Source organism: Oncorhynchus gorbuscha, linkage group LG02 (assembly GCF_021184085.1).
Source record: "Oncorhynchus gorbuscha isolate QuinsamMale2020 ecotype Even-year linkage group LG02, OgorEven_v1.0, whole genome shotgun sequence".
Taxonomy (NCBI): domain Eukaryota; kingdom Metazoa; phylum Chordata; class Actinopteri; order Salmoniformes; family Salmonidae; genus Oncorhynchus; species Oncorhynchus gorbuscha.
In genome coordinates, this window is record NC_060174.1 from 75,928,711 (window position 1) to 76,000,799 (window position 72,089).

General features: G+C 45.0%; 1 protein-coding gene across 1 annotated transcript; it reads right to left on the reverse strand.

The window, feature by feature from the left end:
• Positions 1–38,887: 38,887 nt before the first annotated feature.
• On the reverse strand, positions 38,888–58,667 carry LOC123990648 (protein POF1B-like). The gene is made up of 12 exons (XM_046291367.1): positions 58,641–58,667; positions 53,497–53,723; positions 46,968–47,001; positions 46,738–46,818; positions 42,446–42,538; positions 42,213–42,326; positions 41,888–42,040; positions 41,600–41,719; positions 41,315–41,443; positions 40,252–40,325; positions 39,950–40,067; positions 38,888–39,695 (listed from the first exon to the last, which is right to left on the reverse strand). The coding sequence occupies exons 1-12, from the start codon at positions 58,665–58,667 to the stop codon at positions 39,582–39,584; spliced, it is 1,284 nt and encodes a 427-aa protein (XP_046147323.1). The 3' UTR covers positions 38,888–39,581.
• Positions 58,668–72,089: the final 13,422 nt, after the last annotated feature.

A 72,089-nucleotide genomic window follows, 5' to 3' on the forward strand; every position in this document is an offset into this window, starting at 1 on the left:
ACTGTCTAAACCCAACTACAGACCTATAGACAACCACTATACTGTCTAAACCCAACTACAGACCTATAGACAACCACTATACTGTCTAAACCCAACTACAGACCTATAGACAACCACTATACTGTCTAAACCCAACTACAGACCTATAGACAACCACTATACTGTCTAAACCCAACTACAGACCTATAGACAACCACTATACTGTCTAAACCCAACTACAGACCTATAGACAACCACTATACTGTCTAAACCCAACTACAGACCTATAGACAACCACTCAGACTACGTTACATTCAGTTATACTGTCTAAACCCAACTACAGACCTAAAGACAACCACTCAGGCTACGTTACATTCAGTTATACTGTCTAAACCCAACTACAGACCTATAGACAACCACTATACTGTCTAAACCCAACTACAGACCTATAGACAACCACTCAGGCTACGTTACATTCAGTTATACTGTCTAAACCCAACTACAGACCTATAGACAACCACTATACTGTCTAAACCCAACTACAGACATATAGACAACCCCTCAGACTACGTTACATTCAGTTATACTGTCTAAACCCAACTACAGACCTATAGACAACCACTATACTGTCTAAACCCAACTACAGACATATAGACAACCCCTCAGACTACGTTACATTCAGTTATACTGTCTAAACCCAACTACAGACCTATAGACAACCACTATACTGTCTAAACCCAACTACAGACCTATAAACAAGCACTCAGACTACGTTACATTCAGTTATACTGTCTAAACCCAACTACAGACCTATAGACAACCACTATACTGTCTAAACCAAACTACAGACCTATAGACAACCACTCAGGCTACGTTACATTCAGTTATACTGTCTAAACCCAACTACAGACCTATAGACAACCACTATACTGTCTAAACCAAACTACAGACCTATAGACAACCACTATACTGTCTAAACCCAACTACAGACCTATAGACAACCACTATACTGTCTAAACCAAACTACAGACCTATAGACAACCACTATACTGTCTAAACCAAACTACAGACATATAGACAACCACTCAGACTACGTTACATTCAGTTATACTGTCTAAACCCAACTACAGACCTATAGACAACCACTATACTGTCTAAACCAAACTACAGACCTATAGACAACCACTCAGGCTACGTTACATTCAGTTATACTGTCTAAACCCAACTACAGACCTATAGACAACCACTATACTGTCTAAACCAAACTACAGACATATAGACAACCACTATACTGTCTAAACCCAACTACAGACCTATAGACAACCACTCAGACTACGTTACATTCAGTTATACTGTCTAAACCAAACTACAGACCTATAAACAACCACTCAGGCTACGTTACATTCAGTTATACTGTCTAAACCCAACTACAGACCTAAAGACAACCACTATACTGTCTAAACCAAACTACAGACATATAGACAACCACTCAGACTACGTTACATTCAGTTATACTGTCTAAACCCAACTACAGACCTATAGACAACCACTTAGGCTACGTTACATTCAGTTATACTGTCTAAACCAAACTACAGACCTATAGACAAACCACTCAGGCTACGTTACATTCCGTTGTACTACACAACCTACAGGTAACTGCCAAAATAATGGAAATACTTGAGTAAATGAGGGATACAAAGTATATTGGTAGCAGGTGCTTCCACATTGGTGTGGTTCCTGAGTTAATTTAGCAATTAACATCCCATTGTGCTTGGATACCATGGCTATTTTATTTATTATTTATTTATTTCACCTTTATTTAACCAAGTTGGCTAGTTGAGAACCATCCAGAGTAGTGATGCTGGACAGGCGGGCAGGTGCGGGCAGCGATCGGTTGAAGAGCATGCATTGAGGTTTACCTGCATTTCAGAGCAGTTGGAGGCCACTGAAGCGAGTTATATAACATTGAAGCTCGTTTGGAGGTTAGTTAACAGTGTCCAAAGAAGGGCCAGAAGTATACAGAATGGTGTCGTCTGCGTAGAGGTGGATCAGAGAATCACCAGCAGCAAGAGCAACATCATGGATGTATACAGAGAAAAGGTCGGCCCGAGAATTTAACCCTGTGGCACCCCCATAAAAACTGCCATAGGTCCAGACAACAGGCACTCCGATTTGACACACTGAACTCTATCAGAGAAGTAGTTGGTAAACCAGGCGAGGCAATCATTTGAGAAACCAAGGCTGTTGAGTCTGCCGATAAGAATATGGTGATTGACAGAGTCGAAAGCCTTGGCCAGGTCGATTAATATGGCTGCACAGTATTGTCTCTTATTGATGGCGGTTATGATATCGTTTAGGACCTTGAGCGTGGCTGAGGTGCACCCATGACCAGCTCGGAAACCAGATTGCATAGCGAAGAAGGTACAGTGGGATTCGAAATGGTCGGTGATCTGTTTGTTAACTTGGCTTTCAAAGACCTTAGAAAGGCAGGGTAGAATAGATATTGGTCTGTAGCAGTTTGTGTCAAGATTGTCTCCTCCTTTGAAGAGGGGGATGACCACGGCAGCGTTCCAATCTTTGGGAATCTCAGACGATACGAAAGAGAGGTTGAACAGGCTAGTAATAGGGGTTGCAACAATTTCGGCAGATCATTTTAGAAAGAGAGGGTCCAGATTGTCTAGCCTGGCTGATTTGTAGGGGTCCAGATTTTGCAGCTCTTTCAAAACATCAGCTGTCTTTATTTGGGTGAAGGAGAAATGGGGGAGGCTTGGGCAAGATGCTGTGGGGGGTACAGGGCTGTTGACCGGGGTAGGGGTAGCCAGGGGGAAAGCATGGCCAGCCGTAGAAAAAATGCTTATTGAAATTCTCAATTATAGTGGATTTATCAGTGGTGACAGTGTTTCCTAGCCTCAGTGCAGTGGGCAGCTGGGAGGAGGTGCTCTTATTCTCCATGGATTTTACAGTGTCCCAGAACGTTTTTCAGTTTGTGCTACACGATGCAAATTTCTGCTTGAAAAATCTATCCGTAGCTTTCCTAACTGCCTGTGTATATTGGTTCCTGCATATCACAGGGGGTTTCGATACTAATGCAGAACACCACAGGATGTTTTTGTGCTAGTCAAGGGCAGTCAGGTCTGGAGAGAACCAAGGGCTATATCTGTTCTTGGTCTACAAAAATGTAATGGGGCATGCTTATTTAAGATGGTGAGAAAGGCACTTTTAAAGAATAACCAGGCATCCTCTACTGACGGGATGAGGTCAATATCCTTCCAGGATACCCGGGCCAGGTCGATTAGAAAGGCCTGCTCGCTGAAGTGTTTTGTCCCCATCCACAGGGCAGGAGTAGTCACTGAGTGTTTTGATGATCTTGAAAACGATGTAAATCATATACCATGGCTGTCTCAGTCACCAGATCTCAACCCAATTGAACACTTACGGGAGATTCTGGAGAAGAGCATGAGAGTTTTTTCCACCACCATCAACAAAACACCAAATGAAGGAACGTATCATGGAAGAATGGTGTCACATTCCTCCAAGAGTTTCAGACACGTGTAGAATCTACACCAAGGTGCATTGAAGCTGTTCTGGCTCGTGGTGACCCAAAGCCCTTTTAAGACACTTTATGTTGGTGTTTACTTTATTTTGGGAGTTACATGTACTCTGACTTTGTTTCTTTCCAGACATTCCCTCCCCCCATGTACTCCTCATTCAAGGGAAGTGAATGCAGGCATAGGGAAGGAAACCACTCTATGGATTGAAATGCAGCCGTAGTCAAGCTCCCCTCATCCCCTCATTCTATATCACACTGAGCTTCATAAACAGAGCCATCTGTATCTAATCCCTCCTCCCTATCCCCTACTCACCCCCCAACCCTATCACTACTCCCAGCTCTCCCCCTGTCCCTCCAATCCCTGGCTATAGTCTCTATTTGGCCCTGCGCAAATGAAACACTACACCGTTACACTCCCTAGCCCGATCCCCTCTCCCCCTCATCACCCATTTTTAACTTTGCCACCCCCCTCCATCCCTACCCCTATTCCCCCTAGTCCTATGTCTATGAGGCAATCCCTCTCCCCTCCTCCCCCAGCCCCCTTTCGCGCCCCCATAATTGTTTGTGATATTTAACCAAAATATCCGTGGTCCATTAACTGACCAGGGCTTGTTGATTGGCTCCGGTCGACCCCCTGAAAAAGCAGGGTTGGCCGTCGGCCAAACACCCATTTCCTGTTAGTCTGAGAGGCTGCATGCAGCCACTGGGGCTCAGATGCATTTCCTGACTTTTATTAATGACCAGGAGTGCATCAGCAGCTACAGCCTGCAAGCCCCGACCGACACACACCGCTCAGAGGGAGGGAGTAGGGATGGAAGGAGAGATAGAAGAGAGGGTGGGGGGTGGGGGGTGAGTGTGTGAGTGACACAGAGAGAGAGAAAGAGGGGGGGGGTGCAGTGATGAATGAAGAGACGGAGATACAGATTTCAATGAGATTGAGCAGCAGAAAGGTGGACTGAGAGTGAGAGAAAGAGTGAGGGAGAGAGAAGCATGAGAAGAAAGATGGGAAAGATGAGAGATAAGCGGCTGTTTTAAATAAATGGAGAGGGAGTGAACCAGAGAGAGAGAGAGATGAATAAAGAGTAGGGGGTGTTAAAGATAGAGAGGAGACAGACAGTCCAGAATTGCATCATATGGAGGAAAGATGAGCATAGTCATCTTCCATGGGAAAACAGAGAGTGGAGGGACGAGGGCTCTTCCTGACAGAGGGAAACAGAGAGGGTGGAGGGACGAGGGCTCTTCCTGACAGAGGGAAACAGAGAGGGTGGAGGGACAAGGGCTCTTCCTGACAGAGGGAAACAGAGAGAGTGGAGGGGCGAGGGCTCTTCCTGACAGAGGGAAACAGAGAGAGTAGAGGGACGAGGGCTCTTCCTGACAGAGGGAAACAGAGAGAGTGGAGGGACGAGGGCTCTTCCTGACAGAGGGAAACAGAGAGAGTGGAGGGACGAGGGCTCTTCCTGACAGAGGGAAACAGTGAGAGTGGAGGGGTGAGGGCTCTTCCTGACAGAGGGAAACAGAGAGAGTGGAGGGACGAGGGCTCTTCCTGACAGAGGGAAACAGAGAGAGTGGAGGGGTGAGGGCTCTTCCTGACAGAGGGAAACAGTGAGAGTGGAGGGGTGAGGGCTCTTCCTGACAGAGGGAAACAGAGAGAGTGGAGGGGTGAGGGCTCTTCCTGACAGAGGGAAACAGAGAGAGTGGAGGGGTGAGGGCTCTTCCTGACAGAGGGAAACAGAGAGAGTGGAGGGGCGAGGGCTCTTCCTGACAGAGGGAAACAGAGAGAGTGGAGGGGCGAGGGCTTTTCCTGACAGAGGGAAACAGAGGGAGAGGAGGGTTGGGGGCTCTTCCTGACAGAGGGAAACAGAGTGGGAAAAAGAGGAGAAAGAGTGACATGACATGGCAGCTGTTAAACAAGGCCATTCTCCCAGGTCAAAGGTCAAATAGACAGACATGAGGGTGATGGGGGCACATCACTGATACAGAGGACATAATGGTAGGGGCTAAGGGAGGCTGGGGTAAGGGGGTAGGTGTGGAGATCACAGAAGGTGGTGAGGGCTGAAGGCCAGTGAGGGTGTGTGGTACGGTAGGGGCGGGGTACAGACTGGAGAGACAAAGAGTTGAGTTAGAGAAGGTTGAGGGTTGTGTGTGGTATGGCATTTGAAGCATGTATACGCCCCTCTTGACCTGACAGGGTCTTGGAGCCGGAGGGGGAGGCACTGACCCACTGCAGGGGTCCTGGTTAGAGGGGTCAACAGAGGTCAGAGAAAGAGCTGCCACTCACACATTCCTTAGTCAGAGTGAAGAGAGTACGGTTTGGGTTATGGATGGAGAGAGAGAGAGAGTATGGTTTGGGTTATGGATGGAGAGAGAGAGTATGGTTTGGGTTATGGATGAAGAGAGAGAGAGAGAGAGAGAGAGAGAGAGAGAGAGAGAGAGAGAGAGAGGAGAGAGAGAGAGAGAGAGAGAGAGAGAGAGAGAGAGAGAGAGAGAGAGAGAGTACGGTTTGGGTTATGGATGGAGAGAGAGAGAGTACGGTTTGGGTTATGGATGGAGACAGAGAGAGTACGGTTTGGGTTATGGATGGAGAGAGAGAGTACGGTTTGGGTTATGGATGGAGAGAGAGAGTACGGTTGGGTTATGGATGGAGAGTGACAGAGTATGGTTTGGGTTATGGGTGGAGAGAGAGAGAGAGTATGGTTTGGGTTATGGATGAAGAGAGAGAGAGAGAGAGAGAGAGAGAGAGAGAGAGAGAGAGAGAGAGAGAGAGAGAGAGAGAGAGAGAGAGAGAGAGTACGGTTTGGGTTATGGACTGAGAGAGAGAGTATGGTTTGGGTTATGGATGGAGAGAGAGAGAGTATGGTTTGGGTTATGGATGGAGAGAGAGAGAGAGAGTACGGTTTGGGTTATGGATGGAGAGAGAGAGAGAGTATGGTTTGGATTATGGATGGAGAGATAGAGTACGGTTTGGTTATGGATGGAGAGAGAGAGTACGGTTTGGGTTATGGATGGAGAGAGAGAGTATGGTTTGGGTTATGGATGGAGAGAGAGTATGGTTTGGGTTATGGATGGAAACAATGAAAATTAAAACTTCTAGATCTGAATGGGCACCTTACCAAAAACAATTCGAACTTGAAAACCTCCTGTGAGTTCAGAGACACACACAAACAGTTATGTGCTAGTACTATACAAATACACACACAATAACTCACTTCACACTGTATGCTCTCTCAAATACAGACCGACAGACAGAGAGAGAGATAGTCTGTAAACCCAATAGCCTCTTTAGCCCCAGGGGCTTAGAGTGCACAGGCAGTGCAGGAAGAGATAGACTGCATTATCCACATCAAAGCCCTGAGTTATCAGCCATAATCAATTCTTCCCCATTATCCCCCCACCCTCACATCCCTCACTGCCTCCCCCAACCAATCTCACACACAGTTGTCCACGCATCAGTCATTTGCAGAGCTACAGTAGGCCAGTAGGAAAGGATGGAGAGAGGGGAAGGGAAGTTGGTAGCAATGGAGAGAAAGAGAGAGAAATGAGGGAGGGAGAGGGGAAGGGAAGGGAAGTTGGTAGCGATGGAGAGAAAGAGAGAGAAATGGGGGAGGGAGAGGAAAAGGGAATGGAAGTTGGTAGTGATGGAGAGAAAGAGAGAGAAAGGAGGGAGATGGGAAGGGAAGTTGGTAGCAATGGAGAGAAAGAGAGAGAAATGAGGGAGAGAGGGGAATGGAAGTTGGTAGCAATGGAGAGAAAGAGAGAAAGGAGGGAGAGAGGGGAATGGAAGTTGGTAGCAATGGAGAGAAAGAGAAAAGGAGGGAGAGAGGGGAATGGAAGTTGGTAGCGATGGAGAGAAAGAGAGAGAAAGGAGGGAGAGGGGAAGGGAAGTTGGTAGTGATGGAGAGAAAGAGAGAAATGAGGGAGAGAGGGGAGGGGAAGTTGGTAGCGATGGAGAGAAAGAGAGAAATGAGGGGGAGGGGAAGTTGGTAGCAATGGAGAGAAAGAGAGAGAAAGGAGGGAGAGAGGGGAAGGGAAGTTGGTAGTGATGGAGAGAAAGAGAGAAAGGAGTGAGAGAGGGGAGGGGAAGTTGGTAGCGATGGAGAGACAGAGAGAAAGGAGGGAGAGAGGGGAGGTGAAGTTGGTAGCGATGGAGAGACAGAGAGAAAGGAGGGAGAGAGGGGAGGGTAAGTTGGTAGCGATGGAGAGAAAGAGAGAAAGGAGGGAGAGAGGGGAGGTGAAGTTGGTAGCGATGGAGAGACAGAGAGAAAGGAGGGAGAGAGGGGAAGGGAAGGGAAGTTGGTAGCGATGGAGAGAAAGAGAGAGAAATGGGGGAGGGAGAGGAAAAGGGAATGGAAGTTGGTAGTGATGGAGAGAAAGAGAGAGAAAGGAGGGAGAGGGGAAGGGGAAGGGAAGTTGGTAGTGATGTAGAGACTGAGAGCGAAACGAGGGAGAGGGGGAAGGGAAGTTGATAGTGATGAGAGACAGAGAGAGAAAGGAGGGAGAGAGAGAGGGGAAGGGAAGTTGGTAGTGATGGAGAGACAGAAAGAGAAAGGAGGGAGAGAGGGGAGGGGAAGTTGGTAGCGATGGAGAGAAAGAGAGAAAGGAGGGAGAGAGGGGAGGGGAAGTTGGTAGCAATGGAGAGAAAGAGAGAAAGGAGGGAGAGAGGGGAAGGGAAGTTGGTAGTGATGGAGAGACAGAGAGAGAAAGGAGGGAGAGAGGGGAGGGGAAGTTGGTAGTGATGGAGAGAGAGAGAGAAAGGTGGGAGAGAGGGGAGGGGAAGTTGGTAGCGATGGAGAGAAAGAGAGAAAGGAGGGAGAGAGGGGAGGGGAGGGGAAGTTGGTAGCGATGGAGAGAAAGAGAGAAAGGAGGGAGAGAGGGGAGGGGAAGTTGGTAGCGATGGAGAGAAAGAGAGAAAGGAGGAAGAGAGGGGAGGGGAAGTTAGTAGCGATGGAGAGACAGAGAGAAAGGAGGGAGAGAGGGGAGGGGAAGTTGGTAGCGATGGAGAGACAGAGAGAAAGGAGGGAGAGAGGGGAAGGGAAGTTGGTAGCGATGGAGAGAAAGAGAGAAAGGAGGGAGAGAGGGGAGGGTAAGTTGGTAGCGATGGAGAGAAAGAGAGAAAGGAGGGAGAGAGGGGAGGTGAAGTTGGTAGCGATGGAGAGACAGAGAGAAAGGAGGGAGAGAGGGGAGGGTAAGTTGGTAGCGATGGAGAGAAAGAGAGAAAGGAGGGAGAGAGGGGAGGTGAAGTTGGTAGCGATGGAGAGACAGAGAGAAAGGAGGGAGAGGGAGAGGGGAGGGAAGTTGGTAGCGATGGAGAGAAAGAAGAGAGGAGAGAAAGAGAGAAAGGAGGGAGAGAGGGGAAGGGAAGTTGGTAGTGATGGAGAGACAGAAAGAGAAAGGAGGGAGAGAGGGGAGGGGAAGTTGGTAGCGATGGAGAGAAAGAGAGAAAGGAGGGAGAGAGGAGAAGGGAAGTTGGTAGTGATGGAGAGACAGAGAGAGAAAGGAGGGAGAGAGGGGAGGGGAAGTTGGTAGTGATGGAGAGAGAGAAAGGAGGGAGAGAGGGGAGGGGAAGTTGGTAGCGATGGAGAGAAAGAGAGAAAGGAGGGAGAGAGGGGAGGGGAAGTTGGTAGCGATGGAGAGAAAGAGAGAAAGGAGGGAGAGAGGGGAGGTGAAGTTGGTAGCGATGGAGAGAAAGAGAGAAAGGAGGGATCGAGGGGAGGGGAAGTTAGTAGCGATGGAGAGACAGAGAGAAAGGAGGGAGAGAGGGGAGGGGAAGTTGGTAGCGATGGAGAGACAGAGAGAAAGGAGGGAGAGAGGGGAAGGGAAGTTGGTAGCGATGGAGAGAAAGAGAGAAAGGAGGGAGAGAGGGGAGGGTAAGTTGGTAGCGATGGAGAGAAAGAGAGAAAGGAGGGAGAGAGGGGAGGTGAAGTTGGTAGCGATGGAGAGACAGAGAGAAAGGAGGGAGAGAGGCGAAGGGAAGTTGGTAGCGATGGAGAGAAAGAGAGAAAGGAGGGAGAGAGGGGAAGCTTCCCTCGCAATCTCATTCTCCTGAAGGGAGCAGTGGAGGACATACCAGAGACCAGCAGCACTCATCAGTAATTCATGAAGCATGCATAGAAGGGGATATGGATCAATTTAGTAAAGAAATGTGGGTCAAAATAATTAGAGAACATCAGAAGTGAATTTGATGAAGCGTCTCTCACAGATTTATCTGACAATAGCCTAACTGTCACACCCTGACCATAGTTTGCTTTGTATGTTTCTATGTTTTGTTTGGTCAGGGTGTGATCTGAGTGGGCATTCTATGTTGTGTGTCTAGTTTGTCTGTTTCTGTGTTTGGCCTGATATGGTTCTCAATCAGAGGCAGGTGTTAGTCATTGTCTCTGATTGGGAACCATATTTAGGTAGCCTGTTTGGTATTGGGTTTTTGTGGGTGATTGTTCCTGTCTCTGTGTCTGCACCAGATAGGGCTGTTTTGGTTTTTCACATTTCTTGGTTTTGTTAGTCTATTCATGTATAGTTTTTTTTATTAAAGAACCATGAATAATAACCACGCTGCGTTTTGGTCCACCTCTCCTTCGACACAAGAAAACCGTTACACTAACACAATAATTGTGAAACTAGCACAACAATTAATACTTATTTGACTGTTAATACTACTGATCACATTGCAATGACTAACCACTAAACTACTAGGACGACTACTATATTACTACCATTACCAATAATAGATAGATTTACTGATCATCACAAGGTATGTATGTATTGTCAGTCAGACCAGTGAATGGGACAGTCAAATGGTTGACATTCTGCCCGAACCAAGCCCTACAGAGATATCATGACATCATTCACTGAGGGCAGAGGAAGGCTGCTTCCTATCACTCCCTGTCACTGAGGCACAAATGGAGGCTGCTGGCCCCCGCAGAGTGGTACTGATGGATGAAGACAGAAATACAGAATTCAGAAAAAAAGAAACAGCAGAAAGGTGGACTGAGATTGAGAGAGAGAAAGAGTGAGGGAAAGTGAAGTGTGATGGAAAAGATGGGATTGTAAGTGACTATTTGAAAGAGATGGAGAGAATCAGAAAGAGAGAAATATGAATAAAGAGAAGGGAGGGGAGTTTCGAGCTAGAGATGGAGACAGTCCGTAATTACATCATATGGAGGAAAGATAGTCTAGTCATCTCTTCCATGGGAGAACAGAGTGTGTGAAGGGGCGAGGACACTGCCTGCCAGAGGGAAACAGATTGGAGGGGCAAGGGCTCTGCCTGCCAGAGGGAAACAGATTGGAGGGGCGAGGGCTCTGCCTAACAGAGGGAAACAGAGCGGAGGGGCGAGGACACTGCCTGCCAGAGGGAAACAGAGAGGAGGGGCGAGGGCTCTGCCTACCAGATGGAAACAGAGTGGCAGGGCGAGGGCTCTGCCTGACAGAGGGAAACAGATTGGAGGGGCGAGGGCTCTGCCTGCCAGAGGGAAACAGAGCGGAGGGGCGAGGGCTCTGCCTACCAGAGGGAAACAGATTGGAGGGGCGAGGGCTCTGCCTAACAGAGGGAAACAGAGCGTAGGGGCGAGGGCTCTGCCTGCCAGAGGGAAACAGATTGGCGGGTCGAGGGCTCTGCCTGCCAGAGGGAAACAGTATGGAGGGGCGAGGGCTCTGCCTGCCAGAGGGAAATAGTATGGAGGGGCGAGGGCTCTGCCTGCCAGAGGGAAACAGAGTGGAGGGGCGAGGGCTCTTCCTGCCAGAGGGAAACAGAGCGGAGGGGCGAGGGCTCTGCCTGCCAGAGGGAAACAGAGTGGAGGGGCGAGGGCTCTTCCTGCCAGAGGGAAACAGAGTGGAAGGGTGAGGGCTCTTCCTGCCAGAGGGAAACAGAGTGGCGGGCGAGGGTTCTGCCTGACAGAGGGAAAAAGAGTGGCAGGACGAGGGCAGAACGAATATGAAGCGAGGGCCAGCCAACGAGAGCATACAGGTTGCAGTGGTGGGAAGTACAGTGCCTTGCGAAAGTATTCGGCCCCCTTGAACTTTGCGACCTTTTGCCACATTTCAGGCTTCAAACATAAAGATATAAAACTGTATTTTTTTGTGAAGAATCAACAACAAGTGGGACACAATCATGAAGTGGAACGACATTTATTGGATATTTCAAACTTTTTTAACAAATCAAAAACTGAAAAATTGGGCGTGCAAAATTATTCAGCCCCTTTACTTTCAGTGCAGCAAACTCTCTCCAGAAGTTCAGTGAGGATCTCTGAATGATCCAATGTTGACCTAAATGACTAATGATGATAAATACAATCCACCTGTGTGTAATCAAGTCTCCGTATAAATGCACCTGCACTGTGATAGACTCAGAGGTCCGTTAAAAGCGCAGAGAGCATCATGAAGAACAAGGAACACACCAGGCAGGTCCGAGATACTGTTGTGAAGAAGTTTAAAGCCGGATTTGGATACAAAATGATTTCCCAAGCTTTAAACATCCCAAGGAGCACTGTGCAAGCGATAATATTGAAATGGAAGGAGTATCAGACCACTGCAAATCTACCAAGAACTGGCCGTCCTTCTAAACTTTCAGCTCATACAAGGAGAAGACTGATCAGAGATGCAGCCAAGAGGCCCATGATCACTCTGGATTAACTGCAGAGATCTACAGCTGAGGTGGGAGACTCTGTCCATAGGACAACAATCAGTCGTATATTGCACAAATCTGGCCTTTATGGAAGAGTGGCAAGAAGAAAGACATTTCTTAAAGATATCCATAAAAAGTGTCGTTTAAAGTTTGCCACAAGCCACCGGGGAGACACACCAAACATGTGGAAGAAAGTGCTCTGGTCAGATGAAAACAAAATTGAACTTTTTGGCAACAATGCAAAACGTTATGTTTGGCGTAAAAGCAACACAGCTCATCACCCTGAACACACCATCCCCACTGTCAAACATGGTGGTGGCAGCATCATGGTTTGGGCCTGCTTTTCTTCAGCAGGGACAGGGAAGATGGTTAAAATTGATGGGAAGATGGATGGAGCCAAATACAGGACCATTCTTGAAGAAAACCTGATGGAGTCTGCAAAAGACCTGAGACTGGGACGGAGATTTGTCTTCCAACAAGACAATGATCCAAAACATAAAGCAAAATCTACAATGGAATGGTTCAAAAATAAACATATCCAGGTGTTAGAATGGCCAAGTCAAAGTCCAGACATGAATCCAATCGAGAATCTGTGGAAAGAACTGAAAACTGCTGTTCACAAATGCTCTCCATCCAACCTCACTGAGCTCGAGCTGTTTTGCAAGGAGGAATGGGAAAAAATGTCAGTCTCTCGATGTGCAAAACTGATAGAGACATACCCCAAGCGACTTACAGCTGTAATCGCAGCAGAAGGTGGCGCTACAAAGTATTAACTTAAGGGGGAATAATTATTTTGCACGCCCAATTTTTCAGATTTTGATTTGTTAAAAAAGTTTGAAATATCCAATAAATGTTGTTCCACTTCATGACTGTGTCCCACTTGTTGTTGATTCTTCACAAAAAATACAGTTTTATATCTTTATGTTTGAAGCCTGAAATGTGGCAAAAGGTCGCAAAGTTCAAGGGGGCCGAATACTTTCGCAAGGCACTGTATATGGGGCTTTGGTGTCAAAACGGATGGCACTGTGATAGACTGCATCCAATTTGCTGAGTAGAGTGTTGGAGGCTATTTTGTAAATGACATTGCCGAAGTCAAGGATCGGTAGAACAGTCAGTTTTACGAGGGTATGTTTGGCAGCATGAGTGAAGGATGATTTGCTGCGAAATAGGACGCCGATTCTAGATTTAATTTTGGATTGGAGATACTTAACGTGAGTCTGGAAGGAGAGTTTACAGTTTAACCATACACCTAGTTATTTGTAGTTGTCCACAAATTCTAGTAGTGATGCTGGACGGGCGGGCAGGTGCGGGCAGCAATCGGTTGAAGAGTATGCATTTAGTTTTACTTGTATTTAAGAGCAGTTGGAGGCCACGGAAGGAGAGTTGTATGGCATTGAAGTTCGTTTGGAGGTTAGTTATCACAGTGTCCAAAGAAGGGGCAAAAGCATACAGAATGGTGGCATCTGTGTAGAGGTGGATCAGAATCACCAGCAGCAAGAGCGACATCATGGATGTATAGAGAGAAAAGAGTCGGCCCGAGAATTGAACCCTGTGGCACCCCCTTAGAGACTGCCTAAGGTCCAGACAACAGGCACTCCGATTTGACACACTAAACTCTGTCTGAGAAGTAGTTGGTGAACCAGCAAGGCAGTCATTTGAGAAACCAAGGCTCTTGAGTCTGCCGATAAGAATGTGGTGATTGACAGAGTCGAAAGCCTTGGCCAGGTCCATGAATACAGCTGCACAGTATTGTCTCTAATCGATGGTGGTTATGATATCTTTTAGGACCTTGAGCGTGGCTGAGGTGAACCCATGACCAGCTCGGAAACCAGATTGCATAGCGGAGAAGGTAAGGTGTGTATTCTGCCCTTGAGTTGCGTTCCCATGCAAAACTTGACAGATGGCTAACAACTAAGTCTTCAATAAAACTCCCTAGGCGTGACTTTTCTTGAATGAATATATTGTAAATGTTTATGTTGTGAAACTGCAAAATACAGAAAAGAATATACTTTAGTGTTCAATTCACACCGACATACTGTAGCTGTACATTAAACATTTGAATTTGCATAAATACAAAGCACGCGCTAAGGTACCATGCATCTGGCATGATGCCAAACCATATAGCTAATTGTTAACCATATGGTAATTGGCTCCTTTCATTACTCTAATAATGTATAACCATCTATTTAGAATAACAAAGCATATTACACTAGAAACAGTAACAAAACTACAGTATTGTATATTTTACAATTCGTTTGCATGACGCATGAGCAAAGTAATACAGCTAACGACATTAAAGGCATTGCAATTTGTGAGTAAATGCAACCAACATTGATATGTAAGCAACTCTATCAATAACAAGATTATCATCATTAGCTAAATGCTTGAATTGAACTTACAAACAAATATTTTTCCAAGGCTGAAGCGTGACAAGAAATAACTACATTGAAAGACCTGCACCGTAGCGTTGTTTGTAGCTGTTTCTATGGTGCAAAACAAATTCTGTACTTCCTGTTTGCATCGTCTTTCTAAGTACCAGAAAGCGCCACTAGGGGGCAAATAACACCATTGAACACAATGAAAATCCAATTTAACCATTGTATTAAATAATCTGTTACCTTCTAACAGGATGGCAGCACAGTGTGATTCAAAATTGTCGGTGATCAGTTTGTTAACTTGGCTTTCAAAGACCTTAGAAAGGCAGGGTGTATAAGAAAGTAGTTTTGGAATTGTTAGTTAGATTACTTGTTGGTTATCACTGCATTGTCGGAACTAGAAGCACAAGCATTTCGCTACACTCGCATTAACATCTGCTAACCATGTGTATGTGACAAATAAAATTTGATTTGATTTTGATTTGATTTGATTTAGGATAGACATAGGTCTGTAGCAGTTTGGGTCTAGAGTGTCTCCCCCTTTTAAGAGGGGGGTGACCGCGGCAGAGGTCCAATCATTGGGGATCTCAGACGATACAAAAGAGAGGTGGAACAGGCTTGTATTAGGGGTTGCAACAATTTCGGTGGATAATGTTAGAAAGAGAGGGTCCAGATTGTCTAGCCTGGCTGATTTGTAGCGGTCCAGATTTTGCAGCTCTTTCAAAACATCAGCAATCTGCATTTGGAGGAGAAATGGGAAAGGCTTGGGCAAGTTGCTGTGGGGGGGGGGGGGGCAGGAATGTTGACCGGGGTAGGGGTGGAAAGCATGGCCAGCTGTAGAAAAATGCTTATAAAAACTCTCAATTATAGTGGATTTATCAGTGGTCAAATCAAATTGAATCAAATGTATTTATATAGCACTTCATACATCAGCTGATATCTCAAAGTGCTATACAGAAACACAGCCTAAAACCCACAACAGCAAGCAATGCAGGTGTAGAAGCACGGTGGTTAGGAAAATCTCCCTAGAAAGGCCAAAACCTAGGACGAAACCTAGAGAGGAACCAGGCTATGTGGGGTGGCCAGTCCTCTTGTGGTTGTGCCGGGTGGAGATTATAACAGAACATGGCCAAGATGTTCAAATGTTCATAAATGACCAGCATGGTCAAATAATAATAATCACAGGCAGAACAGTTGAAACTGGAGCAGCAGCACGGCCAGGTGGACTGGGTGAGCAAGGAGTCATCATGCCAGGTAGTCCTGAGGCATGGTCCTAGGGCTCAGGTCCTCCGAGAGAGAGAAAGAAAGAGAGAAAGAGAGAATTAGAGAGAGCATACTTAAATTCACACAGGTCACCGGAAAGGACAGGAGAAGTACTCCAGATATAACAAACTGACCCTAGCCCCCCGACACAAACTACTGCAGCATAAATACTGGAGGCTGAGACAGGAGGTGTCAGGGGACACTGTGGCCCCATCCGATGATACCCCCTGACAGGGCCAAACAGGAAGGATATAACCCCACCCACTTTGCCAAAGCACAGCCCCCACACCACTAGAGGGATATCTTCAACCACCAACTTACCATCCTGAGACAAGGCAGAGTATAGCCCACAAAGATCTCCGCCACGGCACAACCCAAGGGGGGCGCCAACCCAGACAGGAAGATCACATCAGTGACTCAACCCACTCAAGTGACGCACCCCTCCTAGGGAGGCATGAAAGAGCACCAGTAAGCCAATGACTCAGCCCCTGTAATAGGGTTAGAGGCAGAGAACCCCAGTGGAAAGAGGGGAACCGGACAGGCAGAGACAGCAAGGGCGGTTCAATGCTCCAGAGCCTTTCCGTTCACCTTCCCACTCCTGGGCCAGACTACACTCAATCATATGACCCAGTGAAGAGATGAGTCTTCAGTAAATTTTTAAAGGTTGAGACCGAGTTTGCGTCTCTCACATGGGTAGGCAGACCATTCCATAAAAATGGAGCTCTATAGGAGAAAGCCCTGCCTCCAGCTGTTTGCTTAGAAATTCTAGGGACAATTAAGAGGCCTGCATCTTGTGACCGTAGCGTACGTGTAGGTATGTACTGCAGGACCAAAGCAGAGAGATAGGTAGGAGCATGCCCATGTAATGCTTTGTAGGTTAGCAGTAGAACCTTGAAATCAGCCCTTGCCTTGACAGGAAGCCAGTGTAGGGTTCTAGTCAGGATTCTAGCAGTCATATTTAGCACTAACTGAAGTTTATTTAGTGCTTTATCCAGGTAGCCGGAAAGTAGAGCATTGCAGTAGTCTAATCTAGAAGTAACAAAAGCATGGATTAATTTTTCTGCTAAATTTTTGGACAGAAAGTTTCTGATTTTTGCAATGTTAAGTAGATGGAAAAAAACCTGTCCTTGAAACAGTCTTGATATGTTCGTCAAAAGAGAGATCAGGGTCCAGAGTAACACCGAGGTCCTTCACAGTTTTATTTGAGACGACTGTACAACCATTAAGATTAATTGTCAGATTCAACAGAAGATCTCTTTGTTTCTTGGGACCTAGAACAAGCATCTCTGTTTTGTCTGAGTTTAAAAGTTGAAAGTTGCCAGCCATCCACTTCCTTATGTCTGAAACACAGGCTTCTAGCGAGGGCAATTTTGGGGCTTCACCATGTTTCATTAAAATGTACAGTTGTGTATCATCCGGGGCGGCAGGGTAGCCTAGTGGTTAGAGCGTTGGATTAGTAACCAGAAGGTTGCAAGTTCAAATCCCAGAGCTGACAAGGTACAAATCTGACATTCTGCCCCTGAACAGGCAGTTAACCCACTGTTCTTAGGCCATCATTGAAAATAAGAATTTGTTCTTAACTGACTTGCCTCGTTAAAAAAAAAATAGCAGTTAAAGTTAACATTTTGTTTTCGAATGACATCCCCAAGAGGTAAAATATATAGTGAAAACAATAGTGCTCCTAAAACGGAACCTTGAGGAACACCGAAATTTACAGTTGATTTGTCAGAGGACAAACCATTCACAGAGACAAAATTATATCTTTCCGACAGATAAGATCTAAACCAAGCCAGAACTTGTCCGTGTAGACCAATTTGGGTTTCCAATCTCTCCAAAAGAATGTGGTGACCGATGTTATCAAAAGCAGCACTAAGGTCTAGGAGCAAGAGGACAGATGCAGAGCCTCGGTCTGATGCCATTAAAAGGTAATTTACCACCTTCACAAGTGCAGTCTCAGTGCTATGATGGGGTCTAAAACCAGACTGAAGCATTTCGTATACATTGTTTGTCTTCAGGAAGGCAGTGAGTTGCTGCGCAACAGCCTTTTCTAACATTTTTAAGAGGAATGGAAGATTCGATATAGGCCGATAAGTTTATATTTTCTGGGTCAAGGTTTGGCTTTTTCAAGAGAGGCTTTATTACTGCCAGTTTGGTACACATCCGGTGGATAGAGAGCCGTTTATTATGTTCAACATAGGAGGGCCAAGCACGGGAAGCAGCTCTTTCAGTAGTTTAGTTGGAATAGGGTCCAGTATGCAGCTTGAAGGTTTATTTTCATCATTGTGTCAAGAGATATAGTACTAAAACACTTGAATGTCTCTCTTGCTCCTATGTCCTGGCAGAGTTGTGCAGCCTCAGGACAACTGAGCTTTAAAGGAATACGCAGATTTAAAGAGGTGTCCGTAATTTGCTTTCTAATAATCATGATCTTTTCCTCAAAGAAGTTCATGAATTTATTACTGCTGAAGTGAAAGCCATCCTCTCTTGGGGAATGCTGCTTTTTAGTTAGCTTTGCGACAGTATCAAAAAGGAATTTCGGATTGTTCTTATTTTCCTCAATTAAGTTGGAAAAATAGGATGATCGAGCAGCAGTGAGGGCTCTTCGATACTGCACGGTACTGTCTTTCCAAGCTTGTCGGAAGATTTCCAGTTTGGTGTGGCGCCATTTCCGTTCCAATTTTCTGGAAGCTTGCTTCAGAGCTCGGGTATTTTCTGTATACCAGGGAGCTAGTTTCTTATGATACATGTTTTAGTTTTTAGGGGTGCAACTGCATCTAGGGTATTGAGCAAGGTTAAATTGAGTTCCTCAGTTAGGTGGTTAACTGATTTTGTCCTCTGACGTCCTTGGGTAAGACAGATGGAGTCTGGAAGGACATCAAGGAATCTTTGTGTTGTCTGTGAATTTATAGCACGACTTTTGATGCTCCTTGGTTGGGGTCTGAGAAGATTATTTGTTGCAATTGCAAACGTAATAAAATGGTGGTCCGATAGTCCAGGATTATGAGGAAAAACATTAAGATCCACAACATTTATTCCATGGGACAAAACTAGGTCCAGAGTATGACTGTGACACTGAGTCGATGATGGCTCCGAAAGCCTTTTGGAGTGGGTCTGTGGACTTTTCCATGTGAATATTAAAGTCACCAAAAATGTGAATATTATCTGCTGACTACAAGGTCCGATAGGAATTCAGGGAACTCAATGAGGAACGCTGTATGTGGCCCAGGAGGCCTGTAAACAGTAGCTATAAAAAGTGATTGAGTAGGCTGCATAGATTTCATGACTAGAAGCTCAAAAGACGATAATGTCTTTTTTTTTGCAAGTTGAAATTTGCTATCGTAAATGTTAGCAACACCTCCACCTTTGCGGGATGCATGGGGGATATGGTCACTAGTGTAGCCAGGAGGTGAGGCCTCATTTAACACAGGAAATTCATCAGGCTTAAGCCATGTTTCAGTCAGGCCAATCACATCATGATTATGATCAGTGATTAGTTCATTGACTATAATTGCCTTTGAAGTAAGGGATCTAACATTAAGTAGCCCTATTTTGAGATGTGAGGTATCACAATCTCTTTCAATAATGACAGGAATGGAGGAGGTCTTTATCCTAGTGAGATTGCTAAGGCGAACACCACCATGTTTAGTTTTGCCCAACCTAGGTTGAGGCACAGTCACGGTCTTAATGGGGATAGCTGAGCTGACTACACTGACTGTGCTAGTGGCAGACTCCACTATGCTGGCAGGCTGGCTAACAGCCTGCTGCCTGGCCTGCACCCTATTTCATTGTGGAGCTAGAGGAGTTAGAGCCCTGTCTATGTTGGTAGATTAGATGAGAGCACCCCTCGGCAGGTCAGGCTTGGTCCTGTTTGTGGGTGAGTCCCAAAAAGAGGGCCAATTATCTACAAATTGTATCTTTTGGGAGGGACAGAAAACAGTTTTCAACCAGCGACTGAGTAGTGAGACTCTGCTGGAGAGCTCATCACTCCCCCTAACTGGGAGGGGGCCAAAGACAATTAATTGATGCCGACAGCTTTCTAGCTGATTTACACGCTGAAGCTATGTTGCGCTTGGTGATCTCTGACTGTTTCATCCTAACATTGTTGGTGCCGACGTGGATAACAATATCTCTATACTCTCTACACTCGCCAGTTTTAGCCTTAGCCAGCACCATCTTCAGATTAGCCTTAACGTCGGTAGCCCTGCCCCCTGGTAAACAGTGTATGATCGCTGGATGATTCGTTTTAAGTCGAATTCTGCGGGTAATGGAGTCACCAATGACTAGAGTTTTCAATTTGTCAGAGCTAATGGTGGGAGGCTTCGGCGTCTCAGACCCCGTAACGGGAGGAGTAGAGACAAGAGAAGGCTCAGCCTCTGACTCCGACTCATTGCTTAATGGGGAAAACCGGTTGAAAGTTTCTGTCGGCTGAATGAGCGACACTGGTTGAGCATTTCTACAGCATTTCCTTCGAGAAACCGTGAGAAAGTTGTCCGGCTGTGGGGACCGTGTGAGGGGATTTATACTAACATTATTATCTGCACTTACTGGTGGCACAGACGCTGTTTCATCCTTTTCTACACTGAAATTACCCTTGCCTAACGATTGCGTCTGAAGCTGGGCTTGTAGCAGAAGGCATCATGTTAATGTTACTACTTTGCTTCGGCTGTTGGAGGTCCTGACGAACCAAGTCCAGATAAAGCGTCCAGAGTGAAAAAGTTGAATGAAAAACAAGTTGAGGGAGTGGTGACAGTGTTTCCTAGCCTCAGTGCAGTGGGCAGCTGGGAGAAGGTGCTCTTATTCTCCATGGACTTTACAGTGTCACAGAACCTTTTTGAGTTTGTGCTACAGGATGCAAATTTCTGCTTGAAAAATCTAGACTTAGCTTTCCTAACTGCCTGTGTATATTGGTTCCTAACTTCCCTGAAAAGTTGAAAAGTTGCATATTGTGGGGGCTATTCGATGCTAATGCAGTACGCCACAGGATGTTTTTGTGCTGATCAAGGGCAGTCAGGTCTGGAGAGAACCAAGGGCTATATCTGTTCCTGGTTCTACATTTTCTGAATGGGGCATGCTTATTTAAGATGGTGAGGAAAGCACTTTTAAAGAATAACCAGGCATCCTCTACTGAAGGAATGAGGTCAATATCCTTCCAGGATACCCCAGCCAGGTCGATTAGAAATGCCTGCTCGCTGAAGTGTTTTAGGGAGCGCTTGACAGTGATGAGGGGTGGTCGTTTGACCGCAGACCCATTACGGACGCAGGCAATGAGGTAGTGATCACTGAGATCCTGGTTGAAAACAGCAGAGGTGTATTTGGAGGGCGGGTTGGTTAGGATGATATCTATGAGAGTGCCCGTGTTTATGGATTTGGGGTTGTACCTGGTAGGTTCATTGATAATTTGTGTGAGATTGAGGGCATCAAGCTTAGATTGTAGGATTGCCGGGGTGTTAAGCATTTCCCAGTGTAGGTCACCTAACAGCACGAGCTCTGAAGATAGATGGGGGGCAATCAATTCACATATGGTGTCCAGGGCACAGCTGGGGGCAAAAGGTGGTCTATAGCATGTGGCAATGGTGAGAGACTTGTTTTTGGAAAGGGGGATTTTTAAAATTAGAAGCTTAAATTGTTTGGGCATAGACCTGGATAGTAAGAGAATTCTGCAGGCTATCTCTGCAGTAGATTGCAACTCCACCCCCTGTGGCAGTTCTATCTTGTCGGAAAATGTTATAGTTAGGGATGGAAATTTCAGGGTTTATGGTGGTCTTCCTAAGCCAGGATTCAGACATGGCTAGGACATCCGGGTTGGCAGAGTGTGCTAAAGCAGTGAATAAAACAAACTTAGGGAGGAGGCTTCTAATGTTAACATGCATGAAACCAAGGCTTTTACGGTTACAGAAGTCAAATGGGGAATGGGAGTGGGAGTGGAGCTAAGCACGGCAGGGCCTGGATTAACCTCTACATCACCAGAGGAACAGAAGAGGAATAGGATAAGGGTACGGCTAAAGGCTATAAGAACTGGTCATCTAGTACGTTCGGAACAGAGAGTAAAAGGAGCAGGCTTCTGGGCATGGTAGAATTGTTATGCACGTGAGTGAGGACCCAAAAGCGGTTTAACAAATACAGAGTCCTTTAATGTCAAAACACAGTGAAGACATAGATCCTCTTCAGATGTATATAATGGCAAAATAGACAACCCGCAGAGAGGGCGACAAATGAATCCTAAAGTCAAATCAAATCAAATGTATTTATATAGCCCTTCGTACATCAGCTGATATCTCAAAGTGCTGTACAGAAACCCAGCCTAAAACCCCAAACAGCAAACAATGCAGGTGTAAAAGCACGGTGGCTAGGAAAAACTCCCTAGAAAGGCCAAAACCTAGGAAGAAACCTAGAGAGGAACCAGGCTATGTGGGGTGGCCAGTCCTCTTCTGACTGTGCCGGGTAGAGATTATAACAGAACATGACCAAGATGTTCAAATGTTCATAAATGACCAGCATGGTCGAATAATAATAAGGCAGAACAGTTGAAACTGGAGCAGCAGCACAGTCAGGTGGACTGGGGACAGCAAGGAGCCATCATGTCAGGTAGTCCTGGGGCACGGTCCTAGGGCTCAGGTCCTCCGTGAGAGAGAAAGAAAGAGAGAATTAGAGAGAGTATATGTGGGGTGGCCAGTCCTCTTCTGGCTGTGCCGGGTGGAGATTATAACAGAACGTGGCCAAGATGTTCAAATGTTCATAAATGACCAGCATGGTTGGGTTGGAGCGAGTGGTCGCAGCGGCACTTCGCTCCCGCAGGTAGTATAACTTTTACATTACATTTCATTACATTTCATTATATTTCATTATAGCACAACGGTTTGATTTGTCTAATCTTAGCAATTTCTTCTCAGCTAGCTACATAGCCGTCTTTGTGTCAAAGATAATTGCGTAATTATCGTATTTCACCGTCCTAACGTAGTCTTCACTAGCCAGCTAGCTAACGTCCACTGATTAGCTGCACTGGAGAAACTATTACACTCAACTGAACGACTTGATTAGTGTAGTGTTAGCTAGCTACATAGCTGTCTTTGCTGTCTTCGTATCTTCGTATCCAAGATAATTGTGTTGTTTAGGTTTAGAGTGTGTAGTCTTAGAGTGATTATCTTAATTTACCGAGGTTAGCTAGCCAGCTATTTGTCGTCCTTAACGTAGGAGACTCTGCTAGCTAGCCAACGTCTTCTGAATAGACTCAACAACCCGGTCGCATTCACAGGTAGTATCACATTTTCATTTCATTTCATTACAGTACAACGGTTTGATTTGTTTGATCGTAGCTAGCTACATAGCTAGCTACATAGCCGTCTTTGTATCAAAGATAACTGTGTAGTCTAGAGCGATTTTCTAGGTTAGCTAGCCAGCTATTGTCGTTCTTTTAACGCAACGTAACGTAAACAACACTACTAGCTAGCCAGCTAGCCCCCGAATAGCAGCATTGCAGAAACTATTACACTCAACGGAATGACTTGATTAGTGTAGTGTCAACAACGCACCCACTGCCAGCTAGCCTACTTCAGCAGTACTGTATCATTTTAATCATTTTAGTCAATAAGATTCTTGCTACGTAGCTTAACTTTCTGAACATTCGAGACGTGTAGTCCACTTGTCATTCCAATCTCCTTTGCATTAGCGTAGCCTCTTCTGTAGCCTGTCAACTATGTGTCTGTTTATCCCTGTTCTCTCCTCTCTGCACAGACCATACAAACGCTCCACACCGCGTGGCCGCGGCCACCCTAATCTGGTGGTCCCAGCGCGCACGACCCACGTGGAGTTCCAGGTCTCCGGTAGCCTCTGGAACTGCCAATCTGCGGTCAACAAGGCAGAGTTCATCTCAGCCTATGCCTCCCTCCAGTCCCTCGACTTCTTGGCACTGACGGAAACATGGATCACCACAGACAACACTGCTACTCCTACTGCTCTCTCTTCGTCCGCCCACGTGTTCTCGCACACCCCGAGAGCTTCTGGTCAGCGGGGTGGTGGCACCGGGATCCTCATCTCTCCCAAGTGGTCATTCTCTCTTTCTCCCCTTACCCATCTGTCTATCGCCTCCTTTGAATTCCATGCTGTCACAGTTACCAGCCCTTTCAAGCTTAACATCCTTATCATTTATCGCCCTCCAGGTTCCCTCGGAGAGTTCATCAATGAGCTTGATGCCTTGATAAGCTCCTTTCCTGAGGACGGCTCACCTCTCACAGTTCTGGGCGACTTTAACCTCCCCACGTCTACCTTTGACTCATTCCTCTCTGCCTCCTTTCCACTCCTCTCCTCTTTTGACCTCACCCTCTCACCTTCCCCCTACTCACAAGGCAGGCAATACGCTCGACCTCATCTTTACTAGATGCTGTTCTTCCACTAACCTCATTGCAACTCCCCTCCAAGTCTCCGACCACTACCTTGTATCCTTTTCCCTCTCGCTCTCATCCAACACCTCCCACACTGCCCCTACTCGGATGGTATCGCGCCGTCCCAACCTTCGCTCTCTCTCCCCCGCTACTCTCTCCTCTTCCATCCTATCATTTCTTCCCTCCGCTCAAACCTTCTCCAACCTATCTCCTGATTCTGCCTCCTCAACCCTCCTCTCCTCCCTCTCTGCATCCTTTGACTCTCTATGTACCCTATCCTCCAGGCCGGCTCGGTCCTACCCTCCCGCTCCGTGGCTCGATGACTCATTGCGAGCTCACAGAACAGGGCTCCGGGCAGCCGAGCGGAAATGGAGGAAAACTCGCCTCCCTGCGGACCTGGCATCCTTTCACTCCCTCCTCTCTACATTTTCCTCCTCTGTCTCTGCTGCTAAAGCCACTTTCTACCACTCTAAATTCCAAGCATCTGCCTCTAACCCTAGGAAGCTCTTTGCCACCTTCTCCTCCCTCCTGAATCCTCCTCCCCCTCCCCCCTCCTCCCTCTCTGCAGATGACTTCATCAACCATTTTGAAAAGAAGGTTGACGACATCCGATCCTCGTTTGCTAAGTCAAACGACACCGCTGGTTCTGCTCACACTGCCCTACCCTGTGCTCTGACCTCTTTCTCCCCTCTCTCTCCAGATGAAATCTCGCGTCTTGTGACGGCCGGCCGCCCAACAACCTGCCCGCTTGACCCTATCCCCTCCTCTCTTCTCCAGACCATTTCCGGAGACCTTCTCCCTTACCTCACCTCGCTCATCAACTCATCCCTGACCGCTGGCTACGTCCCTTCCGTCTTCAAGAGAGCGAGAGTTGCACCCCTTCTGAAAAAACCTACACTCGATCCCTCCGATGTCAACAATTACAGACCAGTATCCCTTCTTTCTTTTCTCTCCAAAACTCTTGAACGTGCCGTCCTTGGCCAGCTCTCCCGCTATCTCTCTCTAAATGACCTTCTTGATCCAAATCAGTCAGGTTTCAAGACTAGTCATTCAACTGAGACTGCTCTCCTCTGTATCACGGAGGCGCTCCGCACTGCTAAAGCTAACTCTCTCTCCTCTGCTCTCATCCTTCTAGATCTATCGGCTGCCTTCGATACTGTGAACCATCAGATCCTCCTCTCCACCCTCTCCGAGTTGGGCATCTCCGGCGCGGCCCACGCTTGGATTGCGTCCTACCTGACAGGTCGCTCCTACCAGGTGGCATGGCGAGAATCTGTCTCCTCACCACGCGCTCTCACCACTGGTGTCCCCAGGGCTCTGTTCTAGGCCCTCTCCTATTCTCGCTATACACCAAGTCACTTGGCTCTGTCATAACCTCACATGGTCTCTCCTATCATTGCTATGCAGACGACACACAACTAATCTTCTCCTTTCCCCCTTCTGATGACCAGGTGGCGAATCGCATCTCTGCATGTCTGGCAGACATATCAGTGTGGATGACGGATCACCACCTCAAGCTGAACCTCGGCAAGACGGAGCTGCTCTTCCTCCCGGGGAAGGACTGCCCGTTCCATGATCTCGCCATCACGGTTGACAACTCCATTGTGTCCTCCTCCCAGAGCGCTAAGAACATTGGCGTGATCCTGGACAACACCCTGTCGTTCTCAACCAACATCAAGGCGGTGGCCCGTTCCTGTAGGTTCATGCTCTACAACATCCGCAGAGTACGACCCTGCCTCACACAGGAAGCGGCGCAGGTCCTAATCCAGGCACTTGTCATCTCCCGTCTGGATTACTGCAACTCGCTGTTGGCTGGGCTCCCTGCCTGTGCCATTAAACCCCTTCAACTCATCCAGAACGCCGCAGCCCGTCTGGTGTTCAACCTTCCCAAGTTCTCTCACGTCACCCCGCTCCTCCGTTCTCTCCACTGGCTTCCAGTTGAAGCTCGCATCTGCTACAAGACCATGGTGCTTGCCTACGGAGCTGTGAGGGGAACGGCACCTCAGTACCTCCAGGCTCTGATCAGGCCCTACACCCAAACAAGGGCACTGCGTTCATCCACCTCTGGCCTGCTCGCCTCCCTACCACTGAGGAAGTACAGCTCCTGCTCAGCCCAGTCAAAACTGTTCGCTGCTCTGGCCCCCCAATGGTGGAACAAACTCCCTCACGACGCCAGGACAGCGCAGTCAATCACCACCTTCCGGAGACACCTGAAACCCCACCTCTTTAAGGAATACCTAGGATAGGATAAGTAATCCCTCTCACCCCCCCCTTTAAGATTTAGATGCACTATTGTAAAGTGACTGTTCCACTGGATGTCATAAGGTGAATGCACCAATTTGTAAGTCGCTCTGGATAAGAGCGTCTGCTAAATGACTTAAATGTAATGTAAATGTAAATGAATAATAGTAAGGCAGAACAGTTGAAACTGGAGCAGCAGCATGGCCAGGTGGACTGGGGACAGCAAGGAGTCATCATGTCAGGTAGTCCTGGGACATGGTCCTAGGGCCCAGGCCAGTTGAAACTGGAGCAGCAGCATGGCCAGGTGGACTGGGGACAGCAAGGAGTCATCATGTCAGGTAGTCCTGGGGCATGGTCCTAGGGCTCAGGTCCTCTGAGAGAGAGAAAGAAAGAGAGAAGGAGAGAATTAGAGAACGCACACTTAGATTCACACAGGACACCGAATAGGACAGGAGAAGTACTCCAGATATAACAAACTGACCCTAGCCCCCCGACACATAAACTACTGCAGCATAAATACTGGTGGCTGAGACAGGAGTCCTTCTGATATTTACAGAAGAGTCCCCTTCTTAGCAGCAGAGGAGAATAGCTGGGTTAGCGGCGACAGACTGCTGGTCTCTCTGGGTAGGCGCGGGTCGTAGAGGACAGAGGTACCTGATCACACGTAGCATCAGATGAACAGGCAGATTCCGACAAGACGGGACAAGGGTGAAGCAAACGAGACGATAGTTTGGTTCTGGCATGAGAAACTCAAACGAGAATCTGATAAAGACAGAAGCAGGAACAGAGAGAGAAATAGAGACCTAATCAGAAGGAAAAAGGGAACAGGTGGGAAAAGGGTGAACGAGGTAGTTAGAGAATATGAGGAACAGCTGGGGGAAGGAGAGGAAGAGAAGGTAACCTAATACGACCAGCAGAGGGAGACTGAGTGAAGAGAAAGAACAGGAACAAGACATAATATGACAATACATGACAAGAATAGATTCAGGGCATAATGTACAGACAAAGGTATGGTAGGATGTGGGTACAGTGGAGGTAAACCTATGCATTGAGTGATGATGAGAGAGATTTTGTCTCTAGAAACAACATTTAAACCAGGTGAGGTCACCGCATATGTGGGAGGTGGAACTAAAGGGTTAGCTAAGGCGTATTGAGCGGGGCTAGAGGCTCTATAGTGAAATAAGGCAATAATCACTAACCAAAACAGCAATGGACAAGGTATATTAACATTAGGGAGAGGCATACGTAGCCGATTGATCATAGGGGGGTCCAGTGATAGGTATAATAAAAAATAGGTATAGTGGCCAAAGATATGCTCTAGACAGCTAGCGGGCCCCGGCTAGCAGGCTAGCAGATGGGCATTCAGGGACGTCGCGAGATGTTCCTCCAACTTGGAGTCCACATGTGGGAAATTCAATTAATTGGACATTACTTGGAAAGGCACACAACTATCTATAAAAGGTCCCACAGTTGACAGTGCATGCCACTGAAACAAGCCATGAGGTCGAAGGAATTGTCCGTAGAGCTTCGAGACAGGATTGTGTTGAGCCACAGTTCTGGGGAAGGGTACCAAAAGAGTTTGGAACCACCAAGACTCTTCCTAGAGCTGGCCGCTCGGCCGAAATGAGCAGTCAGGGAAGAAGGGCCTTGGTCAGGGAGGTGACCAATAACCCGATGGTCACTCATACAGAGCTCTAGAGTTCCTCTGTGGAAATGTGAGAACTTTCCAGAAGGACAACCATCTCTGCAGCACTCCACCAATCAGTCCTCTATGCTAGAGTGGCCACTCCTCAGTAAAAGGCACATGACAGCCCGCTTGGAGTTTGCCAAAAGGCACCTAAAGACTCCCAGACCATGAGAAACAAGATTCTCTGGTCTGATGAAACCAAGATTGAACTATTTGGCCTGAATGCCAAGCGTCACATCTGGAGCAAACCTGGCACTATCCCTACAGTGAAGCATGGTGGTGGCAGCAGCATGCTGTGGGTATGGTTTTCAGCAGCAGGGACTGGGAGACTAGTCAGTGTATTGGCGTGGCTCTGAGTGATGTTTTTCTTTGCTGTTGTGCTGGACAAGAGTGCATAGATGAACGGGAGCAAAGTACAGAGAGCTTTTTAATGAAAACCTGCTTCAGAGCAGGTTTTAGCTGTGCAGCAACGCTCCCCATCCAACCTGACAGAGCTTGAGGGGATCTGCAGAGAAGAATGGGAGAAACTCCCCAAATACTGGTGTGCCAAGCTTATACCCAAGAAGACTCAAGGCTGTAATCGCTGCTAATGGTGCTTCAACAAAGTACCGAGTAAAGGGTCTGAATGATTATGTAAATGGAGTCCAGGTGAGTGATGAAGCGCACGTGGCCGTAACGATGGTAACAGGTGTGCGCCATCACGAGCAGCCTGGTGACCTAGAGGCCGGAGAGGGAGCACACGTGGCCGTAACGATGGTAACAGGTGTGCGCCATCACGAGCAGCTTGGTGACCTAGAGGCCGGAGAGGGAGCACACGTGGCCGTAACGATGGTAACAGGTGTGCGCCATCACGAGCAGCCTGGTGACCTAGAGGCCGGAGAGGGAGCACACGTGACATACTGTAGGTGACCCCTTCACCTTGACAGGCTCAATTTCATTGAGATACACAATGAGGTGTGCAGCGTTGCAGAATCCAATTAATGGTCTGCGTCCTACCACACAATCTTCATTTTGATTGTGCATCAAATAGTTACCGTAATACAGTATATAGTGCTGTACCTGAACATACTCGGCCCGCAGTTGTTTCACCAAGCCGTTGTGTCTCTCAAAAGGCACCAGTTAAAAGTGTTTCATACAGTAAATACCTGGTGCCTCGTCAAAAGGCGGGCGATTGTTGGTAGGCTGACACTGGCAAAGGTGTCATTGTTCTCCTCAATAGCCTGCTTCATTTCAGACAGCCGTATGTCATCCCTGGCCCTCACCATTTCCACAACCGCTGGTTGGTCAGCACATGGCCACCACCATTGGGTCTTCTGTCAATTCTGTTGGTAGAACAGAGTATGCTGTCAATAGATCAAGAATACTGCAACATGTTTTGTGAATTTACATGCATTACAATATGTCATTTAATGTAAATGTAATGGTAAAGCATAGTCCATATCCTGCAGACTTACTGGTTTTCTTGGGGAAATGTTCTCATGGAAAAAATAAAAATAAAAATAATCGAATTGACTGATCTTCTCAGATTAGGGTTGAACTGATCTGCCAGCCTCTGCCATGGGAAAGCCGGGACATCTGCCTCCCTCTAGCTCTCTGATGCCCACCTCTTTGATAGGCTAGTTCCCACCTCTTTAATGGGGCCTGTCATGCCAAATAGTGTCCACCTCTACATTACAATGGGGTTCGATGACCTAAGGATGAGAATTTTGGAGATTACAGCCTAAAGTACGTTATTTTCATCATCGTTCTTGCAAAGATGGCTGATTTCCACAAAAATTTTGCTGTTTTATTTAAGTAATAAAATTAAAACATTACTTCAAACTACTTTTGGGTACCTTGTTAACATTACAAATCAAATCTAATTTTATTTGTCACATACACATGGTTAGCAGATGTTAATGCGAGTGTAGCGAAAAGCTTGTGCTTCTAGTTCCGACAATGGAGTAATAACCAACGAGTAATCTAACTAACAATTCCAAAACTAATACCTTATACACACAAGTGTAAAGGGATAAAGAATATGTACATAAAGACATATGAGTGAGTGATGGTACAGAGCAGCATAGGCAAGATGCAGTAGATGGTATCGAGTACAGTATATACATATGAGATGAGTAATGTAGGGTATGTAAACAAAGTGGCATAGTTTAAAGTGGCTAGTGATACATATATTACATAAAGATGCAGTTGATGATATAGAGTACAGTATATATATATATATATATATATATACATATGAGATGAGTAATGTAAGGTATGTAAACATTATATTAAGTAGCATTGTTTAAAGTGGCTAGTGATATATTTTTCCATCAATTTCCATCAATTTCCATTATTAAAGTGGCTGGATTTGAGTCAGTGTGTTGGCAGCAGCCACTCAATGTTAGTGGTGGCTGTTTAACAGTCTGATGGCCTTGAGATAGAAGCTGTTTTTTAGTCTCTCGGTCCCTGCTTTAATGCACCTGTACTGACCTCGCCTTCTGGATGATAGTGGGGTGAACAGGCAGTGGCTCGGGTGGTTGTTGTCCTTGATGATCTTTATGGCCTTCCCGTAACATCGGGTGGTGTAGGTGTCCTGGAGGGCAGGTAGTTTGCCCCCGGTGATACGTTGTGCAGACATCACTACCCTCTGGAGAGCCTTACAGTTGTGGGCGGAGCAGTTGCCGTACCAGGCGGTGATACAGCCCAACAGGATGCTCTCAATTGTGCATCTGTAGAAGTTTGTGAGTGCTTGGGCCAGATGAGCAAGGACCCTGGGCATCTTTCTTTTGGTGTTTTTCAGAGTCAGTAGAAAGGCCTCTTTAGTGTCCTAAGTTTTCATGACTGTGACCTTAATTGCCTACCGTCTGTAAGCTGTTAGTGTCTTAACGACTGTTCTACAGGTGCCTGTTCATTGAGTGTTTATGGTTCATTGAACAAGCATGGGAAACAGTGTTTAAACCCTTTACAATGAAGATAGGTTCATTTATTTGGATTTTTACAAATTATCTTTGAAAGACAGAGTCCTGAAATAGGGATGTTTCTATTTTTTGCTGAGTTTATATCAGTGCAGGCTGCTTAGGCAAGGACGACTCATTATACTGGCTGGAATGGAGTCAATTGAATGTATCAAACGTGTTTGATACCATTCCATTTACTAAGTTTCAGACATTATGACAGTCCACCATGTCCACCTCTCTGATGGGCCCCTTGTCCACCTCTCTGAAGGGCCCCCTGTCCACCTCTCTGACAGGCCCCTTGTCTACCTCTCTGACGGGCCCCTTGTCCACCTCTCTGACAGGGCCTTTGTCCACCTCTTTGACGGGCCCCTTGTCCACCTCTCTGACGGGCCCCTTGTCCACTTCTCTGACGGGCCACTTGTCCACCTCTCTGACAGGCCCCTTGTCTACCTCTCTGACGGGCCCCTTGTCCACCTCTCTGACAGGGCCTTTGTCCACCTCTCTGACGGGCCCCTTGTCCACCTCTCTGACGGGCCCCTTGTCCACCTCTCTGACGGGCTACTTGTCCACCTCTCTGACGGGCCCCTTGTCCACCTCTTTGACGGGCCCCTTGTCCACCTCTCTGACGGGCCACTTGAACACCTCTCTGACGGGCCCCTTGTCCACCTCTCTGACGGGCCCCTTGTCCACCTCTCTGACGGGCCCCTTGTCCACCTCTCTGAAGGGCCCCTTGTCCACCTCTTTGACGGGCCCCTTGTCCACTTCTCTGACGGGCCCCTTGTCCACCTCTTTGACGGGCCCCTTGTCCACAAGCTCTTTGATTTCCTTCTCTCCCTTGCTGTCTATCCTGCTCCATGTTGAAAGAAATTGCAAGTCTTCACACACACCCTTTTATATGGTGACCAATTGTGGTTAACACTATGTGAAATCAATTAGCAACAACGACTAGTCATTATGTATGGTTATCAGGTATCATACATGTCATTTAGATGTTTATACATTACAAACACACATTTTACTTCTGTAGTTCTCAGAATCCATATGTAGTAGACAAACCCGTGTAAAATCTATATGTTTTCCAAATGGTTCAGTGGTTACCCATCGAGAGTAGTTGGATTAAGTGATGGTCAAGTGTATTTAAACAAATGAGAAGAGAATCATATGAAAATGACTGTGAGCATTGCATTGTGAAAGGAAAATGCTTTATTTAGGAAGGTATTTGTAGATGAAAGACTGATTAGGTTTGGAGAAAAAGTTACTGAATGATTTGTGTGTTGTACTTAGTCAATTGAAAATGTGCTTGAAGTATTGAAAAAACAGCTTTATTGATCATCTGTTTTGAGTTTTGTACTAAGAGTTGTGAAATTTTAACACATACTTGTGAAAATAGTATCAAAATGATAGAAAAAACTGTAATACTACTGATAGCTGCAATGACTAACCTATAAACTATTAGGTCCACTACTAGCGTACTACCATTACCAAGAATACAGTTGAAGTTGGACGTTTACATACACTTAGGTTGGAGTCATTAAAACTAGTTTTTCAACAACTCCACTAATTTCTGGTTAACAAACTATAGTTTTAGCCCAGTCGGTTAAGACATCTACTTTGTGCATGACACAAGTTATTTTTCCAACAATTGTTTACAGACAGATTATTTTACTGTATCACAATTCCAGGTGGTAAGAAGTTTACATACACTAAGTTGACTGTGCCTTTAAACAGCTTGGAAAATTCCAGAAAATTATGTCATGGCTTTAGAAGCTTCTGAAAGGCTAATTGACATCATTTCAGTCAATTGGAGGTGTACCTGTGGAAGTAGTTCAAGGCCTACCTTCAAACTCAGTGCCTCTTTGCTTGACATAATGGGAAAATCAAAAGAAATCACGTGCGAGCATGGAGGCCTACAAACCTGACTCCGTTACACCAGCTCTGTCAGGAGGAATGGGCCAAAATTCACCCATCTTATTGTGGGATCCTTGTGGAAGGCTACCAGAAACGTTTGACCCAAGTTAAACTATTTAAAGGCAATTCTACCAAATACTAATTGAGTGTATGTAAACTTCTGACCCACTGGGAATGTGATGAAAGAAATGAAAGCTGAAATAACTCATTCTCTCTACTATTATTCTGACATTTCACATTCTTAAAATAAAGTGGTGATCCTAACTGACCTAAGACAGGGAATTTTACTAGGATTAAATGTCAGGAATTGTGAAAAACTGAGTTTAAATGTATTTGGCTAAGGTGTATGTAAACTTCCGACTTCAACTGTAGATAGAGTTACTGATCATCCATCGTCAGTCAGTCAGACCAGTGAATGGGACAGTGAAATGGTTGAAATTCTGCCTGAGCCAAGACCTACAGAGATACATTATATATACAAAAGTATGTGGACACCCCTTCCAGCCACACCGTTGCCGACAGGTGTATAAAACTGAACACACAACCTTGCAATCTCCATAGACAATCACTGGCAGTAGAATGGCCTAACTGAAGAGATCAGTGACTTTCAACATGGCACAGTCATAGGATGCCATCTTTCCAACAAGTCAGTTTGTCAAATTTCTGCCCTGCTAGAGCTGCCCTGGTTAATTGTAAGTGCTGTTAGTGCTATTATTGTGAAGTGCAAATGTCTAGGAGCAACATCGGCTCAGCTGCGAAGAGGTAGGCCACTTAAGCTCACAGAATGGGAACACCGAGTGCTGAAGTGCAAAACGCTTTCGTCAGGAGCTTCATGAAATGGGTTTCCATGGCCGAGCAGCCGCACACAAGCCTAAGATCACCATGCACAATGTCAAGCGTCAGCTGGAGTGGTGTGAAGCTTGCTGCTATTGGTCTCTTGAGCAGTGGAAACGCGTTCTCTGGAGTGATTAATCACACTTCCCCTTCTAGCAGTCCAATGGACTAATCTGGGTTTGACGGATGCCTGGAGAACACTACTTGCCCGAATGCATAGTGCCAACCGTAAAGTTTGGTGGAGGAGGAATAATGGTCTGGGGCTGTGTTACGTTCCCCAGTTTATGTGTTGTAGTTTGTGTATTTGCATGTGTTTATTTCAGGAAATGGCTTCCTGAAATCCCTCAAGCAGCTGATTGGTCGACTCCATGGCTAATTAGAGAGCTGACCCCGCCCCCTCGTCAAGACGCAGCTGTCTCCAGTTACACATTCATTCTGAAGCTATATAAAAGCCAGTGTTCTGTTCAGAAAAGAGTCATTGCTGGGAGGTCATTGCAGAGAGATTGAATGTGAGGGAGATCATTGCAGAGAGATTGAATGTGAGGGAGATCATTGCTGGGAGGTCATTGCAGAGAGATTGAATGGGAGGGAGGTCATTGCTGAGAGAGGAGGCTGATGACTGGATAATTTACTATGTTAGTTGTTGGTAGCAGTTGGTATGTTCTGTGAGTTTGTTGCTCAGATAGAGCTTATTTGATGTCCTTTGTTTCTTGGTTTGTTTGAGAAATTATTTGTTCTCCTGTTTCATTTGTTCCCAGGGGGGGAAGGGGAAGGCACCTAGGGAGTGCTTAGGCAAGAGGCCCGCCGGCATGCATATACCCGTAGTATATTCACTGTCTAGGGCCTAGACTCTAGGCACACTAGGTAAGACCTGGGTGGACCACCCCCTGTATTTTGGTTAGGGCACCAGGTGGTGCTAAATTAGGTAAGTAGTGGGTAGGCAGGTAAGATAGGAGAGGGGGGGCTTTGAGATTTACTTTCTTTGCTTTGTTTCCGTCCAGCCCCTTTTCCCCATATTACCGTGTAAAGGAATAAAGTCCTTGTAAACGGTACCACATTCTGCCTGTTGTCATCCTTACTCACGCTGTGAGGAGCAGGGTGTTGCCTTCCCTCTTCATAGAGACGTGCGTAACAGGCTGTTTTTTATGGTTCAGACTAGGTCCCTTAGTTCCAATGAAGGGAAATCTTCATGCTACAGCATAGAGACATTCTAGACAATTCTGTGCTTCCAACTTTGTGGCAACAGTTTGAGGAAGTCCCTTTCTTGTTTCAGCATGACAAAGCCCCCGTGCACAAAGCGAGGTCCATACAGAAATGGTTTGTCAAGATCAGTGTGGAAGAACTTAACTGGCCTGCACAGAGCCCTGACCTCAACCCCATCGAACACCTTTGGGATGAATTGGGACGCCGACTGCGAGTCAGGCCTAATCGCCCAACATCATTGCCCAACCTCACTAATGCTTTTGTGGCTGAATGGAAGTGAGTTACTGCAGCAATGTTCCAACATTTAGTGGAAAGCCTTCCCAGAAGAGTGGAGGCTGTTATAGCAGCAAAGGGGGCCAACTCCATATTAATGCTAAAAATGTTGAAATGAGATGTTCGACGAAGGCTCTTTCCTATCGCTCACTCCCTGTCACTCTGAGGCACAACTGTAGGCTGCTGGCCCTCTCTGCTGGCGAGAGAAGGTAACTGCTCCCTGTCGATGGTGCCTTACTGGAGTAGGATATAGTTGCCCCTAGGACTTATTATTGTGGTTTCACATGTCGGAAGAAAGTACAAACAAAAACTAAAGACAAGTGCACCAGTGTTACATTCCAAAAAGCAGAGGGTTAATGCCTAAATGGAAAAGACTAGGAGAATTTTACATGGGCGAGCACAGCCAAGAGAACTTCAGGCAAGAGAACTTCAGGGTCATTCTTGAATTATGGTGGCATTTGGGCAAGGCATTTAGGGGAAAAAAATCTTTATTTTTCTAAAAATAATTATATTGAAATGTGTTTTGGTACATCTTCCCATTCTAAATCAACAAATATGGTAGCTCAATGACTTTAAATATTTGTTTATGATTCAGATAGCACTGTGCCACCAGTAGGAGTAGTAACACCAATGAGACATTCTAGGTTAATTAGGATTTTCTGAAATGGAGGCCACAAATGCTCATATCTAAGGTCATCAATCCATTATATATAATTTACTAAAGTGATAAGATGAATAATTTTGCTCACAATGTTACATCCCTTCATTTAAATCGACTAACACCAAGTGATACTGGATTTAGACACACCAAATAAGCAATGGAATCCTCAAATTTATGACATACTAAAAGGGTGTGATTAGCCAATAATTGTATTTAATATAAACCCCTCCCCTGATAACAGTTTGCCACCGGAGAGATTGCTCAAGGTTCTTGTATATCAGTGATTTTCAAGGCGGTAACACCAATGACATAAAACTGAGGGACACACATTATACTAGTAAAAAAATAAATGATTTTAATAGCCTTTGTTTTTATTGATCTATACAATAAATTAAATACTTTTGTTCACTGTCTAGAATTCAAAATACTAGATCGATCTCTAAATCCCCAAAACACTACACCTCTACACATAACCCTGGGAACAAGCCAGTTGTCTAGCCCCCAGTAGTTTGTACAATGCACACTAATAGATTTGTTGCAGTATAAAGGACTTACATAAACTCAGCAAGAAAAGAAACGTCCTCTCACTGTCAAATGTGTTTATTTTCAGCAAACTTAACGTGTAAATATTTGTATGAACATAAAAAGATTCAACAACTGAGACATAAACTGAACAAGTTCCACAGACGTGACAAACGGAAATGGAATAATGAGTCCCTGAACAAAATGGGGGTCAAAATCAAAAGTAAAAGTCAGTATCTGGGGTGGCCACCAGCTGCATTAAGTACTGCAGTGCATCTCCTCATCGTGGACTGCACCAGATTTGCCCATTCTAGCTGTGAGATGTTACCCCACTCTTCCACCAAGGCACCTGCAAGTTCATAGACATTTCTGGGGGGAATGGCCCTAGCCCGCACCCTCCGATCCAACAGGTCCCAGATGCGCTCAATGGGATTGAGATCCGGGCTCTTCGCTGGCTATGCCAGAACACTGACATTCCTGTCTTGCAGGAAATCACGCACAGAACGAGCAGTATAGCTGGTGGCATTGTCATGCTGGAGAGTCATGTCAGGATGAGCCTGCAGGAAGTACCACATGAGGAAGGAGGATGTCTTCTCTGTAACGCACAGCGTTGAGTTTGCCTGCAATGACAACAAGCTCAATCCAATGATGCTGTGACACACTGCCCCAGACCATGATGGATCCTCCACCTCCAAATCGATCCCGCTCCAGAGTACAGGCCTCGGTGTAACGCTCATTCCTCCGTTGATAAACACGAATCCGACCATCATCCCTGGTGAGACAAAACCGTGACTCGTCATGGAAGAGCACTTTTTGCCAGTCCTGTCTGGTCCCGTGACGGTGGGTTTGTGCCCATAGGCGATGTTGTTGCCAGTGATGTCTGGTGAGGACCTGCCTTATAACAGGCCTACAAGCCATCAGTACAGCCTCTCTCAGCCTATTGCGGACAGTCTGAGCACTGATGGAGGGATTGTGCGTTCCTGGTGTGACTCGTGCAGTTGTTGTTGCCATCCTGTACCTGTCCCGCAGGTGTGATGTTCAGATGTACCAATCCTGTGCAGGTGTTGTTACATGTAGTCTGCCACTGCGAGGATGATCAACTGTCCATCCTGTCTCCCTGTAGCGCTGTCTTAGGCATCTCACAGTACAGACATTGCAATTTATTGCTCTGGCCACATCTATATTCCTCATGCCTCCTTGCAGCATGCCTAAGGCATGTTCACACAGATGAGCAGGGACCCTGGGCATCTTTCTTCTGGTGTTTTTCATACTCAGTAGAAAGGCCTCTTTAGTCTCCTAAGTTTTCATAACTGTGACCTATATTATATGGTTTCAAAGGGACAGCATTTACCACCGCAATTAAATAATGACCCTTCAGCAGATAACAATCCAAAGGAAAAACATGCTACTTCATACATTGTTCATTTTACTTTTCAAATGTTCAGTTCATCCACCATGTTATATCATCCATAGAACCATGCCCCCAGGCCATGTCCAACCCAGTCACTGATATTCTAATACACCCCACTCCAACCCCAAGCGCAGGGTTCCATTCAATAACAACAACAAAACATACCCATGCACCTCTTAAGGTATAAACATGAAACAAAATGCAGCTGAAACATAACACAACTATGTACCTTGCCACAAAAGAAAAGCAAAAGACCAGAACAGAGGCAGAACAAAGCAAATTTGACCATACAGTCTCTTTAATTAGCGCATAATTAAAGCATATTTAGCTTCCTTATTTATATGCATAGTAACCATACTATCACCATAGCACATTTAGAGGAGATATCCTAAAGACTAGCAGGGTAGTGGTGGCTCCACGGAGGACAGACACACTAGTGAGCTGCATACTAATTAGCCCCAGTCCCCTCTTCCTGTCCACTCTCAGCCCTCCTGGCTGTAGCATAAGCATTTGACATTTTAGTCATTTAGCAGACGCTCTTATCCAGAGTGACTTACTGGAGAAATTAGGGTTAAGTGCCTTACTCAAGGGCACAGACAGAGTTTTCACCTAGTCGGCTCAGGGATTTCGAACCAGCAACCTTTTTGGTTACCGGCCTACCACTCTTAACCGCTAAGCTTCTACTATAACATATTTGGTTGTTGAGTATTTGATGCCCCCCATCCCAGCCAAAGTGAAGCCTCCTGTCCAAGCAAACCCCATTTGGTCAAAACCACCCATCCCATATATAGGGGTGCTGAACCCCTGCCACCACCACCCTGGGAGCCCCGAGGACGAGGGACGGGGAGAGGGAAGCATGCTGGGGGGGGGGGTCAAGGTCTTCTTGTCGTTCATTCCTGTGCCGAGCAGAGAGAAGCAGTGTCTTTAAGGGGTTGTAATTTGTCCGAGAGAAGCAGTGTCTTTAAGGGGTTGTAATGATTTCCTGTTTCGAGATGAACAGAACATGGATACGGTCGTTATGGCGTGAAGGGTTAATCCATCAGCTGTAATTACAAAAGATGTGTTTCTTGCTGTTTACCACTCACTGTTATCTGCCATACTACTCTTTCATTCAGCATTGGAAAGACAACAAGCTTGATCTCTTCTAGTCCTATGATTGACTTGATGTCATAAGACTGCTGAGACTGACAGTGGATCAACTAGGGCTGCACGATATGGGCAAAAAATACAAATCGTTCTTGTTTGGAACACTATTTTGACTGCATCTGACGTAAAGGAACAGCATACAAATGTATAGGGAATCTAACAGTGAGGAGGAAATGCTCTGCTGAGTGACAGGCGCATGGTGTGTGTGGGAAGGCCACAAAAGGAGAGAGACAGCGTAAACTATAAAAACAGACGTTACACCCAGTTAAGAAGTGTTTCAAAATATTGCACGCCATATGGATCTCTTGCGATATGGATATTGCACATGTCAATATTGTGATCTCTGTGAATTTGCTTAATTGTGCAGCCCTACTCAAATCCCTTGAAACGTCTGTGCTGTCACCCTAAATCCATTCCAAACTTTCTCACAACCCCATGCATGACTCTCACAAACAACAAGGGTGCCTGTCCAATTAAGCATCCACAACCCCAATATGGAATTTAGTAGAGTCGGGAGAAAATGAATTAATTTTATTACTAACAGAAAAGGGCAGAATTTAACATGCTCTCTCCATGCCATCAGGTCCTGGTCCTGAGTCAAGTTCCATCCATCATCCTCTCATCACAGGCTCTCCTCACACGACGGACCCTTGCCCAGCTTCTGACAGGGCCAAATAGTAACAGCCCAGTGAGGGTCCCGAGCTCTCCCTCCTGGGCAGTACACACATGGTTAATGCTATTTGGCCATGCCTGAATGGACAGATGAATAGCCCTTCCTAATCACTAATTATAATTTCCCTTTTAACCACTAACCCTAACCTTAATCGTTACCCTATGTTACCCCTCACTTCAAACTCTAAACTGAGAACAATAGCTGATGTACTTACTCATCAGTATAGCTATACAGTAGTTTGTCCTTTCTAGCATGGCCATCAAGTTTCTACTTCCTCACTGCTCTACTCTACCTGTTTGATCATCTCCCCCGTCCGGCTCTCGATTACGATGGTCTTGGTATCCTTGACAGGCGATGTGGAATTGTAGTCATCAGTTAGCAGGCCCAGGAGGGGGTACTGGTTCCTGTACCTACACATCAGTTATACACAGTAAGGACCGCATACTGGTTGGTTAAGTACCTACAGTACACCAGTACAAAATCCTGTTTTGGGAAATACCACACTAGGCATCCGAAATTACATTAACCCATTTTAGAGGAGCTACTGCCCCAAATATTCCCCATAAAATAGGCTCATGGTATTGTTGGGCTGACCTTTTGGTGATAGTGGTCGTGGTGACGTTCTTGGAGCTGTCTCTCTTCTTCTCCTGCTGCAACAGCCGGATGTCCTGGAGGTTAAAGATCAGAGATGGGAGGTCAAAGGTGAATAGGGAGGGAGGAGGAGGAATGAGGCCTGTGCCGTAATATGATGGAGCTAAAGGTGCACAACGTGTCAGGTAAATACATTCCTGAAGTGACATTAAAGGATCCTTTGGAGCAAAATTAACACAACAACTGTGAGATAATATAGTCATACTGGCCGAAACAAAACCAATCACTTAATTATAGAAACAAGTTAGGCAACAAACCCAATAAGCGGGGTAAGAACAAACCCTAGAAGCAGGGTAAGAACAAATCTAGAAGCAGGGTGAGGACAGACCCTAGAAGCAGGGTGAGGACAGACCCTAGAAGCAGGGTGAGGACAGACCCTAGAAGCAGGGTGAGGACAGACCCTAGAAGCAGGGTGAAAAAAGACCCTAGAAGCAGGGTGAGGACAGACCCTATAGAAGCAGGGTGAGGACAGACCCTAGATAGAAGCAGGGTGAAAAAAGACCCTAGAAGCAGGGTGAGGACAGACCCTAGAAGCAGGGTGAGGACAAACCCTAGAAGCAGGGTGAAAAAAGACCCTAGAAGCAGGGTGAGGACAGACCCTAGAAGCAGGGTGAGGACAGACCCTAGAAGCAGGGTGAAAAAAGACCCTAGAAGCAGGGTGAGGACAGACCCTAGAAGCAGGGTGAGGACAGACGCTAGAAGCAGGGTGAGGACAGAGGCTAGAAGCAGGGTGAGGAGAGACCCTAGAAGCAGGGCGAGGACAGACCCTAGAAGCAGGGTGAGGACAGACCCTAGAAGCAGGGTGAGGACAGACCCTAGAAGCAGGGTGAAAAAAGACCCTAGAAGCAGGGTGAGGACAGACCCTAGAAGCAGGCTGTTTTTCTAATCCAAAACTGTTGGGTTAGTTTGGTTCTAGATTTGTCCAATTACAGGAGTAGACATTTCCTAGATCTGTATGTATCTAAGGGGCCGGGCTGACCAGTGACCAGTAGCTATGACCCCTGACCTCCTCCTGACGTTTGATGATGACCTCCCGCTGCTCCAGTGTTGTCAGCAGCTGTGTGATGCGGAGATGCAGGCTCTTGTCACCTGACCTCTCCGTGGTGTACTCTGCGGTGATCCGCGTCAGCTGGGACTGGACGTACCGACAGATAGTCAGAGACACTCACAGTCAGTATAACCACTAGCTACCCATATTTCTTCTCACAAGCACAGTCAGTACTGATACAGTACTTCCAACAGAGCAGGAAGACCCCATCCCTATATCCATGCATCCCTGTAGGCATCTTACCCTGAGGCTCTGCAGTTCCTTGTCCTTCTCCTGGCGCAGGGCAGCTAGCTGCTCTGAGTACTGACGTGACAGCTCCTCTGTATTCATCTGAATGGTGCTACTGCTACACTGGCCAGCCAACTGGATGAAGATGGATACAGAGGGAGACAAGTTAGTTAACAAGTTCGATCTATGAGAATAATTCTACAGTCGGATACTACTAACATGAGTAAAAGGAATTGCTAAGAGCTTATTCTCTGAAGTGAGATGGGTTAGAGCCAGAGATGGAGGAGGGTAGCGTTAGAGTACCTTCTGTTTGAGTATCTCGTTCTCCTTCTCCAGGGCTCGGTAGCTCCCCTCCAGTTCTTTGATGCGAAAGTCCCTGTTTGAGTCTGTAGTGCGGCTGCTCAGGAGCTGAGTCTCCAGGGTCCGCTGGCTGGAGCTGGTCTCCTTCAGAGATATCTATATGGATGGATGGATAGAGTTACCCACACACAGTCATACACCCATTGCACTAACATACAGGGCAGAGATACTCTCTTTCAAAAACACCTACAGAAGAGGTGTACACCCAGGCAAACACACACAAGCAACACACAGTGGAAGAAACACACATACACACACTCTCACCTACCTGTAGCTGTCTGTTGTTCTCTCGTATGGCCTCTAGGAGGCGGTCATACTGCTCAGCCTGGTCAGCCTTGAAGCTCAGGTCTCTCTCCAGGGACTCCTTCTCACTCTCCAGACGCTGGGAGAACAGAGACAGAGGCAGTAAGAATCTGTAAGACAGCCTGCCTGCATGTATATCTCAATGAGACATTTAAGAGCATAAGAGGGTCCTACAGTGACCCAGGGCCCAGATCTTACCCTCAGATCCTCTGACATGTGGATCAGCTCCTCCCTCAGGCTGCTGAAGGTAGTCAGAAGGAGACGCATGGTCTTGTCTGCTGTCATACGGGTCTGAGAGGGTGGGAGCGAGGGAGTGAGGGAGAGAGAGCGAGAGAGTTGAAAAATAAAGGAGAGATATTGATGAAAGAGAGGTTAGGTGAGGTTTAATGAGCCCGTTTCAGGCATAGTGGAGCAACCAAAGGAATATATTTTCCATAGGCGGATTGTCCGTCGAAATGAACAAATAATTACATAAATATTATATATTTTTTAATATAATGGACACGACTTTTAGCCCAGCTTTTAGCCCAGCTTGGTAGGGGGACACGACTATTTTTCATAGCAATCTATAGTATTTGGCTGACCAGTGTGCAACGGCCGGCCCCCCTACCAAGCTGGGCTGGCCCGGTGGCGCAAATTCACAAGTCAAACGCACATCATCAGACAGTGAGACCCACCCCGAATCTGTCAGTCACTCAGTCAAAACAGAAAAATGGAAAGGTGGTGCCAAAAAAGGGCTAAAAGTTGTGGTTCTGTTGGTCCGAGTGTTGTGTCTGTGAGAAATGACAGATCAGCTGCAGTGGTGCAGGCAAGGAAGGAAGAAAACAGAGAAATACACACTCCTGCACACTGACACAGATCATGATGCCTACTGCTGCCAGTTAGTACAATATACAGCCAAAATATTAAGTCTATGAAATATATTTAATGTCGACTATAGTAGGCTAATTAGGGAAGGGAGATTTTGGGCAGCATTTAGACACTTGTCTATTTGCAATATACCTGAACAAGTTGTTAGATTGGCTTTTATAACACATAGCCAAGGCAATAGGTATCTACTAGACATGTACTCTGCATATACCTCTTTTAACTAAACACAAGCCAAATGAAGGTACATTTGGGGACTGTGTATTTTAATTGCTTTATCAAAGATTATTCACTTCTGCATCTCAGTCTCTTCAGCCCAGCGAGTGAGTTATTGAGCTGTAGTAACAAGTGACTAACAAGTGTCAGACAACATTACATAGCCACCGCACTTAAGGCTGGAAAGTCCCGCCAATCTCTAGCATATTTAATTTGTTGAAAGGCCAGTCACTTCTTGGCAGAAAAATACGCATATGCACGCAGCACGGTCAAATGGAGCACAATGCTGGAATTCAATCTGCATCCATATACACTATTCCCAGCATCATTCTTGACAAACATAGAATGTCATGTATTGAATTCAATAGAAGAAAACAGAGAGGGAGAGAGAGAGACTGCCAGTTCCTTAATATAGTCATTGGCTGTATTATACAGACAAAACATTAAGGAACTGGCAGTCTTTATCTCTACTGCTCTGTTGTCTTCTATTGAATTATATGTAGCCTAATATCTAAGGGGGGGGGGGGGGCACTTGACATGCACTAATTTGAAATATGTATACTGAACAGAAATATAAACGCAACATTCAACAAACAGATTTTACTGAATAACAGTTCATATAAGGAAATCAGTCAATTGAAAAACATTAATTAGGCCCTAATCTATGGATTCCCCATGACATGACAGAGGTGCAGCCTGGGTGGGCCTGAGATGGCATAGATCCACCCACCTGGCTGCCAGGCTGACCCAGTGGGGAGCCAGGCCCAGCCAATCAGAATGTGTTTTTCCCCAAACAGAAATACTCCTTAGCATACTCCTTGTTCAGTATAGTTATGCTGTTATAATGTATAATATAAGCCAATGGTCATCTATAAGGCATTTATTCAGTGATTTTCTTCTTTCTATAATATATGTGTTTATTCATTCACAACTAGAATGGGTAACACTTTATTTGCAGGGTCAGTAATAAATCATTTATAAGGCATTTATAAATTCTGTGTTCACCATTTTTTTATCATCACTCCCACATTAATAATCTATTTACTAATCATGATTAAGTATTTTTGCAGACCCTAATCTAAAGTGAGGGCTATTTATAAATATTATGAGTGACCAGTGTAATACGGGGTGTTGTAGTAGCTACAGCCCCACCGGTTTGTGTCAAGTACTGTTGGGTTTTTCACACTCAACAGGTTTCCGTGTGTATCAAGAATGGTCCACCACCCAAAGGACATTCAGCCAACTTGACACAACCGTGGGTAGCATTGGAGTCAACATGGGCCAGCATCCCTGTGAAATGCTTTCAACACCTTGTAGAGTCCATGCCCTGATGAATTGAGGCTGTTGTGAGGGCAAAGGGGAATATTAGGAATGTGTGTAAATAACTAGCGTACTAACATTTACAAATGTGAGCGTAACGATCAATAAATGGTGAGCAAAAGGTTTGCTCATAATGCCTTATAAATGGTTTATTATGGACCCTTAAAATAAAGTGTTACCCTGGGATGTTGCTGGGCCCAGTACAGGCAGTGTGGTCCCCTGGTCTTCGGGTCCCGGTGATGCTAGTTTTATAAGCACAGACATCTAGCTGCTGCTGCAGCAGTCAAGTGTAGTGGATGTCATAAGGTGAATGCACCAATTTGTAAGTCGCTCTGGATAAGAGCGTCTGCTAAATGACTTAAATGTAATGTAAATGTGTAGCGGTTGTAGGGAGAAAACAGTGGATGGATGGAGAAAACAGTGGATGTAGGGAGAAAACAGTGGATGTGGGGAGAAAACAGTGGATGTAGGGAGAAAACAGTGGATGTAGGGAGAAAACAGTGGATGTAGGGAGAAAACAGTGGATGGATGGAGAAAACAGTGGTTGTGGGGAGAAAACAGTGGTTGTGGGGAGAAAACAGTGGATGTAGGGAGAAAACAGTGGATGTAGGGAGAAAACAGTGGATGTGGGGAGAAAACAGTGGATGGATGGAGAAAACAGTGGAGAAAACAGTGTTGTAGGGAGAAAACAGTGGTATGGATGGAGGAAAAACAGTGGATGGAGGGAGAAAACAGTTGGAGGAGAAAACAGTGGATGTAGGGAGAAAACAGTGGATGTAGGGAGAAAACAGTGGATGTAGGGAGAAAACAGTGGATGTAGGGAGAAAACAGTGAATGTAGGGAGAAAACAGTGGATGGAGGGAGAAAACAGTGGATGTAGGGAGAAAACAGTGGATGTAGGGAGAAAACAGTGGATTTAGGGAGAAAACAGTGGATGTAGGGAGAAAACAGTGGATGTAGGGAGAAAACAGTGGTTGTAGGGAGAAAACAGTAGTTGTAGGGAGAAAACAGTAGTTGTAGGGAGAAAACAGTAGTTGTAGGGAGAAAACAGTAGTTGTAGGGAGAAAATAGTTGTTGTAGGGAGAAAACAGTGGATGTAGGGAGAAAACAGTGAATGATGAATGTAGGGAGAAAACAGTGGATGTAGGGAGAAAACAGTGGATGTAGGGAGAAAACAGTGGATGTAGGGAGAAAACAGTGGATGTAGGGAGAAAACAGTGGATGTAGGGAGAAAACAGTGGATGTAGGGAGAAAACAGTGAATGTAGGGAGAAAACAGTGGATGTAGGGAGAAAACAGTGGTTGTAGGGAGAAAACAGTGAATGGAGGGAGAAAACAGTGGATGTAGGGAGAAAACAGTGGATGTAGGGAGAAAACAGTGGATGTAGGGAGAAAACAGTAGTTGTAGGGAGAAAACAGTTGTTGTAGGGAGAAAACAGTGAATGTTGTAGGGAGAAAACAGTGAATGTAGGGAGAAAACAGTAGATGTAGGGAGAAAACAGTGGTTGTAGGGAGAAAACAGTGAATGTAGAGAGAAAACAGTAGATGTAGGGAGAAAACAGTAGTTGAAGGGAGAAAACAGTGAATGTAGGGAGAAAACAGAAAGACACACACAAACTGACACGTGTACTGCCAGTTTATTGATATTTTGCCTCTATATTATATATGTAAGAGTAATTAACCTTTAGGATTGGGGGGACATGTATTGCAATGTAAGTAGTTAGCCTTTCATAAGGTATTATGAGCCAATGGTCATCTATTAGGCATTTATTCAGTCATCTTTCTTCCTTCTGCAGAGAGACAGCACAACAGATGGGCAACAGAGGCACAGTTAAAGTGGTGAGTTGTATCTCCAGTGGTGATTTACATGTTATATTTGTCTTAAACATGAGCTGGTTAAAAAGGAGGAGGACCATGTTTCAAGGGTCACTGATACAGTAAATGGTGAGAAACGCTGTACTATATTTGCCTATGTTATGTGTCAGTAGAATTACTGCCTGTGTGTGTAAGTAGCAGGTGCGGTGATGTGGGCTGGTGTGGCTGAAATGCCAGGGCTGAATTTTTGTCCCAGTCCGACCTTGGTGTTACCTGCAGCAGGTAGCGGAGCTGCTGTTTGGTCAGCTCAGATGCTCCTTTGGGGATCAGGGCCTCAATGTCATCTCTCTTTACCTGCATACACACAAATTGTTACTTTCATTTCATACTTTCACTTCCAGCATATATAAATAGCTACTGTACAGCAATTTAAACAATACAAGACTAATATTATTGATGTAATATTATTATGTAAAACCATCGGTCGCTCCTCCCTGCTGTACCTTGTAGTCATTACTGGGATCTAAGAGGTGTTTCCTGGGAAAGAGATGGAAATGTAAACACATTACAGGGCATGACAAACACACAATTAGACTAAATAAACCTTCTTTGTCTCCAGTCTACACATGTTATGATGGAGTTAGCAGCAGGGATGTGTTTGTTCAAATGAATCACAGGTAGTATGAGTAAACAGAGAGTCTAGAGAAATGAGAGAAGTCAGGTCTGACTGACGGTTGTAATGTGTAGTGACTCTAATTACAGGATTTACAGTGATGGATGACACTGCAGGTGTATTTAACCTGTGAGATTATATTACTGAGTTTCACATGGAATTCCTGTGAATTTTACATTATTACATTGTGCACCTTATATATATATATATACCATGCCCTTCAGAAAGTATTCATACCCCTTGACTTATTCCACATTTTGTTGTGTTACACGCAAGACATTTCAGCTTTTCTTTTTTTATTTAATTTGTAAAAAATTCTAAAAACATAATTGCACTTTCACACTATGGGGTATTGTGTGACAAATCATCTCAATTTAATCCATTTTAAATTCATGCTGTAAAACAACATCTGGAAAAAGTCAAGGGGTGTGAATACTTTCTGAAGGCACTGCATGTATTATATTCAGTTATAGAGCCTCTCAGTTAGAATACTAGCCCACAGCCTGCCTCACACCTTGACGGTATTTTATGGCCCAACCTGGCAAGTTAAGAGAGGTATAGGGACTGTGCCAAAGTCACAGAATGGCACTTGATCCAGACAGAGACAGCCAGGTATGCATTAATGAATCAATTATACGATCATAGAATCAATTTGTTTTTACCAATCTAACTACATAACAACATAATAGTAATCATTCATTTAAATGGTAAATCTCTATTGATAAACTGGGTAAATCAAGATGTAAGCTAGGCCTATTCCCAATATGGTTGAATGCATATTCAATAGGAGTGTGTGCATCTACAGTATTGAGTTATTGAGATGGTTTTGGCTGATGTCATTGGGCTACAGATGATTAACAATCTGTCTCCTTTCCATTTGGAACTTATTTTATTGTGCTGATCAACAACATTTGTATAGAAAAAAAGCAATCGGTTATTTGATAAAAGTGTGCCCTGTCTCTAAGACCTAATGACGTCATTCACACACACAGTGAGAGAGAGGAGAGACGTGACTGAGGCGAAAAAGTTAATTAATAAAGTTCTTAGCAATGACTGTATGATTTTTGGTGACAGCTTTGAAATCCTCATATTTTGTGTTATGGTTCTAGGGTAGTAAATTGATGGTAGTACTAGGGTAGTAAATTGATGGTAGTACTAGGGTAGTGAATTGATGGTAGTACTAGGGTAGTGAATTGATGGTTGTACTAGGGTAGTGAATTGATGGTAGTACTAGGGTAGTGAAATTGATGGTAGTACTAGGGTAGTAAATTGATGGTAGTACTAGGGTAGTAAATTGATGGTAGTACTAGGGTAGTGAATTGATGGTAGTACTAGGGTAGTAAATTGATGGTAGTACTAGGGTAGTAAATTGATGTTAGATTCAGCTGTAAACTAGTAAGGAAAGTTAGCTTACAAAACTGGAAGCTACTGGTATCTTCTTGCCTAGACATTGTTTTGCGAACAGCAATGAACAGTTGCAACATTTCTACATGCCGTGTTGCGTTATTCAAGAGTGTTAGCTTCTGTGTAGCTTTAGTGGGGAGCTAACATGATGCAGCCTAGCTACAGATTGTACCGGAAATAATGTGATATAACCTAAGATTTTTGGTGTCCATTACTGGGCGTTACAGGAAGGCCCCATACAAACTGCCGCCATAGATCATTCAACTAACCTGTTCGTGGCTATACTTCTTTGTTATCAATTCAGTGAAAAAAGTATTTCAGAAATGTCAGTTTCCAGTTGCAGGTGGTTTTTTGCCAATGGGCAGAGTGAAAAATGGGGAGATTTATCTCTAATCTCGTGCTATTTCACACATTTTGCCATGAGGTTGAAAGAAAATATTGATGTTTTAAAGGTCAGGTATTGAAAGACCGAACAATTGAAATAAAAATCCACAAATATTTGTCCTAATATTAACAAAATTTGAAATATATATTTTGATAGACCAAAGTATCAGCTATCACACCATGTTAAGGAACAACCTCGTTTTTTTCATAAATCATTTTTACAATTATTGTAATTATTATAATTATTGTCAATTATTTAAACAAGTGTTTGAAGTCCATGATTAACCTATTAAGGATCGGACCCTTTTTTCAATTTCCACCCAAAAAGACATACCCAAATCTAACTGCCTGTAGCTCAGGACCTGAATTCATATTCTTGATACCATTTGAAAGGAAAACTTAGTTAAATGTACACTGAACAAAAATGTAAATACAACATGCCACAATTTCAAAGATTTTCCTGAGTTACAGTTCATATCAGGAAATCAGTTAATTGAAATAATTCAATAGGCCCTAATCTATGGATTTCACATGACTGGGAATACAGATATGCATCTGTTGATCACAGATACTTAAAAAAAGGTATGGGCAAGGATCAGAAAACCAGTCAGTATCTGCTGTGACCATAATTTGCCATCGTCCAGCACGACACATCTCCTTTGTATAGAGTTGATCAGGCTCTTGATTGTAATGTTGTCCCACCCCTCTACAATGGCTGTGTGAAGTTGCTGGATATTGGTGGGAACTGGATCATGCTGTCGTACAGTACACATCGATCCATAGCATTCCCAAACATGCTCAATGGGTGACATGTCTGGTGAGTATGAGAATTGTGTACAGATCCTTGCGACATGGGGCCATGCAGTATCATGCTGAAACATGTGGTGATAAGTGTGGATGAATGGCATGACAATTGGCCTCGGGATCTCATCACGGTATCTCTGACCATTCAAGCTGCCATTGATAAAATCCAATGGTGCTTGTTGTCTGTAGCTTATGCCTGCCCATACCATAACCCCACCGACCACCATAGGGCACAACGTTGACATCAGCCAACCGCTCGCCCACACGACACCATCTATCTGCCCGGTACAGTTGAAACTGGGATTCATCAAAGAAGAGCACACATCCCCAAAATGCCATTGGCTGTGAACGATGAGCATTTGCCCACTGAAGTCGCTTACAACACCGAACTGCAGTCAGGTCAAAACCCTGGTAAGGATAACGAGCACCCAGATTAGCTTCCCTGGGATGGTTTCGGGCAGTTTGTGCAGAACTTCTTTGGTTGTACAAACCCACAGTTTCATCAGCTGTCTGGTTGGCTGGTCTCAGACAATCGCAGGTGAAGAATCTGGATGGGGAGGTCCTGGGCTGGCGCGGTTACAGGTCTGCGCTTGTGAGACCAGTTGGACACACTGGCAAATTCTCTATAACGACATCGCTTATGGTAGAGAAATTAAAATTAAATTCTCTGGCATCAGCTCTGGTTGTCACGCCTTGGTCATAGTGTTTTGTGTTTTCGTTATATATTTGGTCAGGCCAGGGTGTGACATGGGTTTAAATGTTGTGTTTCGTATTGGGGTTCTGTAGGCATTGGGATTGCGGCTGAGTAGGGGTGTAGCATAGGTTGGCTGCCTGAGGCGGTTCTCAATCAGAGTCAGGTGATTCTCGTTGTCTCTGATTGGGAACCGTATTTAGGTAGCCTGGGTTTCACTGTGTATTTTGTGGGTGATTGTTCCTGTCTCTGTGTAGTTTCACCAGATAGGCTGTAATTAGGTTTCACGTTCCGTTTGTTGTTTTTGTATTTTGTATAGTTATTTCATGTATCGTCATTCTCTTCATTAAAGACATGAGTAACCACCACGCTGCATTTTGGTCCGACTCTCTTTCGACAAACGAAGAACGCCGTTACAGAATCACCCACCACACACGGACCGAGTGGCGTGGTAACAGGCAGTGACAGCATGAGCAGCGAAAGGAGGATGAATTATTCGGAGAATGGACATGGCAGAGGCAGAGGTATGGAGTATACGACGTGGGAAGAAATAGACAGGTGGGCGGTCGACCCAGAGAGAGTGCCGGAGCCCGCCTGGGATTCGCTGGAGCAGTGCGAAGAGGGCTATAGGAGAATGGAGTCGAAGAGAAAGACACGGCGGCGCAGAAAAAAACCCGAAAGTCACCCCCAAAAATGTATTGGGGGAGGGCTCAGGGAGAGAGTGGCAGAGTCAGGAGTCAGACCTGAGCCAACTCTCCCTGTTAATTGTGAGGAGTAGCGATCAAAGGACTTCTGGACTTGGGAGGAGATATTAGACGGAAAAGAACCCGGGGCTCAGCCTGGAGAATATCGCCGTCCAAAGGAAGAACTGGAGGCGAAAAAAGCGGAGAGGCGCTGGTATGAGGAGACAGCACGGCGACGCGGATGGAAGCCCGAAAAGCAGTCCAAAAAAAATATTGGGGGGGGCTTACAGGGAGTATGGCTACGCCAGGTAGGAGACCTGCGCAAACTCCCTGTGCTTACCGGGGGCTAGGGAGACCGGGCAGGGACCGTGTTATGCTATGGAGCGCACAGTGTTTCCAGTGCGGGTGCATAGCCCGGTGCGGTTCATAGGGTTAGGGGGCATCCTGTGTAGCTCAGTTGGTGCTCAGAGCATGGCGCCTGCACCAGGGTCCGGTGGGCCACCTCCATCCTCCGGGACTCACCCAGGCTTCCTGTGCGAATGTATCACCAGCACACATGACTGTAAGTCGCTTTGGATAAGCCAGAGCCTTCCTTCCCTCCTGCGCTGTCGGAGTCTCCCGCCTGTTCAGCGCTATATATCCTCTACATGGGTTTAAATGTTGTTCCCTCCTGCGCTGCTGGAGTTGTGTCTGTTCAGGCATTGGGATTCCTTCTGCGCTAGGGGTGTAGTATAGGTTGGCTGCCTGAGCCTCCTGCCTGTTCTCAATCAGAGTCAGGTGGCCAGCTGCCGGAGCCTCCTGCCTGTTCTGAAAGCAGCCATTCTCTGCAGTCTGCAGTTGTCTCTGATTGGGAACCGCCTGCATGGAGCAGTAGAGCTGTCAGCCTGGGAGCAGTCAGAGCTGTCATTTTGAGGGAGCTGATTGTTCAGCCAGAGCTCTGTGTTGTTTCACCAGATAGGCTGTAATTAGGTTTGCATGGAGCAGCCAGAGCTGTCCGTTTGTTGTTTTTGTATTTTGTATAGTTATTTCAGATCTGCCAGTCATTCAGAATCTTCCATTCCGCCAGACAGGATCTACCGGAGCCGTAACCTGACCATCTCAGCTGCATTTCGGTCCGACTCTTCTTTTCCGACAAACTCGAAGAACGTCCATTACACTGGTCCCGGACATTCCCCTCAGTCCCGAAGCCCCTCAGTCCCGATGCCAGTCCCGATTCCTCAGTCACGCTCCCTAAAAACTTGAGACATCTGTGGCATTGTGGATTATCCCAGTGCACAGGAACTAGGTACATATTGTCCCCAGCACAAGGTGTACCTGGACAGACGCCCAGTGATCCCTATGGTTTTAATCAGCTTCTTGATATGCCAAACCTGTCAGATGTTTTGTGTTTTCGATTATTTTTGGTCAAAGGGTTTAAATGAAATGCTCACTAACAGGGATGTAAACAAATTTGTGCACAAAATTAGAGAGAAATAAGCTTTTAGTGTGTGTGGAAAATTTCTGGTATCTTTTATTTCACCTCATGAAACTTAGGACCAACACTTTTCTACATGTAATGAGGACATGAATAAGGGGTCCTTATGGTATAGCTCACCCTGCTCATTCCAAGTCAATCTGAGTTGACCAAATCTCTGGACACATCTTTTAGGAATCAAAGTTTTAAGAGTAATATTCTTTCAATTCACAGAGGGGTATTGCAAGAAACTACATAAGATCATGTTTCAGTTAATATCCATTATTGCATTTAAATAAAAATGTTAACACTTTTTTAGAGTTTGAAATTTGTTCCGGACAAGGGCATTTCCAGGCATAGAGCCAACATGGAAATGTATAATATTTCAAGTATTTAGAAAATTGTAAAAACAAATATTTTCCATATAAAATTTCCATAAATGTAAATTTGAAACTAAAATAATGCAACAAAATAAAAAATAAAAAAAAGTTCCCCTGCAGGACAAGGATTGTCCTGACTTTTAAGATTCCCTGAGCTAATTTCCTGCTATTCAAAAATTAATATTCCATGAGGCTGAGAGAAAATGTTGCAATTTTAAAGCACATTTCCTGTAATATATATATATATATATATATATATATATATATATATATATATATATATATATATATATATATATATATTATTGCTTAGGACTTCTTAATATCTGGGGGGGGGGGGGCCTCTGGGGGGCCCTCGGGCCTTGCGAGGGCTGAGGGGGTGTGTGCCACGCCACTGTATTTCATACTGTAGCCTAGTCTGGACAGTTCAGTAGGATCTAGATTTGCCCTCTCCCTTGGGTTTCTGTCTTGTTTCTTTCTTATTGATTCTGTTATGTGTTGTGCTGGGGGGGAAGCTATATATATAAATATGGCTATATGTTGAGAAAATCAAAACACACCTTCCACGTATCTTGGCCACGTGTTCTGAGATGCAGGTGTGGATGTCACAGTTCTTCCTGTAAACCTCCGCCAGCAGCTCTCCGAAGAAACGTGTGTCCATCTTCACCACGGGCACTACCTCCTTCACCTCACTCTTTATCCCCACCTGAGACACGCTCTCTATCACCCTCTTCACCACATTCTCCTTAACGATGTTCACCATCTCCTCTTTAACCTCCTCCACCTCCTGGGAAAAAGAGAGGGAACGAGTTGAATCTTAGACATCAATCTGTCACAAGCAAAAGAGAGAGACATACCCACCATCATCATGGCATGTAAGAGCAATATGGCATCTATACTTATTGAATTAATCACCCTACAGTGGGTTTACTATAATACAAGACATGCAACTGTTCTAGGTCATGTCTATCATATATGGCTGTCAACAGTCATGGTTGCCAGGATGTAGGAATGGGTCAAATGACTGACAATGACTCTGGCTCTATATTGCTCTTGAACAATCAGACGGAGACCAATAAATCTTGTCAGATCCATGGCCTCCATTATTTGTTACAATTTTAAGAATTCTGTTTTTCAGCAGTATTTCAAAATTGTGACAGGTTGGCAGTTCTCAGAATTGATACAGGTTCCAGATGTTTTGCTGGCGGAGGGGGACAGAGAATCTGTTGGGAAGTTGTCTCAACTCAACTCAAATCAAATCAAATTGTATTTGTCACATGAATACAACAGTGAAATGCTTACTTACAAACCCTTAACAGTGAAATGCTTAGTTGCAAGCCCTTAGCAGTGGAATGCTTAGTTGCAAGCCCTTAGCAGTGAAATGCTTAGTTGCAAGCCCTTAGCAGTGAAATGCTTAGTTGCAGTGAAATGCTTAGTTGCAAGCCCTTAGCAGTGAAATGCTTAGTTGCAAGCCCTTAGCAGTGAAATGCTTAGTTGCAAGCCCTTAGCAGTGAAATGCTTAGTTGCAAGCCCTTAACAGTGAAATGCTTAGTTGCAAGCCCTTAGCAGTGAAATGCTTAGTTGCAAGCCCTTAGCAGTGAAATGCTTAGTTGCAAGCCCTTAACAGTGAAATGCTTAGTTGCAAGCCCTTAGCAGTGAAATGCTTAGTTGCAAGCCCTTGACCAACAATGCAGTTTTAAGAAGAAGAAAAAAAGAATAGAAATATAACAAATAATTAAGGAGCAACAATAAAATAACAGTAGCGAGGCTACATACAGGGGGTACTGGTACAGAGTCAATGTGGAGGCTACATACAGGGGGTACTGGTACAGAGTCAATGTGGAGGCTACATACAGGGGGTACTGGTACAGAGTCAATGTGGAGGCTACATACAGGGGGTACTGGTACAGAGTCAATGTGGAGGCTACATACAGGGGGTACTGGTACAGAGTCAATGTGGAGGCTACATACAGGGGGTACTGGTACAGAGTCAATGTGGAGGCTACATACAGGGGGTACTGGTACAGAGTCAATGTGCTGGTGCACTGGTAATTGAGATAATATGTACATGTAGGTGTAGGTAAAGTGACTATGCATAGATAATAAACAGAGAGTAGCAGCAGCGTAAAAATGAGGGGGGGACAATGCAAATAGTCCGGGTAGCCATTTGATCAACTTTTCAAGAGTCTTTTGGCTTGGGGTAGAAGCTGTTAAGAAGCCTTTTTGACCAAGAATTGGCACTTTGGTACCACTTGCCGTGCGGTAGTAGAGAGAACAGTCTATGACTAGGTGGCTGGAGGCCTTGGCAATCTTTTGGGCCATCCTCTGTCACCACCTGGTAGAGGTCCTGGATGTCAGGAAGCTTGGCCCAGTGATGTACTGAGTCGTACGCACTACCCTGTGTAGTACCTTACGGTCGGAGGCAGAGCAGTCGCCAGGATGCTCTCGATGATGCAGCTGTAGAACCTTTTGAGGATCTGAGGACCCATGACAAATCTTTTCAGTCTCCTGAGGGGGAATAGGCGTCAAGGATCTTGATGCTCTCAATCTGCTGCACTACAGCCCCGTCGATGAGAAAGGGGGCGTGCTCAGTCCTCCTTTTTCTGTAGTCCACAATCATCTCCTTTGTCTTGATCACTTTAAGGGAGAGGTTGTTATCCAGGCACCACACACCACACTCACCAATGACTTATGTTTTTATTATCTAATTGCTAAAACTGCACCTGTAGCTAGTTGGTTTGAATTGGTTCAAAGAGAATTTTGCCACTGAAGATTTCATCCATCCTGAATAGCTTTCACAAAGTCAACAGACCAACCAGGTGGCCTTGACTTTCTGCACATGGCCATGTCCTGTCTACATTCCAGGTCATAGAGTTAACCAACCCTTGTGTAACCCTTATGCAATATTAAGACAAGCAACTCTTGTGCATGTTCTTCACATGGATTGTTCCTTGTCGCTCTAGAAACACCTAGAAACACCACTCATATGCATTGCTTACCAAAACATGGAGGGGGTTTGGGGGAGTTGTATTATCAAACCAATGCCAAGCCACTCTGACTATAGTCTCTATGGTTTCCTAACAACAATAAAATATGTATGATTCAAAACACTACAGTCTAAATGTTAAGAGGTAGACAGAGAGAGAGTGATAGTGTTCCCTGTCGGATCTATAAAAGTGGAGGAGCCACACAACAGCCAGTCAGGCCAGAGTCCTGCAAGTGCCTTCTGACACCATTAAATCATGGATGGAGCATCTTCCTCTTGACAACCATATCTCATGTCAGGGACATGACGCTGCATTTTTTGGGGATCAACGATCAATACCTTGAGTCTGCCCCCATCTCAACCCAAAAACTGAATGCGTGTACTAAAGACAGTTATACAGATGTTGGTGTTTAACATGTTTTTCGATATTGCTTTTTTCTCTTATTCACAAGTTATGTTGCTGGGTATTTAGAATGTTATTTTATCATTCACACGTTGAGGTGGTGGATAATTTACTGCTTTGCCTTTGTCGAGTTTGTTGTATTGTATTTCTTATTTCCCCTTAGCACAACATTCCTAAAGCACCTTTTGTTTGGCACAATGGTCTTCTTATTTGCACCCTGTGTTTTACATTGCACAATTTTCCTCTGTTATATATTTTTCAGTTAAATAAATACATTTCTAGCAAAAGGTCTGCAAATGTCTTTGTCTGGTTATTTATAATTGTGTCCGAAAATGTCTGTACTCTGAAACAGTAACTCAGTAAGCTTGTCGTGGTTTGTAAACTTAGCAAAAAAAGAAATGTCCTCTCAATGTCAACTGCGTTTTTATTTTCAGCAAACTTAACATGTGTAAATACTTGTATGAACATAACAAGATTAAACAACTGAGACATAAACTGAACAACAGACATGTTGTCACGTTCTGACCTTTATTTCCTTTGTTTTGTATTTATTTTAGTATGGTCAGGGCGTGAGTTGGGTGGGCAGTCTATGTTTGTTTTTCTATGTTTTGGGGTATTTCTATGTTTCGGCCTAGTATGGTTCTCAATCAGAGGCAGGTGTCATTAGTTGTCTCTGATTGAGAATCATACTTAGGTAGCCTGGGTTTCACTGGGTGTTTGTGGGTGATTGTTCCTGTCTCTGTGTTTTGCACCAGATAGGACTGGTTTAGGTTTTCGCACGTGTGTTGTTTTGTTAGTTTATTCGTGTACAGTTTCTTTATTAAAGTACAATGAATAACAACCACGCTGCATTTTTGTCAGCCTCTACTTCACCTAAAGAAAACCGTTACACATGTGACAAACAGAAATTGAATAATGTGTCCCTGAACAAAGGAGGGGGGGGGCAAAATCAAACGGAACAGTCAGTATCTGGTGTGGCCAAAAGCTGCATTAATTATTGCAGTGCATCTCCTCATCGTGGACTGCACCAGATTTGCCAGGTCTTGCTATGAGATGTTACCCCACTCTTCCACCTAGGCACCTGCAAGTTCCAGGATATTTCTGGGGGGAATTGGCCCTAGCCCGCACCCTCCGATCCAACAGGTCCCAGACGTGCTCAATGGGATTGAGATCCGGGGTCTTCGCTGGCCATGGCAGAACACTGACATTCCTGTCTTGCAGGAAATTATGCACAGAATGAGCAGTTTGGCTGGTGGCATTGTCATGCTGGAGGGTCATGTTAGGATGAGCCTGCAGGAAGGGTACCACATGAGGGAGGAGGATGTCTTCTCTGTAATGCACAGCGTTGAGATTGCCTGCAATGGCAACAAGCTCAGTCCAATGATGCTGTAACACACTGCCCCAGACCATGACGGACCCTCCACCTCCAAATTGATCCCGCTCCAGAGTGCAGGCCTCGGTGTAACGCTCATTTTTCCGACGATAAACGCAAATCCGACCATCACCCCTGGTGAGACATAACCGCGACTCGTCAGTGAAAAGCACTTTTTGCCAGTCCTGACTGGTCCAGCGGCAGTGGGTTTGTGCCCATAGGCGACGCTGTTGCTGGTGATGTCTGGTGACCTGCCTTACAACAGGCCTACAAGCCCTCAGTCCAGCCTCTCTCAGCCTATTGTGGACAGTCTGAGCACTGATGGAGGGATTGTGCGTTCCTGGTGTGACTCGTGCAGTTGTTGTTGCCATCCTGTACCTGTCCCGCAGGTGTGATGTTCAGATGTACCAATCCTGTGCAGGTGTTGTTACACGTAGTCTGCCACTGCGAGGATGATCAACTGTCCATCCTGTCTCCCTGTAGCGCTGTCTTAGGCATCTCACAGTACAGACATTGCAATTGCACGTTCACGCAGATTAGCAGGGACCCTGGGCATCTTTTTTTGGTGTTTTTCAGAGTCAGTAGAAAGGTGACAATGCCACCAGCCAAACTACTCGTTCATAACTGTGACCTTAATTGCCTACCGTCTGGCAGCTGTTAATGTCTTAATGACTGTTCCACAGGTGCATGTTCATTAATTGTTTATGGTTCATTGAACAAACATGGGAAACAGTGTTTAAACCCTTTACAATGAAGATCTGTGAAGTTTATTTTGATTTTTACTAATTATCTTTGAAAGACAGGGTCCTGAAAAAGGGATGTTTCTTTTTTTGCTGAGTTTATGTATATAGGGTATGTTCTTACTGTCTACAGCTAGACAGCCATTCTCACCCAAGTGCCATAGCAGGAAGGTCCTCATTGAAATGGTTTAAAGGCCACTTACACGTAGCACAAGGTCGTACATGGCCATTTAGATGAGGGTAATGTCTTGGGGGGGTCAAGCCTTAATGCTGGACAGTCATTCTGTTGTTACATGTTACAGAACCATGCTAAGCCCTGTAGTCTGTACTAGCCTTCAAAAAATATATGACAAACAAAACCAACATGAGAATGAAGTGTCTGTCTTTATTGTGATTTAAAAAGTGTGAATAAGAAAACCAGCAAAACCCAAACAACAAAAATAACACGTATACAAAAACTGTGTAGCTCACAACACAAGCTACTTTTGAAAGGGGATCCTACACAGTCATCACCCAGAGGAAGAAAACATACAGTGCATTCGGAAAGTATTCTGACCGGTTCACTTTTTCCACATTTTGTAACGTTATAGGCTTGTTCTAAAATGGATTAAATAAACAACATTCCTCACCAATCTACACACAATATCCAATAATGACCAAGCAAAAACTGGGTTTTTAGAAATTATTGCAGGAATACCTTATTTACATAAGTATTCAGACCCTTTGATATGAGACTGGAAATTGAGCTCAGGTGCATCCTGTTCCAATTGATCATCCTTGAGATGTTTTTCAACTTGATTGGAGTCCACCTGTGGTAAATCAAATGATTGGACATGATTTGGAAAGGTCCATACTTGTCTATATAAGCTCCCACAGTTGATAGTGCATGTCAGAGCAAAAACCAAGCCATGAGGTCGAAGGAATTGTCTGTAGAGCTCCAAGGCACAGATCTGGGGAAGGGTAACAAAAATGTACGCAGCTTTGAAGGTCCCCAGGAACACAGTGGCATCCATCATTCTTAAATGGAAGAAGTTTGGAACTACCGAGCCGGCCATCCGGCAAACCTGAGCAATTGGTGGAAAGGGGCCTTGGTTAGGGAGGTGACCAAGAACCCGATGGTCACTCTGACAGAGCTCCAGAGTTCCGATGTGGAGACGGGAGAACTTTCCAGAAGGAAAATAATCTCTGCAGCACTCCACCAATCAGGCCGTTATGGTAGAGTGGCCAGACGGAAGCCACTCCTCAGTAAAATGCACATGACAGCTTGGAGTTTGGCAAAAGGCACCTAAAGGACTTTCGGACCATAAGAAACAAGATTCTCTGGTCCGGGGAATGCCAAGCGTCACCTCAGGAGGAAACCTGGCGCCATCCCTATGGTGCAGCATGGTGGTGTCAGCATCATGCAAGGGGATGACTGGGGCGATGGTTCACCTTCCAACAGGACAACGACCCTAAGCACACAGCCAAGACAGCACAGGAGTGGCTTGGGAATGTCCTTGAGTGGCCCAGCCAGAGCCCGGACTTGAACCCGATCGAACATCTCTGGAGAGACCTGGAAATAGCTGTGCAGTGACGCTCCCCATCCAACCTGACAGAGCTTGAGAGGATCTGCAGAGAAGAATGGGAGAAACTCCCCAAATACAGGTGTGCCAAGCTTGTAACATCATATCAAAGAAGACTCAAGGCTGTAATCACTGCCAAAGGTGCTTCAACAAGGTACTGACTAAAGGGTCTGAATACCTATGTAACGTTATATTTCCGTTTTTTTTTGTTTACCTGTTTTTGCTTTGTCATTATGGGATATTGAGTGTAGATTGATTAGGGGGGCAAAAATTCATGCAATTTTTGAATGAGGCTGTAACGTAATAAAATGTGCAAAACGTCAAGGGTCTGAAAACTTTCAGAATGCAAAGTACATGTATGTGCACAGGTTTTCCAAATCACACTGCAACATTTACTGAAGGGTGCCACGCTTGATAGCAGCATCCTTGAGGTGCATTGGTAAAATTACTGGGGAAACCAGGCCCCCGCCTTGAGACCATAATATATAGGCCGGATAGCAACCTCTGTCCAGTGAAGTTCTCAAAGCATATTGTATGTTCGGTAACAGACAGTAGTAACATGACCTACAGCATGGTGAAGCAAGTCAACGTTTCCAGTATTTTTGGACAACTAAACAACTATTTCTTTGTTACCGCAAGTCACAAAGAAAACATGAGCTGCCTCCACTATTCCAGCACCATTTCAACTTCAACATTTCAACATCAAATCACCTCTGCTTAGTCTAATACAGTGACAACTAAAAGATACCAAAAACAATTTAGTCCAATCAATGTAAGCTAAATATGATATGGCTTGTCATGGTTCTGATTTATGTGTGTGTGTGCGTGCAAGTAGAAAAACTTGTTGACTCAACCTACTGTGACAACCCTCCAACTCTGTCTGCCGTATTCTCTCTTTGTTCTTGTTTACTTATTAGGATGCCAGTGGGCGGAGTTGGGAGGGTCGTCAACTACATGGGAAACACTTGGGCCCGGTGTGTCCCAGGATAAATACACCACTTCCCCATTCATGAAGGAGACTCTCCATGCAGACAAATTTATGGATTTTGTTGTGTTTCTTGGTGGTTTTTTGGTTGTTTGCTTTGGCATCTTTCAACACCCTGCATTATCACATTAATGCATGCAAAACACTCACTTACACTACTGATTACTGATTATACACACCATTGTATATTGTACTTAGTTTACTTTATTTAATAAATATATGTTTTGTTACTCCTTATCTCCAAGTTGTCTCCCTTTTGTTACGGGCTTTGAGCCGGTTCGTGACACTACTTGTAGAGAAATGCCAATGCAAGTTTCCTCTCTTGAATGTTGACAAAATGGTCTATCACTCTGTCATACAGTTTATGCGTACATTTTCTCTTGTCCTAGGTTACCTGGCTAAAATGCTTGCTTGCTAGCCTTACTTCCAGCTAGTTAAATACTTAAAGTTGTCACACCCTGATCTGTTTCAACTGTCTCCACTCTGGCTCCACCCTGTCTCAACTGTCTCCACTCCCCCCAGGTGTCGCTTATTTTCCCTGGTGTATTTACCCCTGTGTTTCCTGTCTCTCTGTGCCAGTTTGTCTTGTATGTTCAAGTCAACTAGCTTGTTTTTCCCACGCTCCTACTTTTCTATTATCTTCTACTAGTCCCCCCGGTTTTGACCTTTGCCTGTTTTCTGGACTCCATTCCCACCTGCCTGACCATTCTGCCTGCCTGCCATTCTGTACCTCTGGAACTGGTCTTGACTTTTTGCCTGTCCACGACCATTCTCATGCCTACCCCTTTTTGTTTGTTAATAAACATCTTGGACTCTAACCATCTGCCTCCTGTGTCTGCATCTGGGACTCACCTTGTGCTCTTATAAAAGTAGTGTTGAAAGCATAGAACACCAGACATGTAACTAGCTAGCATTTGTAAACAGGCATATAACACCGGATCCGGAATTTCAAATATCGTCGCTAGCTAGAGTAAAAAAAGAGTACCTCAGCCCCTCTTGCTTGGTAAGTACCCCAAGCCCCCTAGTAGTTATACACTACACAAGGTGGACTTACACTCTGGATGGAACACAAAGAAAAGTATACACTGCCCCCCCCAAAACGACTCCACCTACGAACATGCACATTTACGCATGTAAACAGTGTTGTGGCTTTAATGTGTCTGTATCTATATAATTGTACACCGAGTGTACAGAACATTAGGAACACCCACCTAATATTGAGTTGCATCCCCCCTCCCCCAGCCTCAATTAGTCGGGGCATGAACTCTACAAGGTGTCGAAAGCGTTACACAACCACAGGGTTCAATTCTCGGGCCAACTTTTTTCTCTGTATATATCAATGATGTTGCTCTTGCTGCAGGCGATTCCCTGATCCACCTCTACGCAGACGACACCATTCTGTATCCTTGGACACTGTGCTATCTAACCTCCAAATGAACTTCAATGTCATACAACACTCCTTCCGTGGCCTCCAACTGCTCTTAAACGCTAGTAAAACCAAATGCATGCTTTTCAACCGTTGGCTGCCTGCACCCGCACGCCCGACTAGCATCACCACCCTGGATGGTTCCAACCTAGAATATGTGGACATCTATAAGTACCTAGGGGTCTGGTTAGACTTTATCAAACATCTCCAATCCAAAAACAAATCTAGAATCGGCTTTCTATTTCGCAACAAAGCCTCCTTCACTCACGCCGCCAAACTTACCCTAGTAAAACTGATCCTACCGATCCTCCACTTCGGCGATGTCATCTACAAAATAGCTTCCAATACTCTACTCAGCAAACTGGATGCAGTTTATCACAGTGCCATCCGTTTTGTTACTGAAGCACCTTATACAACCCACCACTGCGACCTGTATGCTCTAGTCGGTTGGCCCTCGCTACATATTCTTCGCCAGACCCACTGGCTCCAGGTCATCTACAAGTCCATGCTAGGTAAAGCTCTGCCTTATCTCAGTTCACTGGTCACAATGGCAACACCCAGCCGTAGCACGCGCTCTAGCAGGTGTATGTCACTGATCATCCCTAAAGCCAACACCTCATTTGGCCGCCTTTCCTTCCAGTTCTCTGCTGCCTGTGACTGGAACGAATTGCAAAAATCGTTGAAGTTGGAGACTTTTATCTCCCTCACCAACTTTAAACATCTGCTATCTGAGCAGCTAACCGATCACTGCAGCTGTACATAGTCCATCGGTAAATAGCCCACCAAATTTACCTACCTCATCCCCATACTGTTTTTATTTATTTAACTTTCTGCTCTTTTGCACACCAGTATCTCTACACTGATCATTTATCACTCCAGTGTTAATCTGCTAAATTGTAATTATTCGCCTACCTCCTCATGCCTTTTGCACACATTGTATATAGACTCTTTTTTTTCTTTTTTGTTCTTTCTTTTTTTCTACTGTGTTATTGACTTGTTTATTGTTTATTCCCATAAACAATTCATTAAAAATCCTACAATGTGAATTTCTGGATTTTCTTTTCTAATTTTGTCTGTCATAGTTGAAGTGTACCTATGATGACAATTACAGGCCTCTCTCATCTTTTTAAGTGGGAGAACTTGCACAATTGGTGGCTGACTAAATACTTTTTTGCCGCACTGTATCTCTTAACAGCATCCATATTGGATTTCTATTTGCCATATATTTTTCCACTGTGCTGTGATGTTTCACAAAAGTTCTGAACCTTTCTATCCTCATTGTTTGTACAGATTGTACATTTAAAATATATTTTTTTGCTAAAAGTATTATTATATTATTGATCGATTGACTATGATGTTTTAGATCACCCAGAAGCGCTATCTGCAGGGTTAGCTCCAGGTAAATGTTGCAATTCTTGTATCCCCCATATAAATAAAATTATATTGGTTGCAAGAATTTAGCATAATAATTTAAATTGAAAAATTATTTGAATCCGGCATCGTTTTGCGTATCAGTTCATAAAACCATGTGCTATGGAATCGGTACGTGAAAAATCTGTCCCCAACTATTTTGCAATCTATATGGCACAGCTGTGAATTTTAGGGTCCTCAATTGAAACTGGTATACTTTTTTATTTATCACAATTTTCTTTAACCAATTATGGTCTTTAATGCAAGGCCGACAGACAAGTTCCTTACTTTTCCCCCGTCCACTTTTCTCTTCCGTTTTTGTGGTGATGCTGCAATTAGTTGGTTGTAATTTTGGGTAGAGCAGACATTTGCTAGATGCATGTGTGACATAACTCCACCAGTCTTATTTATTTATTTATTTATTTATGATATAATTTATGAAGAATATATCTTTTTTTTAAATAAAAATATGTATGTTTTTTTTAATACATTTGAATATTTGAGTTTAACCACAATATTTGTTGTATTATTTGTTCTGTCTTTTCTGGTGGATTAAATAAAAAAATGCACCCAACTTTCTATGGCTTGTTTTAAAAATAGCGATATTTGGGAGATGATTTCCTTTTCAAATAAGTGAAAATGAGAGGTTGTAATCTGAATAAAAGGAAACAGGACATTCTTGAACATGGGGTGAGACATTCTTACAAATTTGCTAGAGAACCAGTTTGGATTTAAGTATAACTTTTGTATGACTGAAGCCTTTAATGAGAGGTCTAATGCTTTAATATTTAATCATTTCTGCCCTCAGAATTCATATTTATTAAATAAATAAGCCCGTTTAATTCTGTCTGGCTTGCCCTTGCAAATAAATTTTTTTTTTCTCAAATATTTTTTTTAACTGTTCGCTAGGTGTAGGCAAGACCATAAGCAAATAGGTAAACTGGGATATGACTAAAGAGTTAATCAGGGTGATTTTTCAACAAATATACATGTATTTACCTTTCCATGTTAGCAGGATCTTGTCTATTTTGCTAACTTTCTATTAAAATGTATTGGAGTGAGATCATTGATACCATACACGATTTTAACACATTTTATAAGAGATTCTCCAAAATTGCCTTCTAGGCAGAGTTGCTAGGAAGAAGCCATATCTCAGACTGGCCAATAAAATATAAGATTAAGATGGGCAAAAGAACACAGACACTGGACAGAGGAACTCTATGTTAGGGGTAGGGTTAGGTTTAGGAAAATAGTATGGTCAAACATTTTTACTTCCCAAAAAGTCCTGAAATGTCATGAAAATGTGCATGTGTGTGTCTAACCGGGGATGTCTTTTTCGCCACTGCCTAAAAGGCCAGCATCCCGGAGTCGCCTTTTCACTGTTGACATTGAGAGTGGTGTTTTGCGGGTACTATTTAATGAAGCTACCAGTTGAGGACTTGTGAGGTGTCTGTTTCTCAAACTAGACACTAATGTACTTGTCCTCTTGCTCAGTTGTGCAGCGGGGCCTCCCACTCCTCTTTCTATTCTGGTTAGAGTTCGTTTGTGCTGTTCTGTGAAGGGAGTAGTACACCGCGTTGTACGAGATTTTCAGTCTCTTGGCAATTTCTTGCATCAGCCGTTTCCAGCTACAATAGTCATTTACAACATTAACAATGTCTACACTGTATTTCTGATCAATTTGATGTTATTTTAACGGACAAAAATGTGTTTTTCTTTCAAAAACAAGACATTTATAAGTGACCCCAAACTTTTGAAAGGTATTGTATATGTTGTTGTTTTTAATGACAAATAAAATAAAATCAGTCAATCCAAACTGTGCAGCAGCCATTTTATGAATGTAAAGAATCTGATATAAACACCACGTTTGTGTAATGACATTCGGAGATTGTCAAGCCTTCTACAAGGTTAGGGAGGGATGTATTTTCTGTTTGGCGAAACCGGCAGTCTATTTATTGTGGTGTTGAAAATGCAAACCATGATATTGAAGCACCCAAAGTCGGTATGCTTTGTTTATTGGTTGTGTGGTGCATTGGCACAGAAACCTGTGGGTGGAATATGTATGGAAATAGCATGTACAGTTGAAGTCAGAAGTTTTTATACAATTAGGTTGGAGTCATGAAAACACATTTTTCAACCATTCTACAAATTTCTTGTTACCAAACTATAGTTTTGGCAAGTCGGTTAGGTCATCTACTTTGTGCATGACACAGGTAATTTTTCCAACAATTGTTTACAGACAAATTATTTCACTTATAACTCACTGTATCACAATTCCAGTGTGTCATACACTGAGTTGACTGTGCCTTTAAACAGCTTGAAAAATTCCAGAAAATGATGTCATGGCTTCAGAAGCTTCTGATAGGCTAATTGACAGAATTTGAGTCAATTGGAGATGTACCTGTGGATGTCTTTCAAGGCCTACCTTCAAACTCACTGCCTCTTTGCTTGACATCATGGGAAAATCAAAAGAAATCAGTCAAGGCCTCAGAAAAAAAATTGTGATCCAATGCCTGAAGGTACCACGTTCATCTGTACAAACAATAGTGTGCAAGTATAAACACCATGAGACCACAAAGCCGTCATACCGCTCAGGAAGGAGACTCGTTCTGTCTCCTAGAGATGAACGTATTTTGGTGCAAAAAGTGCACATCAATCCCAGAACAACAGCAAAGGACCTTGTGAAGATTCTGGAGGAAACAGGTACAAAAGTATCTATATCCACAGTAAAACGAGTCCTCTATCGACATGGAAGGCTGAAAGGCTGCTCAGCAAGAAGTAAGCCACTGCTCCAAAACCGCCATAAAATAGCTAGACTACGGTTTGCAACTGCACATGAAGACAAAGATCGTACTTTTTGGAGAAATGCCCTCTGGTCCGATGAAACAAAAATAAAAAATGTTGGCCATAATGACCATTGTTATGTTTGGAGGAAAAAGGAGGAGGCTTGCAAGCCGAAGAACACCATCCCAACCGTGAAGCAAGGGGGTGGCAGTGGGGGTGCTTTGCTGCAGGAGGGACTGGTGCACTTCACAAAATAGATGGCTTCATGAGAAATCAAAATTATGTGGATATATTGAAGCAACATCTCAAGACATCAGTCAGGAAGCTAAAGCTTGGTCACAAATGGGTCTTCCAAATGGACAATGACCCCATACTTCCAAAGTTGTGGCAAAATGGCTTAAGGACAACAAAGTTAAGGTATTGGAGTGGCCATCACAAAGCCCTGACCTCAATCCTATAGAACATTTGTGGGCAGAACTGAAAAAGCGGGTGCGAGCAAGGAGGCCTACTCACCTGACTCAGTTACACCAGCTCTGTCAGGAGGAATGGGCCACAATTCACCCAATTTATTGTGAGAAGCTTGTGGAAGGCTACCCGAAACGTTTGACCCAAGTTAAGCAATTTATAGGCAATGTTACCAAATATGAATTGAGTGTATGTAAACTTCTGACCCACGGAGAATGTGATGGCGCCGGGATCCTCATCTCTCCCAAGTGGTCATTCTCTCTTTCTCCCCTTACCCATCTGTCTATCGCCTCCTTTGAATTCCATGCTGTCACAGTTACCAGCCCTTTCAAGCTTAACATCCTTATCATTTATCGCCCTCCAGGTTCCCTCGGAGAGTTCATCAATGAGCTTGATGCCTTGATAAGCTCCTTTCCTGAGGACGGCTCACCTCTCACAGTTCTGGGCAACTTTAACCTCCCCACGTCTACCTTTGACTCATTCCTCTCTGCCTCCTTCTTTCCACTCCTCTCCTCTTTTGACCTCACCCTCTCACCTTCCCCCCCTACTCACAAGGCAGGCAATACGCTCGACCTCATCTTTACTAGATGCTGTTCTTCCACTAACCTCATTGCAACTCCCCTCCAAGTCTCCGACCACTACCTTGTATCCTTTTCCCTCTCGCTCTCATCCAACACCTCCCACACTGCCCCTACTCGGATGGTATCGCGCCGTCCCAACCTTCGCTCTCTCTCCCCCGCTACTCTCTCCTCTTCCATCCTATCATCTCTTCCCTCTGCTCAAACCTTCTCCAACCTATCTCCTGAATCTGCCTCCTCAACCCTCCTCTCCTCCCTCTCTGCATCCTTTGACTCTCTATGTCCCCTATCCTCCAGGCCGGCTCGGTCCTCCCCTCCCGCTCCGTGGCTCGATGACTCATTGCGAGCTCACAGAACAGGGCTCTGGGCAGCCGAGCGGAAATGGAGGAAAACTCGCCTCCCTGCGGACCTGGCATCCTTTCACTCCCTCCTCTCTACATTTTCCTCCTCTGTCTCTGCTGCTAAAGCCACTTTCTACCACTCTAAATTCCAAGCATCTGCCTCTAACCCTAGGAAGCTCTTTGCCACCTTCTCCTCCCTCCTGAATCCTCCTCCCCCTCCCCCTCCTCCCTCTCTGCAGATGACTTCGTCAACCATTTTGAAAAGAAGGTCGACGACATCCGATCCTCGTTTGCTAAGTCAAACGACACCGCTGGTTCTGCTCACACTGCCCTACCCTGTGCTCTGACCTCTTTCTCCCCTCTCTCTCCAGATGAAATCTCGCGTCTTGTGGCGGCCGGCCGCCCAACAACCTGCCCGCTTGACCCTATCCCCTCCTCTCTTCTCCAGACCATTTCCGGAGACCTTCTCCCTTACCTCACCTCCCTCATCAACTCATCCCTGACCGCTGGCTACGTCCCTTCCGTCTTCAAGAGAGCGAGAGTTGCACCCCTTCTGAAAAAACCTACACTCGATCCCTCCGATGTCAACAATTACAGACCAGTATCCCTTCTTTCTTTTCTCTCCAAAACTCTTGAACGTGCCGTCCTTGGCCAGCTCTCCCGCTATCTCTCTCTGAATGACCTTCTTGATCCAAATCAGTCAGGTTTCAAGACTAGTCATTCAACTGAGACTGCTCTCCTCTGTATCACGGAGGCGCTCCGCACTGCTAAAGCTAACTCTCTCTCATCTGCTCTCATCCTTCTAGATCTATCGGCTGCCTTCGATACTGTGAACCATCAGATCCTCCTCTCCACCCTCTCCGAGTTGGGCATCTCCGGCGCGGCCCACGCTTGGATTGCGTCCTACCTGACAGGTCGCTCCTACCAGGTGGCGTGGCGAGAATCTGTCTCCTCACCACGCGCTCTCACCACTGGTGTCCCCCAGGGCTCTGTTCTAGGCCCTCTCCTATTCTCGCTATACACCAAGTCACTTGGCTCTGTCATAACCTCACATGGTCTCTCCTATCATTGCTATGCAGATGACACACAATTAATCTTCTCCTTTCCCCCTTCTGATGACCAGGTGCGAATCGCATCTCTGCATGTCTGGCAGACATATCAGTGTGGATGACGGATCACCACTGTCATGTTTTGTCTTATATTGTCTTGTCATTATGCTTTCCCTTCTGTTCGTTTCCCCCTGCTGGTCTTATTAGGTTCGTTCCCTTTTTCTATCCCTCTCTCTCCCCCTCCCTCTCTCTCCTCTCTCTATCGTTCCGTTCCTGCTCCCAGCTGTTCCTATTCTCCTACTCACTCATTTAGTCTTTCCACACCTGTTCCCTATCTTGTCCTCTGATTAGAGTCCCTATTTCTCCCCTTGTTTTCCGTTTCTGTCCTGTCGGATCCTTGTATATTGTTCGCCGTGCTGTGTCTTGTTTCCCGCAGATGCTGCGTGTGAGCAGGTGTCTGAGTCTGCTACGGTCGGTGCCTTCCCGAGGCAACCTACAGTTTATGGTCGAGTCTCCAGTCTGTCCTCGTCACTACGAGTGGAATTAGTTCTTTATGTTTTGTTTTCTGCTCTGATTTGTCTAGGAGTATTGCCTATTTCCTTTACTGGAATAAAGACTCTGTTTTCGCCAAGTCGCTTTTGGGTCCTCATTCACCTGCATAACAACCACCTCAAGCTGAACCTCGGCAAGACGGAGCTGCTCTTCCTCCCGGGGAAGGACTGCCCGTTCCATGATCTCGCCATCACGGTTGACAACTCCATTGTGTCCTCCTCCCAAAGCGCTAAGAACCTTGGCGTGATCCTGGACAACACCCTGTCGTTCTCAACCAACATCAAGGCGGTGGCCCGTTCCTGTAGGTTCATGCTCTACAACATCCGCAGAGTACGACCCTGCCTCACACAGGAAGCGGCGCAGGTCCTAATCCAGGCACTTGTCATCTCTCGTCTGGATTACTGCAACTCGCTGTTGGCTGGGCTCCCTGCCTGTGCCATTAAACCCCTTCAACTCTTCCAGAACGCCGCAGCCCGTCTGGTGTTCAACCTTCCCAAGTTCTCTCACGTCACCCCGCTCCTCCGTTCTCTCCACTGGCTTCCAGTTGAAGCTCGCATCCGCTACAAGACCATGGTGCTTGCCTACGGAGCTGTGAGGGGAACGGCACCTCAGTACCTCCAGGCTCTGATCAGGCCCTACACCCAAACAAGGGCACTGCGTTCATCCATCTCTGGCCTGCTCGCCTCCCTACCACTGAGGAAGTACAGCTCCCGCTCAGCCCAGTCAAAACTGTTCGCTGCTCTGGCCCCCCCAATGGTGGAACAAACTCCCTCACGACGCCAGGACAGCGGAGTCAATCACCACCTTCCGGAGACACCTGAAACCCCACCTCTTTAAGGAATACCTAGGATAGGATAAGTAATCCCTCTCACCCCCCCCCCCCTTTAAGATTTAGATGCACTATTGTAAAGTGACTGTTCCACTGGATGTCATAAGGTGAATGCACCAATTTGTAAGTCGCTCTGGATAAGAGCGTCTGTTAAATGAATTAAATGTAATGTAAAAATGTGATGAAAGAAATAAAAGCTGAAATAAATAATTCTCTCTACTGTTATTGTGACATTTCACATTCTTAAAATAAAGTGGTGATCCAAACTGACTTAAAACAGGTATTTTTACTAGGATTAAATGTCAGTAATTGTGAAAAACTGAGTTTAAATGTATTTGGCTAAGGTGTATGTAAACTTCCGACTTAAACTTTATATAATGCATGTATATAATGTTTCGTATACTCAGTGTATTTTATATCATTATAAATATAGCATAAAAATGTTGAAAATCTGATTTCCCCCTAGTTGATCACTGTCTGCAGCTGGCTCTGATCGTAGTGTAGGCCTAATGAAATATGCAGTGAGCGTGAGCTCGTCCGGGGCGGTCAGTGAACCCTCAATCTGAGTGGCATCGACTGTACCACAAAAGCATGCTGAAGTGGCAAAGTCGATATCCACATTCAAGAAATACAAGGTCACTAGAGTTCTTGTTATTTGTGGTCATAAACATGATTTTTAGAGTTCATTCTAGGAGTCGGGATGGTTGTGCACAAAACGTTACAGTACAAGGGGAGGGTCATGTGAACTTAGTTTTTCCCTTGGGGGGGTACATCTATTTTTTTATGACATCTTGAGTTGGGCTGGGTCCAAGCTGGGTGTGTCTGACATAGAACCATTCCAGTGATTTCTCCAGTGAAAGGAAGGTGGTAGATAGAGGCTGTGGTGACAGGCCTGGATTAACTGGCCCTGATGCTTGGTGCAATTTAACCGGTTTGGAGAGCAGAGCAACACCTGAGGCCAAAAGGAACAGACTCTGTAAACATTTACTGCTGCTGCCCATGCAGAGCAGTCAAATCTATCTCTCCTCACCTACTTAGACCTACAATATATGGATACAACTGAACTGAACAAACATAACTAGGCAGTAAGGTCAAGTGCAGTGGCGTGGATGGCTATACCCCAAATGAAACTTTTCTGTCTCTATAAAAATACACATACAGTGGGGGAAAAAAGTATTTAGTCAGCCACCAATTGTGCAAGTTCTCCCACTTTAAAAATATGAGAGGCCTGTAATTTTCATCATAGGTACACTTCAACTATGACAGACAAAACGAGGGAAAAAAATCCAGAAAATCACATTGTAGGATTGCACTACATGCACTATATGCACTACATATTATTTACTATATAGACTGTAAAATTACTAAACGCAGACTACTTTGATCCTATAGTCATTGATCAGGCCTAAGTAAAACACAACACTCTCACAACACTCCGTTACAAACCCAGACAAATCAAATCAAAGTTTATTTGTCACATGCGCCGAATTCAACAAGTGTAGAGCTTACAATGAAAGGCTAGCCTACACTAAATAACAGTGCAATTTTTAAGTAAAAAAAAAAGGTCTTAGGTGAACAATAGATAAATAAATAAATTTTAAAAAACTGTAAAAAAAGACAGTGTAAAATAACAGTAGCGAGGCTATACAGTAGCGAGGCTATAACAGTAGA

Coding starts and splice junctions, on each gene's coding strand:
- LOC123990648 (XM_046291367.1), bottom strand. CDS start 58,667: ATGGCCATGTACGACCTTGTGCTACGT. Junction 53,724..58,640: donor TGTACGACCTTGTGCTACGT/GTAAGTGGCCTT, acceptor TCTTTTTCCCAG/GAGGTGGAGGAGGTTAAAGA. Junction 42,539..46,737: donor AGCTCCGCTACCTGCTGCAG/GTAACACCAAGG, acceptor CCACCCTCTCAG/ACCCGTATGACAGCAGACAA.